The 70,491-nt window shown below is 30.0% G+C and overlaps 7 protein-coding genes, 1 long non-coding RNA gene and 1 pseudogene across 14 annotated transcripts; 3 read left to right on the top strand and 6 right to left on the bottom strand.

Annotated features, from left to right (window-relative positions):
• Nucleotides 1–5,236: 5,236 nt before the first annotated feature.
• LOC101506103 (splicing factor SF3a60 homolog) lies at nt 5,237–13,179 on the bottom strand. The gene is made up of 12 exons (XM_004502578.4): nt 12,903–13,179; nt 12,718–12,831; nt 12,412–12,516; nt 11,840–11,982; nt 11,620–11,716; nt 10,449–10,613; nt 9,580–9,651; nt 8,733–8,888; nt 8,537–8,614; nt 7,110–7,238; nt 6,641–6,787; nt 5,237–5,691 (listed from the first exon to the last, which is right to left on the bottom strand). The coding sequence occupies exons 1-12, from the start codon at nt 13,074–13,076 to the stop codon at nt 5,545–5,547; spliced, it is 1,527 nt and encodes a 508-aa protein (XP_004502635.1). The 5' UTR covers nt 13,077–13,179; the 3' UTR covers nt 5,237–5,544.
• A 7,235-nt stretch (nt 13,180–20,414) lies between these two features.
• On the top strand, nt 20,415–25,997 carry LOC101505793 (phosphomevalonate kinase, peroxisomal). 2 transcript variants are annotated; one of them, XM_004502577.4, is made up of 11 exons: nt 20,415–20,626; nt 20,708–20,811; nt 20,930–21,080; nt 21,331–21,428; nt 22,039–22,148; nt 22,237–22,289; nt 22,434–22,814; nt 23,317–23,421; nt 23,854–24,081; nt 25,217–25,339; nt 25,476–25,997. In XM_004502577.4, exons 2-11 carry the CDS (start codon nt 20,804–20,806, stop codon nt 25,740–25,742), a joined length of 1,524 nt encoding a protein of 507 aa, XP_004502634.1. In that variant the 5' UTR covers nt 20,415–20,626; nt 20,708–20,803; the 3' UTR covers nt 25,743–25,997. The 2 variants fall into 2 exon arrangements, with proteins under 2 accessions (XP_004502634.1, XP_073224640.1); XM_073368539.1 differs by lacking the exon at nt 20,415–20,626 and having other exon boundaries at nt 20,635–20,811.
• A 328-nt stretch (nt 25,998–26,325) lies between these two features.
• LOC101505237 (uncharacterized) lies at nt 26,326–30,507 on the bottom strand. 2 transcript variants are annotated; one of them, XM_004502576.4, is made up of 2 exons: nt 30,349–30,507; nt 26,326–28,782 (listed from the first exon to the last, which is right to left on the bottom strand). In XM_004502576.4, exon 2 carries the CDS (start codon nt 28,639–28,641, stop codon nt 26,821–26,823), a length of 1,821 nt encoding a protein of 606 aa, XP_004502633.1. In that variant the 5' UTR covers nt 28,642–28,782; nt 30,349–30,507; the 3' UTR covers nt 26,326–26,820. The 2 variants fall into 2 exon arrangements, with proteins under 2 accessions (XP_004502633.1, XP_004502632.1); XM_004502575.4 differs by having other exon boundaries at nt 26,326–28,699.
• Nucleotides 30,508–32,310: 1,803 nt separating this feature from the next.
• LOC113786576 (uncharacterized) lies at nt 32,311–33,939 on the bottom strand. Its single transcript, XR_003472826.2, has 2 exons — nt 32,881–33,939; nt 32,311–32,627 (listed from the first exon to the last, which is right to left on the bottom strand). It is a non-coding gene; the product is annotated as an uncharacterized lncRNA (long non-coding RNA).
• A 1,167-nt stretch (nt 33,940–35,106) lies between these two features.
• On the bottom strand, nt 35,107–37,861 carry LOC101504613 (uncharacterized). The gene is made up of 2 exons (XM_012716517.3): nt 37,670–37,861; nt 35,107–36,204 (listed from the first exon to the last, which is right to left on the bottom strand). Exon 2 carries the CDS (start codon nt 36,140–36,142, stop codon nt 35,405–35,407), a length of 738 nt encoding a protein of 245 aa, XP_012571971.1. The 5' UTR covers nt 36,143–36,204; nt 37,670–37,861; the 3' UTR covers nt 35,107–35,404.
• Nucleotides 37,862–39,508: 1,647 nt separating this feature from the next.
• On the bottom strand, nt 39,509–45,566 carry LOC101504931 (mRNA cap guanine-N(7) methyltransferase 2). Of its 3 annotated transcripts, XM_004502574.4 has the most exons (11): nt 45,350–45,561; nt 45,171–45,249; nt 44,992–45,086; nt 44,601–44,672; nt 43,552–43,661; nt 41,311–41,433; nt 41,122–41,214; nt 40,752–40,820; nt 40,523–40,611; nt 40,292–40,410; nt 39,509–40,099 (listed from the first exon to the last, which is right to left on the bottom strand). In XM_004502574.4, the coding sequence occupies exons 1-11, from the start codon at nt 45,449–45,451 to the stop codon at nt 39,968–39,970; spliced, it is 1,083 nt and encodes a 360-aa protein (XP_004502631.1). In that variant the 5' UTR covers nt 45,452–45,561; the 3' UTR covers nt 39,509–39,967. The 3 variants fall into 3 exon arrangements, with proteins under 3 accessions (XP_004502631.1, XP_073224641.1, XP_012571970.1); XM_073368540.1 differs by lacking the exon at nt 39,509–40,099 and having other exon boundaries at nt 40,523–40,672; nt 45,350–45,566; XM_012716516.3 differs by lacking the exon at nt 39,509–40,099 and having other exon boundaries at nt 40,523–40,600; nt 45,350–45,565.
• Nucleotides 45,567–47,543: 1,977 nt separating this feature from the next.
• On the top strand, nt 47,544–52,615 carry LOC101504077 (uncharacterized). The gene is made up of 4 exons (XM_004502572.4): nt 47,544–47,980; nt 48,073–48,192; nt 50,257–50,487; nt 52,182–52,615. Exons 1-4 carry the CDS (start codon nt 47,774–47,776, stop codon nt 52,545–52,547), a joined length of 924 nt encoding a protein of 307 aa, XP_004502629.1. The 5' UTR covers nt 47,544–47,773; the 3' UTR covers nt 52,548–52,615.
• Nucleotides 52,616–61,715: 9,100 nt separating this feature from the next.
• Nucleotides 61,716–67,081, top strand: LOC101503750 (spermine synthase-like). Of its 3 annotated transcripts, none has more exons than XM_012716519.3 (11): nt 61,716–61,887; nt 62,874–63,094; nt 63,266–63,310; nt 63,806–63,882; nt 63,963–64,085; nt 64,484–64,588; nt 64,666–64,738; nt 64,870–64,941; nt 65,543–65,738; nt 66,341–66,470; nt 66,620–67,081. In XM_012716519.3, exons 2-11 carry the CDS (start codon nt 62,905–62,907, stop codon nt 66,692–66,694), a joined length of 1,086 nt encoding a protein of 361 aa, XP_012571973.1. In that variant the 5' UTR covers nt 61,716–61,887; nt 62,874–62,904; the 3' UTR covers nt 66,695–67,081. The 3 variants fall into 3 exon arrangements, with proteins under 3 accessions (XP_012571973.1, XP_012571974.1, XP_012571975.1); XM_012716520.3 differs by lacking the exon at nt 61,716–61,887 and adding an exon at nt 62,542–62,785; XM_012716521.3 differs by lacking the exon at nt 61,716–61,887 and having other exon boundaries at nt 62,883–63,065.
• A 43-nt stretch (nt 67,082–67,124) lies between these two features.
• Nucleotides 67,125–70,491, bottom strand: part of LOC101503413 (cyclic nucleotide-gated ion channel 1-like) — a 10,283-nt pseudogene continuing 6,916 nt past the window's right edge.

The following is a 70,491-nucleotide window of genomic DNA, read 5'->3' as shown; positions in this document are numbered from 1 at the left end:
CCTTAATTAAGGGTTATGTTAGTCGACCCGGCCATATATATATATATATATATATATAAACTGTAATATTAAAAAATAATTTATAACAAAAATATAATCCTAATATAATTTAAAAACTATTTTCTGTCAATATTACGGATCAAAAACATGACTCCAGCACGTGTCTTATTTTTGAATTCTCTACAAAATCTTTTTTTCTTTTCAACAAAACTTATTATAAAACAATACTTTTAATTTTAAACAAATAAAAATAATAATTATTAAAAAATTAAATAATTAGATCAGATGAAATAATTTTTTTAAAAAATAATAGACATGACATATATAACTTAAGTAAATTAGTAAATGTAAAGATGAGTAAGTAACTTAATAATGAATTTTTATTTTTATTATTCAACATAGTATGTTATTTATATGAAATACATGATATTTAAAAATTCATGTAAATTTTGTTGTATCAAGTGGCAAAATATCTTTCATTTCGGTACTACTCACAAAATACTACAGGAAAATAATCTTCTATTACAAAAAAAATTACAATACACATAAAAACTATGGTTATCTTTTATCTTTGAATTTGCATATTATTTAATAATAAATCATTTGAATTCTTTTGAATTTGCATGATATTTAATAATAAATTTAGAATGTAAAATGTATAATAGATTAGTAAAATTAAAATATAAACGTGTAAAATAGTAGTTTTTAAAAAATCATTACACACCTTCACAATACTGTAAACTCGTCAAATCGTGTAACAATTTAAAGCAATGTTTGAAGTTTGAAAAACCATCACTTCTACATAAAAACTGTTGAATCGATGTAATGAATTATATTTTTTTTTAATTCATAAATAAATTTTATATTTATTTAAATATATTATTATTTTTCTCTTCGATAATATGAAAATTAAGTTGAATTCATGTCTAACAAGCCTACGTAATTTAGTTAAGTAAATTAAGTAAATTATTATTTTTCTCTTCAATATAACTCTGTGTCAACACTATTAATTAGATAACTATTTATGCGAGAATTTAGAATCGAATTTAGTAAAACAAATCTTAGAAATATATATATATATACAAATTACAATTTTTTAAACAAAATTTAGAAACATAAATAATAAAAATATATATATAACAAAATAGTAATCTTTTTTTATAAATAGAATAAAATAATAATGACATATTGAAATAAATTTAACAGTAACTTGTGAACATATTATCTTGATGTAACAAATTGACGTCTAATATCAAAAGGTGTTTTATTGTTCTATATACCCACAAAGTTGTACATAGCTCTCTCAGAATATTAATCTCAACTCGAAAAATCTCTGCTTTAATTTTATCCCTTAAAAATATGAAACACATTTTGACTAATAATAACTAAGATCGTGTATAATTTAAAATTTGAATTTATAAAAAAAAGAATTAAATGGTGTTTTGACATTGACATCAGACAGAAACAAATGGTGTTTTCCATATACACACAAAAAAAGTTGTTGAATGCAACAAAATCTAGTTTTTTTTTCGGAGAAAGATAAACAGATGAATAAAGAATTTTGGTAAAAAAAAAAAAAAACTAATGAATTGTGTATATAGTAGATAATATGAATGATATTTATAAGAGATGCACAAAATGAGAGATTATAAAAGAGAGTAGGGCGAATTAAAAAGTGAAGTCTGACGGCACTAAAAAAATTCCTAAAATAAAATAAATTTTTTAATTAAATTAATTTGAAGTGGGGTTGCTAGTGTTTAAAAACCAATTACCTTTCAAAAACTGTCTAGTCGATTGTATTTTATTGTTATTCTTTTTATTTTTTAATTCATTTTTCTTATTTTATAATTAGATAAAGGTCGTGATGTAACAGAAGTTTTATGTTTTTTTTTTAAAAAAAAACGCATCATTTACAAAGTAATTGAAGTTTAATTTAATTCTTATAAAAAAAAAATCAGCACGTATTATTTCTATTAATTAAAATTTGATATCTTCTTAACACTCAAGTTAATTGACACGTGTCAAACTTACCAATTTATCATGTTTGCTTTATTATAATGTATATATTTCAATGTTTGTTTTAACTAAGAGTAAGACATATAGATTTATTATTAATTATGGATATTTCAAAGTTTAAGTCAAACTGTTAATAATGTATTAAATATAGATTTATATAGTATTATTCACATAATTTGTCTAAAATGTTAGTCCGTTTATCACATAATACGTTATCCGTAATCTAGAATTAACTACCTAAAAAAATAGGAGAAAAACATCTATACATTATAATAAAGCAAACATGATAATTTAGCAAGTTTGACAAGTGTCGGCTAAATAGAGTGTTAGGAATATATCAACTTTCTATTAATAGAAATAATACTTCATTGTGCAGGAAAGAATTAAAAATAAAATATTTTTTTATTAAGAAAAAAAATACAACTTCTATTATATCACAACCTTTATACATGATGCATCTGTTTAAAAAATTTAAAATAAAATACAATGCACTACTTGACAATTTTTTGAAGGTAACTGTGTTTTAAACACTACTTTGTCAACTACCGCTTCAAATTAATTTAATTAAAAAGTTTATTTTATTTTATGAATTTTTTTTATTGTCTCCAGACTTTCTTTCTTAATTCATACGGTTCTCCCCTCAATAATCTCTCATTTTTTGTGTCTCCTTTATAAATATCATTCATATTATCTCATCTATACACAATTTCCTCTTAATTTTTTCTACTTCAAAGATTCATTATTTATTTTTGTGTTTATCATTCTCCGATGTCTGAAAAAAAAAATCAGATTTTGTTGCTTCAATTTCTCCAAAAAAAGGAGTCATGAAATTTGGTTGTTAGAGTTGTGCTGGTTTCTGTCTGATCTCAATGTCAAATATAAATTTTATGCGATGGAAATGATATTGATGGATGACAAGGTTTAATTCTTTCTTTTATAAATTCAAAGTTTTAAATTATACACAAACTAACTTATTCGTTATGTTATTAATTTAACAAATTTGTGTTTCATATTGTGTCTTTCTTTTATAAAGTCAAAGTTTTAAATTATACACAAACTTATTTGTTATGTTATTAATTTAACAAATTTGTGTTTCATATTGTTAGGGTGATAAAATTCAAGCAATAGTGCGAAAAACTCTTATTCCTCGACTTGAGACTACTATTCGTGAGAGACTTGTGTACAACTTTCGTTTTCTCGGTGTTGCGTCTAACTCTGGAGCATATAGAACAACCAGACATCAATTCAAATTGAATTTGCAAAATAGTACAATGGTACGAGAATTAGAAACCAGTTTGGTCATAGCCTCTCCATACTCATTGATTTCATTCCTAGAAATTCGAAATGTTGACATGGATTACTTGATTGGTAAGTTTATTTCAATCTGTCATTGTTATTTTATTTTAGTTATTCACAGTTTAATCATTATTATTATTTTTAAATAGATGCCATGATAATTTTAGTTGGAGTGGGAAAAAACAGAGTTTAAGAAAGGAATTGTGTCAATACAAAATTTAAAGTTATTGAGTTAGAGTCAGATGAGTGAGACTTTTTATACTATATAAATTTTTTCAATATTTAATAACTTTCTCTATTAATTATTAACTAATTTTATTTTCTTTATGTAATATAAGGATTGAATGTGCACTGTTTGAACCCTATGTTGATGAACTGGATGCATATTTGCAATCTGGTTATAATCAAAATGTTGTTGTACTTGCTCAGTTTCTAAAAGTGAAGATGTTTAATGGTAAAAGCCAACTACAAAATGCAATGAACTGTACTAAGCTTTTATTCAATCCTGAAATTCCTGAATCCGTTTCTTTCAAACTCAAGCAAGGTTAAAAGTAAACTAGAAGTACTACTAACTAATTTATTCAAATTTTTTATTTTATTCTTTTTATTAAAATACTAACTTTATGCTACATTATCAAACACTCGCATAACTTTGACTCGCCAACTCAACCATTGACTCATAAGAAGGATACTTCTCATTTGAGTTTAGAAGAAGAATTTTTAAGTCTTTTCCAACGCATGACTATAGAGAAACTTAAGGATTGTCAAAATGTAATTTTCACACTTTCAATGTCATATCTATTACAATTTATTTAGTTTTGTTAATCATGTATTTTATTTATAATTTTTACTTCTTTTGTAGGACATGGTTTGTGTTGTCTTTGGTACAGTTAAACATATTCTTGGTGAAGGTGATTGGTGGTATGGAGCATGTGTATGCAACAAAGGAGTTGTTATTGAATCTAAAAGGTTTTTTTGCTCAAAATGTAAAAAATATGTATGGACAATTGTGCCCAGGTGTGTTTAACAAATAAAATTCGTTTATGTTAATTTATCAATTCCTTAAACTATTATTGATGTTAATAAATTTCATTATCTAATTTTGGTAAAAGGTACCGTATCAAGGTTAGAGTCGTTGATGACGAATGATTTGAATAATAAGTTTGAAGAAGAAACTACTGATGACAAATATCAAGTCTCAAACTTCGTCCATGTACCTGTACCAGTTGAATATGATTCTGATGATTGTACCCCTCTTAAAAGGGGATTCATAGAAGTGGCTGATAATGATGGAGTCAATTCAAAGAATGTGAAAAATGTCAAAATTGAGAAGGAGTGATAATCAAGTTTCTTATAAACATAATACTTTTGTTATTTTGTTTTGAATTAACTTATGGTAGCATTTGTTTTGGCTAAAATTTGTTAATTTTGCAATGTTATATTCACACATTAAGTTTCTATCAATTTTCATTTATTGTTATACATTTTTTGCAATGATTTTCATTTATTGTTATACATTTTTTGCAATGTTATATTTACGTATCTGTATTTACGTATCTATACTCCAATTCTAAATTCTCTATTAAATCAGTAAAAAAGATTCTTTAGAGAATTCAAAAATAAGACATCATCATTACAGAGTGGTGCTGAAGTAACATTAACCGTGTAAGAAAGTAGTTTTTAAATTAAATTAGAATTATTTTTTTAAGTCAATGTATTTAATATCAATAAAATTTATGAGAATTGATATAAATTTATTAAAATGTACATTTTTGCCGTGCGACGCACAAGTTACATACTAGTAAAATTTAAGGTGAGCAATAAATCAGTGGAAACAACTTTGAAAGACATGATGATTTCCACTAAGGCACGGTTTATTGTTCATGCAAAATATATTCCAAATCTATATTGACATGCAACAAAATAGCAAAAAGTAAATTCCATTAAACTCCAATTAAAGAAAGACATCAGTTGGGTAGTATCACTCAGAAACCTATAATAATCGGTACAATGCGACAGCGATGAGAATCTGTGTTTCACAAAATATGGCTCCTTGTCTATCCCCACTCTCCTCCTTGGTAGTGCTAAATATTTTGTTAAGATGCAACCGTTCCCCTATTAACCCTACCGAAAACAAATTGCTTCTACTTCATAAATGAGGTAAAAACATGTTTTTTTCTCTCCTTTTACTAAGAAGAATTGGAAAGAAGATTCTTCGAAGTTGCTTTGTTTTCATATCAGTCCCTGGCGTTGTAAATCAGTGTATGTCTTCTTATTATAGATGTTGCCTTCTTTGTCTTCATACTCTTCCTCGAGATCTGGGCGCCACTTGTTCACTCCTTGTCTCTGCTGTATCTTCTTCCAGAGCTCCTTTGCTTCCTGCAACAGAGCATGGTAGCATGTAAGATACCATAAATGTCACATTAAATAACAAAACCAAAATAAAATTTTGTCAGCAGCTAATAGAGAAGGCCTGCAGAGTCTCAAAGAGAAACAGCAGTAGTATTTCAACTTTCAAAATAGGAATAACAGCAGCAAAACACATTTGACACTGACGGTTTACAATAACAGAATAGGAATATTTAGCAATAACAGTAGCACAACACATTTGACGCTGACAGTCTACAATAAAGTCCCCCAAAATAAAGATTTGGCAAAATATGTCCAACAGAGAATATATTCAGAGTATACATCTGCAAATAGATTATCAAAGTTTCCTCGAGCACTTCACACAAGCAGAATATTCTTATTGAAATATGAATTCAGGTATTTTGAAAGGGCAAATGAGACAAACTAAACAGGGCACTGGCGACCATAAACATAATAAATATATGATAAGAACAATGGCAAACTTCTAAAAATTGGTAGCATTTGTAATTACAGGTGGATTATTAGCTCTTTTCATTGCAGAGAAAGAAGAAAGCAATAGTGGACAATTACTATTACAGGTACCGAGCACACATATCACTAATATAGACCAAGGTCATGCAGTCAAATAAACTTTTATAGTTAAACTAGTGAAATGTGATACAATACAGTATATAAACGAGAAAAGATTAATACTGGGTGATAAAGTTATTTCCTGCCATTTTAATGGATGTATATTTGATTTAGACCAAAGGGAAAAATATATGTAACGGCAATGTCAAATTATTTCAGTTTGTAAACACGAAGACCTGGTGGACCTGACAAGGGATATTTTTTAGACCAATAGGTCTGTCCACAGAAACATACATGTATAAATAGAAGATGGAAATAATCTATATACTTGTGAGCTATGCTAAAGACTGAATATCAACATGGAAATAAAATTGATCAAAATGCATACCTCAATTGATGTGATTTCATTGAAGTTCTTTGTATTTGGAATACCAAGACACCGCATCCCATGTTGATGACGCCATTCTTTAAAATGTCGTTCAAAAGCACGACGCCCCCAATAACTGTAGTTCCCACAAATCTCACACTTAAATTCCTGAAATGCATATTATATTATTTAGCGATCATAATGATGACAACAAGCAAAACAAGTCCCTAAGTTTCTTTTTAAGTCAAAAAATGGAATAATCTAATGCCATACTGCCAACAAGCAAAGGCTGAAGATAACAACGATTTCTTTTAATAGTTTTCTCCTTTTGCTTTTTCTCTGCTCCTCTAGAAAAGAGATAAATCTCAACCACTTGAGTGACTGTCAAGACTCGTGTGAATAAACAACAATAACACCTACTCTTGAGTTATATCCAGCAAAATAAATGATGATTTGAGTTTCCAAATATTTAATGGCAAATAAATAATACCTGACCAAGACCATGTAGCTTATACAGCCAATAAGGTATAGGCTTCCCATCCCATCCCATTGGTAATTTTAAGGGATTATAAATCTGCTGCTCATCATCTTCGCTTTCAGAATCCTCTTGTGTCTCTTCCTGCAAATATTGTTTGATATCAAATACTATGAAATAAAGCTATATTTTGGAGAAAAAAGAGTGGAAGTAAATTGCCAAAAACAGATGAAGTGTAATGTGAATTGGGAGGACAGAACAAAGTTTGATACATTTTTCTCTCTTGTTATTTGTCAAAATGGATCATGATACTTGGTCAATGACAATAAAGAAAACTTGAACTTGTCTGCAGAACTTTTCAAACCATGAGGCGAAAAAAACAGTGAATAGTTACTTGGATTCCAATCTTGTGCATCTTAACAGTCGATGCGACAATTCTCTCCTCTCAAACCCAAATTTTCAATGGGGGTGGTTTTAGTGAATGCCATAGAAAACCTTCTCTGATTAGTAGTAATTTTCTCAAAATTTAAATTTGGTGGGGTCAAGTGATTCTGCTTTTCTTTAATAGAAAGACTATTCAGAAACATAGAAGTAAAAGATCCAAAGTTATGTTCAAGCCAAAACTGGCCAAAAGTTTATATTAAGCACGTAACCTAGTCTCTCGTTGGAAGCATACAGATCAAATTTCATTCCTGAACGAATATTCACCGTAAAGTTATGTTCAAGCCAGTACTGCCCAAAAGTTTATATTCAGCACATAATCTAGTCTCTCATTGGAAGCCCAAAAGTTTATATCAAATTTCATTCCTGAACGAATATTCACCGTCCCCCACATAAGGAAAGTTTCATGGCACACTGACAATTCAAAACATAGTGTGTGCTTAAATGATAATTTGATGCAGTGAATATCTTGCGTAATATCTGAATAGGTTAGTGAAAAAAGGTCAACCTCGAAGATAGCTTAAGCAGTAGCTTATTTTTATATGAATTTATACTCACAATTCTGTTTACAATAAGGACTTATGAACTTCACTATTTTTGGCCATATATACAAGACCGGCTCAACTTCCCTTTCAAATACCGGGACAGGAAGCTCATGAAGAAAAAAAGTTCTATCCTCATTTTGCTTAGTTAGACCAGTTACAAATATGATTGATGCAATTAAGTGGACCCAAGCATCTTGGAGATCATTTTGAACCTAGACATAATGGATAAATCATACGATAGTATCAATCATTGCCCATGGACCTTAATCCCTCATTAAATCCATTCCCCAGATGTTCAAAGTAAACATGGAAAGTGCATCTAAGAGGTTATATCAAGCCATTCAAGATATAAAAATCGGCAAGTGTATTCTTCTACAAATAAATGAAAAAATAATATCACAGAAATGCACTATGGATCCCTAAAGTTTTGAGGAGTCATAAGTTGCTTCAACTCACCTCCTCACGTTCTGCTTCAATTTCCTCATAAGTTAAGGCTTGCTTCTTTATAACATTGTCTTTTGTTCGAGCAATTGTCTGTAGAAAGAGAAAAATTTATTAAATGAAGTCATTATAACGTATATGCCAAAAATGTTGCATATAAAACCATCAAAGGAACTAAAGTAAAAGAAATAATTAAGCATCATTTGCTAACCTCGTCTAACAAATCACACAGTTTATTCATTTTGGCCTCCATTAATGCAATTTCTTTTAAATTTCCTTCTTGTGAAGCAGCAGCAACCCCATTTTTTTCTAAACCATGTGCCCCCTTGGCAAAATGCTTCTTGTCCAACTTTTCAAGAGGTGTATGCTGCATGAAAAACACCACCAAAGAAATTTTGTTAAGTCAAGTTGTAAAGCCCGATTATACAGGTACAGCTTAGAGGCAAAACAACAACTTAAATCAAAATTCAGGCAACCAGGGCATCTTCCAGGCAAATAGGAATTTGGGCTTTAAGGGTTTAACTGTAACTTTGATCTACGATGTATTGGAAATATCGCTTAATAAATATTAAAAGAATTTATGCTTTCATAGCAATAAAAACCTATGAGATAATTAACGTTTTGAACAAATTCTGAATTTTTTCGGATCAAATAGATCCGCATCAGGAAAGCATATTTTTAGATTATTCCAAGGCCAATTATCTATTCGTTAGATAGCCTTCAAGGGACTATTTATACATTATATTTTATTTTATTTTTGGAGGGAAGCAGAGCTGATGTCAGTTAAAGCATCTTAAATTAGTTTGAACTCTCAATTTGGGCCTACCTGGGATTTTGACTCTGATGAAAGAAGATCCCAGTTTCTTGAGTATGTTTATGACAATCAACTTGGTGGAAGATGGTGAGAATAAAGTAAGTCACTAGCATCTCTTACAGAACTTGTTTTAAGGTACTATGGCAAAGATAATCCCTACATTCCTACTCCAACTACAGAAAAGGCTATAGAAAACCAACAAAAGAAAGGGTAACCTTGTACTTGGTAAATGGGTAAAAATCACCTTTGTGAGGAAGAGCCTCTCTGCACGTTGCTGAACAGTGCCACCACTCTTAAGTCCCAATGCAGCCAGTGCCTATCAGAAGAAAAGTCAGGACAGAAGGGGGAAAGAATTAATCAGTGATCAATAAATAGAGCTCCACTGAAATTAATGACTGGTGAGAAAAGATTCTTAATCTCTGTACTTCCTTTGTACTTCATTAATATTGAAATTCAAGATATTAAGTTTATACAAAGAGAGGGTGCATCCTTGTACATCATCAGCTATATTTATAAAAAAAAGCCATCAGCTATATTGTTGATAGAATATGCAAGTTGAATGCATGGATAAGGGTGTGGTACTGATACAAGGTATGATTACGGAAGTTCTTAAAAGTCTAAGATACATGTACATCAATATATAACTTTAATTATACATAAATATTTAAATTGCATAAAAGGTAAAAATCACAAATAAACAACATATAAAATAAAATGAGCTTAAATTATTCAACATGACAGCAAAACGCCTCACAATGAAACTATAATATGGTAGTTATTCAACAATCAACATTATAAAACCTAAGCATGACTATGAATATCACACTTAAACTGTATAAGTTTAATAAATTTTTTTTAATATCATCTGCAGCAGCTCCTTCAAATGGATCCCATTCATCTCCACCAATATCCCACTCCCACATTTTAATCTCACCCTTATTTTACCAAATGACATTCTTTTTTATCCATCAAAACATGAATATGTACTGGTCTGGTCCTTACCCAAGCAGTACCCACATACACACAAATTTAGTTACAAGTACAAAATAAATACCGTTTGTCTTCAAGTTTGAAGTATCCTACTTAACACACACACACAATCCTCAATTTTACCTCCTTTAACCTTTCAGGACCCACTTCCATAAGCTCTTCAACTGTACTGTAATAATCAAGATCAATTGCAGTGTGCTGACTAGCTACATGTCCATTTTCCTGATTGTCATTCTCCCACCCTTGAACCATTCCACTAGCCCAATTTTCTTCAAACTCGGCTGTTACCTGCCACAACTATATTAGGCTCTTGCTCCCAGAAAAATAGAAAATGCAACTAATTCATGCACATCATTTATAAATATGATACAGAAAGCTCTGAAATAAGATAAAATTGCAGTTCTCTCCTACGAGAGAAGGCATAAATTACAGTTTCCTCCATCGTTATGTTAAAATTTACAAAGCTACATTCCCTCAAAAGATAAATATGCATTTAACATTAGTTCATTTAAATATAAATAAACTTTTTATGGACATTTTTCCCTTTTGTGATTCCCGAAATCATTAACATAACGTTCAGGACCCCTACTATCCACTATAAGACATTAGTATATGACCTAAAGATTCTGGGCGAAGTTTCAAAACAGATAAATGGATTGTGAAACTAAATTTTATCTAGTCTTAAAATCAATAATATAGTGCTCAAAATAAGTTATCTGTAACATTCAAAGTAGTAGAGAAAGGAAAGACTTTGATGGGAGGTTGGTTCATAGTTTTTCACCACCATTAGAAGCTTCATTTACATTAAAACAGACTGAAGTGTACTGCAGATTTATCTCTGAGGGGAGTGCAAGTATTAAAACGAGAGGGGAGAAACTACAGTTAGGGAAAGGGATTGTAATTTACTCTTACAATAATTATTATGTGGAACAAAAATATTTATGGAATATGGAGTTTTAACTTTAGTTCACAATTGCTTTAACTTCAATATAACAATATAAAGAGTGTTATAATTAATTATAATTTATAATACCATAGAAAAATAGTAGAATAAATTGACAAATGACACTTCGACAGCTCAAACATAGCATTGGATTTCAGTGAGACAATATTTTCAGTAAGAAAAACTAATGAAAATGATTTAAAACAAAGATTCGTTAAGTTTTTGCACCAAAATTTTTTTCAGAGCTAGAAGGAAATTTTTTAAAGATAAATCCCATTCCAAGAGAAAAGTGAGACTCAAAATTATGCTAACAGCTACAAGTTCAAAACTACGGCAAAATAAAAGACAAACCTTTGAAAAGATTCGATCGAGATCTTGCAGGGGTTCTGTCCGCTGGAAAAAATATATCAGATACTCTAACAGATTCCCCAAGTACTCCCTGTACTGCCTGTAGAAATTGAACAAGGACTTAGAAGACTAGAATGTACATATTACATAAATCCATACATTACAAGGATGCCCATAAATGCCAAATGATCAATACATTCAATCAATGTAGAACACAACTGACCTCGTCGTTTTCATTTTTCGTGGAACCTTATCTGTTTCCGAAAAAACATCAAGGTATGCCGAATACTCAATTGGCTCACCAAATTTAGAATTGACATACTGATGGTATAATTCATGCATGTCTAAGTATCGACCAAAAGCTTCCTGGAAGACAATTTTCACATAATCAGTTACCAGAAAAAGTTGCAGGAGCATAAATTGTAAGTACTGTAAACGAAATATTGTCTACTTAATAGTAGAATATTTTAGATTTCATCCTGCATATTCAATGTAATCGTTAAACAGGCCCATTACACAAGAAACTCTTCCCTGTTTTCCAAATGCACAGGTAGACTAATAAAATGTTCAATCATGTGCATGCCAGATTTGAGGTAAAACCCTAATGATCTGTCACGGCAATTCTTAAAAAATGAAGAACTCCCAAATTCACAATTTGACCATATATCCCACATGCTAGGGCCTGAGACTAAGTTGAATTTCAGCAACAACAAGCACTGGTGTTTTCATGTTCAGCAAAACAGCGGTGATCACACACACACACACACACACACAGAGAGAGAGAGAGAGAGAGACCTCTCCACTGAACTCAATTTGAGGTTCCTCTTTAAGAAGAGCTTCAAAATCATCATTAGCATCAACAACACGTGCAACTGGATGCTTCCGATGATACTCACGTATCTACACATACCACAAAACAACCAAACTCCGTTACAATAACACACAACGAAATGAAACAAAGAAATGAGATATTTCAACTTCACCACATCCAATTATTCATCCTAAAATTTCATATTAAATTTCCCTCCCACTCCGAGACAGAAACATATAATAATAAACTCTTAAAACACAACAATTTTGATCCTCCAAACTCCCTAAAACCTCTTTGAGTCTATCGTAGAAGGCACTAAAAACATTGATTCCAGTAGCGGTTTGGCCTCCGAGTGCAGCAATTTCATCCTTTCTTGCATTGTCATTGTCGTCGTAAATCTCAATCTAAAACAAACAAGTTGCGTTAGGGTAGAAATGGAAGAAGTGAAATTCAAAAACCTAAGAAGGAAACTTACGAGTCTTTCAGTGGTGGAAGTGATGGTATCGATCATATTACGAACGCGGTGGCTCTGAAACAAACGGTCCTTGTTGGAAGTAGGTTCATTCTGAAGGTCTTTCACTATCACCCTCTCCAGCCGCTCCACCTCCTCGTGTGCTGCCCGAGTCACTTCCAGCAACGTCGACGACATTCTCTCTCTCTTTCTCGTTCTTTCTCTCTAAACTGTGATAAACAATTTCAAACATAGCATAGCCCAATACGGCTTCCGGCCTTGCTTATCCTTAATTTTGGCCCAATGGGCTTTCTATTCCGAAACTCCACTTGTAATTTATAGAGCGAGATGATATAAAGCTGAGGCCGAAGCTTCCTTCCTATAATTTTATCCTATACTCCAGAATCATACATCAACTTTATATTTTATCCAATTTATTTAAATTTTTCAAATATATTGTATATCAAAAAATTTAAAATAGATTAAAAGTACACACTATTTAACAACTTTTCGTTTTAGAACTTTTCTGTATCGATAAACTTTTAGAAAAAAAAAAATTATGTAGTTTTTCTAAAAAATGGTTCTAAAAAATTCAAAATTAAGGACTTGTTTGAATGTGTTTACTTTTAGATTTTTAAAATCATTTTATAAATAAATTTTAGAACTTTTAAAATTAAATTTTTAAAATTAAATTTTTTTAAAAAGAACTGTTTGACAATTTTAATTTTTAAAATAGTTTTTTACTAGAGAGTTAAAAAATTAAAAAATGAAAAGTAAAATATCATTTATCTGTTTTGTTTTTTTTAGTTTTAAAAATTATAATATTAAAAATAATTTTACAAAACAGTTTTTAAAAACAAGTAAACCAAACACGTTTTTTAGTTTTTAAATTTTAAAATACTAAAATAAAGTTTTTGGAATGAGAATCAAACGAGCCTTAAATTTTTTTAAATGCAAATGTGCTCTAAAGTATTTAAAATTTAAAACATTTTTGTTTTTTTATAAACTCAAATTTCAAAAAAAATTATACATATTTATGTATCAAAAAATTTATATTTTTCAATATATATTTTCACAATTTATATTTATTTCAAATAATGATAATATACTAAGAAAAATTTTAAACTTTTTTCGATTTTTAAAAACTAAAATAACCGTAAAATCGAATTTCATAGTATAACTAAGGATATAAGAAAAAATGTTCCTTCATGTCTGTCAACTATATCAAAATTGAATAATTTGGTAATGTGTATTAAATAATTAATTGTGTGTTTGTTTCATATTTTTTCATAAATAACGGTGTTTATTTAGGGTTTTTTATATTTATATCCTCTTTTTTTTATATTCTAAAATGTTGCACTTTGAAAAAATAATACAAAAATATCCTACTTTTTTGCCTGAGTTGCTGATCGCAACCTGAAGATGCGTGAATGAATTTTTTTTATTGTTCATAGATGGTCGCATCATGCAACAGATACGTTCTAGCCGCACACTCAAACTGGTTAGTTTGAATGAGACGGCTATACAAATCACGCAACCATTGCAATCTATATTGGGCACATTTATTATAACTAATCTCAGCACATGCTTCCTCTCATGTTGCACCTAAGTACTCATGTGCAGCTCTTACAGCATTATTAGTATTCATATTCAAAGGTGCATCAAAAAATTTACCATGCGGTGAGATGTGAAGGAGAGTCGCAACATCATCTAAGGTGATCGTCATCTCTCCAAATGGCAGATGAAATGAGCTGGTCTCTCGGTGCCATCTTTCAACAAATGCCGATATCAGACCAGCATCCGCCATTGTGAGGTAGCCTGAAGATAGATGCATCAGCCCAGATTCCTGAATCCAATGCTCTACAGGAGCTGGAATAGGAACTTCCGCAAACTTCTTCAATTTCAATCCGTGAGTAATTACCTTTAGTGATCCACGATCCTGCGAGTAATTACAGAACAATTGAGATTAATTCAACTTAAAAATAAATAAACAAATAATTAAACATTTATATTAATATATAATTAATTAAATAAACATAAACTTAAAAATAAAACTAATTAAACATTTATATAAACATTCATTTAATTTAATAAACTTAAACACAAATAAACAAATAATTAAACATTTATATTAATATATAATTAATTAAATAAACATAAACTTAAAAATAAAACTAATTAAACATTTATATAAACATTCATTTAATTTAATAAACTTAAACACAAATAAACAAATAATTAAACATTTATATTAATATATAATTAATTAAATAAACATAAACTTAAAAATAAAACTAATTAAACATTTATATAAACATTCATTTAATTTAATAAACTTAAACACAAATAAACAAATAATTAAACATTTATATTAATATATAATTAATTAAATAAACATAAACTTAAAAATAAAACTAATTAAACATTTATATAAACATTCATTTAATTTAATAAACTTAAACACAAATAAACAAATAATTAAACATTTATATTAATATATAATTAATTAAATAAACATAAACTTAAAAATAAAACTAATTAAACATTTATATAAACATTCATTTAATTTAATAAACTTAAACACAAATAAACAAATAATTAAACATTTATATTAATATATAATTAATTAAATAATCAGAAATGCTCGAATCTTTTACATTCGAATATTTCATCTTCAAGGAAACCTTCGAAACTTCTGAACTTCGAATGTTTCAAGTTCAAGGAAAGGTTCGAATGGTTGAACATTTCTGGAAAAAAATGGCTTCGAAGGTTTGACATTCATAGAGAGTTTCGAATGTCTGGAAAAAGAAAGTCTTCGAAAGTTTAGGATTCAACGAAAGGTTCGAAGGTTTGGAAAAATCTGGAAAACGCAAGGCTTCGAATGTTTAACATTCAACGAAATGTTCGAAGGTTTTGGAAAATTCTGGAAAAACACAGCTTCGAATGTTTAACATTCAACGAAATGTTCGAAGGTTTTGGAAAATTCTGGAAAAACACAGCTTCGAATGTTTAACATTCAACGAAATGTTCGAAGGTTTTGGAAAATTCTGGAAAAACACAGCTTCGAATGTTTAACGTTCAACGAAATATTCGAAGGTTTTGGAAAAATCTGGAAAAACAAAGCTTCGAATGTTTAACATTCAAGGAAAGGTTCGAGAAATTCTTACTTTTTCACTTCGAATGTGTCAAAGGTTCGAATATTTGGTAGGGTGGGAGAATCAGATGTTTCAGAGTTTCGAACAAATGGGGAAAAAAAGGAAAGTTATTTTTTTTTAGGATTTTATAGTTAAAATTAGGGGTAATATGGTCTTTTACTTATATTTGAGGGGTAGGAGGTAAAAGTGGGGGGGTGCGCAGTGCAATTCTCCATGATATATTATCGTTTAAATAAATTTATTCAATTTTTTAATATTTTTTAAAAATTGTTTGACTTATGCGAGATATATGATAACCATATATTTTTAAGTATGCGTTAGGTTGTTGTCTATATAAATCTAAATGTCTAAATATTATAAATATTATAGTATCTTCATTCTTATACCTGAATGGAGTGTGATAATTTTATCAAAAAAATAATTAAAATGAATAATAAACTATAACCGAAATATGAAAATTTAATCTATCAATATAATATAAAAAATTTAAATAAACTAAATTCAAATAATTTTTAATGATAAATAGTGTTAATCAAACAAAATTAATAATAATTTATGCAGTTTTAATATGTATAATTTATAATTGAAATAAAATATAGTATCATTAAAACATAACTTACGATTTATTTAGTAATTGACCATTTTAAAAACACAAAATAACCTGAAGCACCAAATATACTGTTGTTTGGTCATAGAAAAAAATAAGTTAAATTACATCCGTGGTCCCTTAACTTAATTTCAAGTTACGTTTTAGTTTTTTATTTTTTTTTTCTCCCAATTTAATCCTTTATTCCTAAAAATATCAAATAAAGTATGAAAATATGAGTTTATTTGAAGATTTGCGTTACAAATTTGATGAAATTTGTATTATATTGAAGAATATAATTAATTTTATGAGTTTTGATTGAATTTTTTTTTGAATTTTTGTATAAAAAAGGATATGACATTTTAAAACATAAAATATCAAATTGTCACTTTAAATTAAAATAAAGGACCAAGTCGGGAAAAAAAAGATAAAGGACTAAAACGTTACCTGAAATTAAGTTAAGAGACCACGAATGTAATTTAGCCACAAAAATAATACAAATCTAATAAATATAATCAATCAAATATGATATTCATTGCACATCTATCTACTCGTATAAAATTGTTCAATTCAAACAGCTTTAAATAATTCGTTGCAAATTATATTCATTTTTATACCGATGATATTTAAAAATATAATAATTATAATTAATTATTTAATAACAATTATTTGATAACAAATATTTATCTTGTGTATCAATTTTATGTTCCCACAATTTCTTTAGCGATTAGTTTCTCGTTATTAATATCAATTTTATCACTGTGTTACTTTATCATATTATTATTATTATTATTATTATTATTATTATTATTATTATTATTATTATTATTATTATTATTATTATTATGTTTACAAGATAAACAAGTTGCAACGTACGTATAAAAATATAAAAAATCATAAGATAAATATTTATCACTAATACATAAAATACAAGAAACAAATTTGTGTTATTGACAATTATTAAAAAAAAATGGATTAATGTTCATATTTATTGCATAAAAAATATGAGATAAATATTTATAAATGATAAATATAACAATAATGAGATAAATATTTGTTAATAATAAATAAACGATAGGAGACAAATTTGTTATCACCGGTAAATATTAAAAAATACAGAATAAATATAAAAAATTACTAAATAAATATTTTCAACTTATACATAAAAAAATACAGAACAAATATTTATCATTAATAAATATTTAAAAAATACATGACAAATATTTATCATTGATAATCATTAAAAAATACAAAACAAATATTTTCTACTGATAAATAAAAAACTTGAGACATATATTTTCAACTGATACATAAAGAACGCGAAACAAAAATTTATCACGGATAATATACGAGATATACAAATTATAATTGTAATATTTATTATATTTTTAATCAAATATATTTTATTGAAAAAATTAAATAAAATAAAAGTACTACATCTCATTATCAATTTCAATTTTATTTAGTTATTCTTAATTATAATAAATTACATATTTTATTTACATTATTAATAAGCGATAATTTTTTTAATTGATTTTATTTAATTATTATATGAAATAAGAGTATAATATCGGTATGTATTTTATTAGTTAATTAATAAAAACTTAAGGCATTACACGCTCCTCATTGTCCGTCCAGTGTCCTCACCATGTTTGCTATTGCTACGGGTTTCCTTTTTGAAAAGTTCGGGCATGAAACATTTAAAAACCATTTTATATATCAGCTTTAAAAATGAGTTTTTAAAGATTATAAAAATAAAATCCGTTTGACTACCTAATTTTTAAAAATTATTTTGTAGAAGAAAAAAAGAGGAAAGTAGTTTGATAATCTAATTTTTTAAAATAATTTTAAAAATCAGAATAGAAAAACTAATTTGAATCTAATCTATTTTTTATATTTAACAATAAAAAGTAAAACAAATCATATATTTTTATAAATATAATAATTCAACCAATAAACAATTGATTCATTGAGAGAAAAAAAATGTTTAAACAATGCAACTGCACTACAACATAAGTTTTTTATAATTTAATTAAAATTAACTAAGCTCTTTTTTTAATTTAATTTATTTTAAATTAATTGACTAATAAATTATAAATATTGTAGATTCAATACTTTGTTGAAAATCGTATACTTGGTAATTAGAATAATAAATATTTTTTTAAAAATCAAATAAAATTATTTTAATAATTAAAAAGCAAATGAGATTTTAAAAGAAAGAAAAGGTAAATTAAACTAAATCCCATTATTATTTCAACCCTTGAGAGCAGCTGTATCTATTATAATTGAAGGGTGCACACGTAAAATGTGAATCTAACTAAGGTGTACAAATAATCCGATTGAAAAAAATATATAAGTAGATTTTGCAATAATTACAAAGAATGTCATTGAGGAAAATGATATGTTTTCCGCCTCTTTTCTAGTGTCTTTTATTTGGAGTACAAAAAGTGAATAGTAAAAATTGAAAAGCAAAACATATTGTTTGATTCATATATAAAAAATTTTATTTTAGTTTTTAAAAATTAAAAAATTAAAAAACTTGTTTAGATTACTTGTTTCTAAAAACTGTTTTGTAAAACTATTTTTAATATTATACTTTTGAAAACTAAAAAAGCAAAACAGATAAATGGTATTTTACTTTTCATTTTTCAGTTTTTTTAACTCTATAGTAAAAAACTATTTTAAAAATTAGAGTTGCAAAACATATTATTTATTTTTTAAAATTTAATTATAAAATAGTTTTCAAAAGTTAAAAAGTAAAACACAATCAAACAATTGAGACTTGTTTGATTCACATCCCAAAAACTATATTTTAGTATTTTAAAATTTAAAAACTAAAAAACTTATTTGGATTACTTGTTTTTAAAAACTATTTTTAATATTATATTTTGTAAAACTAAAAAAGCAAAAAAGCAAAACAGATAAATTTGTTTTACTTTTCATTTTTCAGTTTTTTTAACTCTCTAGTTAAAAACTGTTTTAAAAATTGGAGTTGTCAAATAAATTTATTTTTAATTTTCTTTTTAAAAACAATTTTCTAAAATTTAGTTATAAAATAGTTTTCAAAAACTAAAAAGTAAAACACAATCAAACAAACTAAAAAGTAAATTGTTTATTTTAAAAAGAGTAAAATTTTTTATTTTAAAAAGAGTAAAATAGAAAATAGTTTTTAGAAACAGTTTTGCAAAATTGTGTAGTCAAACAAGTTTTTAATTTTTTTGATTTAAAAAAATAAAAAACAGTTTTTGAGAACTAAATCAAATAAGGAAAAAAAACTTATTTAAAATCAAAAACTGTTTTTTATTTAAAATAGTTTTTATTAAAATCAAAAACTGTTTTTTATTTAAAACAGTTTTTATTAAAAAATACTTTCCATTTTAATTTTGTGTATTCAAAATTGTGTATTTTATATATTTGATTTAGAAAACTGTTTTAAACAATAGAATTAAGGAAAAAAAACTTATTTAAAATACTTGTTTCTAAAAACCGATTTTTCACTAAGAGTTAAAAAAATTGAAAAATAAATAATAAAATACCATTTATCTGTTTTGTTTTTTTAATTTTAAAAAGTATAATATTAAAAATAATCTTACAAAACAGTTTTTAGAAACAAGAAACTCAAACAAGTTTTTTAGTTTTTAAATTTTAAAAATATTAAAATAGAGTTTTTGGGATGTGAATCAAATAAACTATTTAATTAATCTTAATTTTTAATTAATAATGAATTTAATTATGATTTTGTATTTCTCGCCATTTCCACTCTTCTTTTGGCTCTCCTTTGTATTTCTGGCGAAACCAAACAATAGAATAGAAGTTGTTGTGCATCTCTCTTGGATGAGTCTCTCGTTGCTCTTTATTATTATGCTTAAACAAACAGAGACATCTTCATAAAAGTTAAAATATTAGCTCAACCAGTGTAAAGGAACAACGTTATTAAATCGAAGTGGTCTTGGCAGTACTAGCAGCAGGCAGAAACAGAAGAATTCCTCCTCCCTTCCCTCACTCAGGTGCAGTTGGCCACGTGCAAAACGAGTCCATCTATCTATTATAATTAATTTAATTCTGAATTTGAATTCTACTTAATACAGAGAAGGATTGATCCAATCCCTTCATCATTTCACAAGAATCGCATCCACCAGCAACCCTTTCTCTTATCTCAATTCTAAGGTGAAGGATAATCGAAAATGGCCGTGTAAGTTCATTCATCAATCATTACAAACTACACCACTTTATTATTCTGTTGCATTAATTTTATGTAATTAATTTATGGAAGGAACTAAACTACCGTAAATTGACATTGACATTGACAGGGTTGTTTCTGCTCCTGGAAAGGTTTTAATGACTGGGGGTTATCTTGTTTTGGAGAGACCTAATGCTGGCCTTGTTCTCAGTACAAATGCTCGCTTTTATGCTATTATTAAGCCCATTTATCCCGAAACTAAATCTGATTCCTGGGCTTGGGTCTGTTTTTTTTTTCTCATTCAATTTACTATTCTGTTTTGCCCCCTATATCTATTATGAGATTAAGGAATATATATGGTTGTACTCACATCCCATCACAACTCTTCAATTTGGCATATTTTACCGCACTCATTTAACTGTCTTTTTGTCTTGACGAGTTGTGATTGGCTGTTGTAAAACAATTTTACATCTCATACTATCCCCGTTTTGATTTGTTGATTTGTAATGTAATTGGTTGTTTTTCCTACAGGCTTGGACAGATGTTAGATTAACTTCTCCTCAGCTCTCAAGAGAAGCATTGTACAAATTAGCACTAAAAAATCTTACCATCCAAACTGTTTCCTCGAGGTAGGTTTTTCATTTATGTCAAAATCAAAGTTATATTTGGACCTTGAAATTTACACCTAATTTATTAGTAAGTCATGTAGAAAGTGTGTTAATAATTGGCATCCTCAGACTGTGATCTTTGTAGTTTCTCATTGTTTTCATATAATTTATAAGTTGTTTTCATTAGCTATTCTTTAGAGCTTATAGAGATAAGCTAAAACCAATTTATGAACATGTCATAAGCTATTTCCACAAGTTCTCTCAAAGAGTCTCACGTAGGGTAAGTAGATAAACTCAAATAAGACAATTCAAATAGGGTAAGTATCCTCTCCATTTCTCAAAAGAAATGAAGATGTCCATACTATAGTTTTTGGACAAATAAGTGATATAAATGCACACATTACCAAAATATGTGAGATTAATTGGATAATTATACATCAAAACTATAGTTATGGATATGGCCATTTCTTTTAAAAAAATGGAGAAGATCTTTACTCATCCAAACAGGCCCTAAGTCATGTAGAAATTGTGTTAATAATGGGCATCCTCAGATTTTTCTCTTTGTAGTTTCTCACTGTTCATATTTTGATATAGTTAGGTGAGGTTTACAGGAACTGATTTGTTATTTCAGTGAAACAAGGAACCCTTTTGTGGAATATGCAGTGCAATACTCTGTGGCTGCTGCTTATGCAACATCTGACCAGAATAAAAAGGACTTGTTACACAAACTACTTTTACAAGGTAATGCCGTTTTTCTCAACCTTTTTAATTAATTAGCGTGTAACAACATCTTCAAACTTCCAATTTTATAAATGGATTGGTCGCGCAGGTCTTGACATTACAATTTTGGGTTCCAATGATTTTTATTCTTATAGGAACGAGGTAAGTTGCTCTTGTTTGTGTACTTTCTGCACATCATTTTATCTCACCTTTTTTCCTTAGTAGCCTTTTTCCTTTAAATTTTGATGTAAAGATTAGACCAAAAAGCTTAGACCAAAAAGATTGTCTTAATAAATACTTCTGCAGATTGAGAGACGCGGACTCCCTTTGACACCAGAAACATTGGCCACCCTTCCTCCTTTTGCCTCCATTACCTTTAATACTGATGATGCTAATGAAGGAAATTGCAAGCCTGAAGTTGCTAAAACTGGTTTAGGCTCATCCGCAGCAATGACAACAGCTGTAGTCGCTGCTTTACTTCATTACCTTGGTGCTGTAAAGATTTCCTCTTCAAAAGATCATCAGGACAGGAAGGATATTGCAGATCTTGATCTGGTTCATAAAATAGCTCAAACTGCACACTGTATTGCACAAGGGAAAGTGGGTAGTGGGTTTGATGTAAGTTCAGCCGTGTATGGTAGTCAGCGCTATGTGCGGTTTTCACCTGAAGTGATTTCTTCCACTCAGGTATTTGCTCTCCACCTTCCTCTTCTCGTATGTATCATGTATTGACCAACAATGCAATAGTTCTCATTATTCAAGATTTCAAGTTCATCATTTAAACACAGAAAAAATAGTCTGTAAATTCAATATAGAACTGGCACAACACAATGCACCCTTCGTGGCTTATTTGACCCATAGTTGGCTTCTATCTCGAGATTATTGACAACTACTGTGAATTCTTGAAATTCCTAGGACAAATATGTTCAATAATAAATATTATGTAGTCACCATTGTACATTGCATTCAATTTCCACAAACTTGTAACTTTGGTGCTATGTTCCTTCAATATGGTTTTTTACATGAAGTGAAAAAATCCCAAGGTAACTAATTGTTGCTTTAACGGCATTATTTTAGTTTACCTGCTATTGTTAACAACCATGTTACGATTATTCTGTTCTTTATTTCTGATGGGAATCTTTGTTTTGGAGTTATTATAAATGTTCCTGAAACATCAATGACTTTGTAGGTTGCAGCTACAGCAGTGCCCTTGCCAGAAGTAATCATTGACATTCTGAAAGGAAAGTGGGACCACGACAGGACCGAGTTCTCTTTACCACCTTTGATGACTCTTGTAAGCAACTTAAACTTTGCATATGTTAATGTTAGTATGATTATATGTCCACATGTCTTGTAATTATTGATAGACCACTTACTCCCTGCTCTGCCTCCCTTCTCCCTCATTTATTTTTATTTTTATTTTGATTGAAGGGGTGGGGGTGTACCTAACTATATTTCAATAGTTGTACTTCTGATTTCTATTCAATTACCTTATTTTAATGGTTACCAAAAATAGTCTTACTTATTAGCCTTCCCCTATTCAAAAACTCTGGTTCTGCGACTGACTTATGATGCCAAGATTGGACAGCAAACTATCTAATGACAATTACACTTCTATCTCTCTCCCCCTCCCCCCACAATTTCTTTTCTAAACATTATTTTAACTTTATATTCTTGAAGCACGTGAACTCTTTTGATCCCCACTCTAAGATGTTTCTCCTTTTAGATACTAGGGGAACCTGGAACTGGTGGATCATCCACACCATCAATGGTTGGTGCTGTAAAAAAATGGCAAAAGTCTAACCCTCAGAAGTCTCTAGAAACATGGAGAAGATTGTCAGAGGCAAATTCAGCATTGGAAGTGCAACTGAACTTGTTAAGAAAATTAGCAAAAGAACATTGGGATGCATATAAATCTGTGGTTGACAGCTGCAGCATCCTCAAATCAGACAAGGTATTTTGTTGAGATCATTTGCGGTTGTTTATTCAATAGAAGTGATTTGAAAATAAGCGAATTTATTTTATGCAACTTAGGTATATTGATTGACAGTTCTCACCATTAGACTCATTCAACTTAAACTGTGCCCCAATAATATATATTTTTGCATTGAGCATTAGACTTCAACACTTATTTCTATTGGATTTTCATGGAATATGATATCTTCATTGACTAGACTCATACGTCTCTCCTATTACTTTTGATGGGTTCGAGATTGGTACCATAAAAGTAGTATATAAGCTTATTTGCAGGTTATGGTCACTCATAATAGGTTACTAGAATTAGAAAATTTACACCAGATCTAATTCTGGTTAGATGTAGAGTTGGAACTATAAAGTTTGAACTATATTGTAGTTGGACTTCTTGACCTCCTTCATACTTGATTTGAACCTCGTGGCACAGAAAGAAGGAAGAAGAACTAAGATAAGTGACTCATGTGGCATCTCATTTCCAGAAATTAAATTCAATTAGGAAGCACCCAAGTGAGATAATCTATGACTTGTGTTACATTGTGTTAGGATCCTTTCTTTATGCAAGAAAGAATTCCTAGAATAATGGTTTAAAACAAATTCAAATGAATAAAGATGATAAACAAAAGGATGATTTATTATTCATGCAGTGAGGTTGAAAGAGAACATATAAGAGATTAACAATGAAGATGATAACCTTGCACTCAAGGCTATTCCAAAGGAGAACTCTCCTTTCTTAATAGAGCACTCTCTAGTTTACAAGTTAATTATTCAAAGCTATCTTTCCCCTCTACCAATTGAAGGCTATTTAAAGACTTTATAAGAATAACCAAAATAACAACTCTTAACAACCATCTAACTAACTCATCAACTTCCTAACTAACTCCAAACTACTCGAGTTATCCTTATTCTATATCGTAACACATTGTCTCTATACAAAGTTTAGTAGCCATGGGAACCTTGGTTTCACTTTCAATTTATGAACTTTACAAGTAGATGCGTGATGTGACTTGAGACTGCTCTTTCATGCTGTGTAGTTTTAGTAATCTTTCATATATTTTGTCATTTCTTCTTGCCTTTCTTCTTTCATATTGATTTTGAAATGCAAATTACATAATCAGTGGATAGAACAAGCTTCTGAACCTAACAAAGAAGCAGTTGTTAAAGCACTGCTAGGATCCAAAGAGGCCATGGTGGGCATCAGATATCATATGCGCCTAATGGGTGAGGCTGCAGGTGTACCGGTAAGTTTTTTTTATACGGTTCTCTGTTTGAATGATATTGATTTTGCTTATAAAAATTTGTATGTCTAGGTGGAATATGTTTACCCTTTCAACAGTTCATGAGTTCCGCAGTCTCATAAGTTGCAATGTATTACAGATTGAACCAGAATCACAAACACAACTTCTAGATGCTACAATGAACTTGGAAGGAGTACTGGTCGCTGGAGTTCCAGGAGCAGGAGGATTCGATGCAGTCTTTGCTGTTACTTTGGGAGATTCAAACAGCAACGTGACAAAAACATGGAGTTCAGTTAATGTTCTTTCCATGTTGGTTAAAGAAGATCCATGTGGAGTTTCATTAGAAAGTGCTGACCCACGAACCAATGAAATCACATCAGCTGTGTCTTCAATTCATATTGAATAAGTTCATTCATTTCCATCAATAAAATAAGTCACCACAAAAATATTCCGTGGAATGTGACTTTCAGACTAGGCATTAGTTTCTTTCTGATTTTAGTTAGGGAAGGAAAAAAATGAGTGGATGATTGAAAATAATCCTGTGTTAGTTTTATGTACACCCCCTCCCATAGTTTGGTTTCTAAGCGAGCAGGAAATTTTTTGAATAACAAAGTGTATGTGAATATTTCAAATATGTTGTCCAAGATATTCCTTGCCTTAACTGCTTGCAACTTTTACTTTTAGAGTACAAAGGTAGGCACTATAATACACTGTCATTCAAATAACCATTCAATCAGTCACATCTTATAATATATCGTATTATATAGTTTTTTAATCAATGACATTTACTGTCAGTATATTATCTTTATTCTCTTACTTTTATTACTCTCTCTTTCCCCCTTTTGGCCATTTCTGTTTAACTTGCACTTTGCGCATAATGTAGATTTGGAACAAGTATGTGCAATAGAGGTGTAAGAGAAACAATCTTTCAAAGGATAGGTTTGTAAGAGCGTCTACCATTTTCATAGAGCTATTGTTATACTACACAATGAGACAAACATTTCAATTTGTGCAATTGTTGCATAAAAGAGAGAACATCACGGCACTTAATATTTTTTGCCTGACAAATCAGAAGATACAGAGAAAAAAATAAATAACCAATCATCAACGTGTGATAGCACTATACAATTTAATATATAATGATGCTTATAGATATGCACACCCTAAACACCATGTAGGAACTCTTCAAAGAGGAAGAAGGCCAACATTGCAAAGTCGAGGCCTGCCATCGAAGTTCTAGTTCTAGTGGCTTGAAAACTCATCAAAGAGAATCAACAATAAATGCTCAACAAAAAAAAAACCTCACCAGAAACACATTGATCCTAAATTTCCATGAATTACTTATCTCTCCCATATTTCAACTACCATTTCATTTTCATTTGTTGCTTCAAGAAGACAATTGGGATTTCTCCAAGTCCTCATTCCAGTCCCTGGCAAGGAACTATACTCATGTGGTCAACGGCCATTACCTTACTACAAAGTGTTCATCCATTCAGATTCAGATTCAGATACTCATTACCAACCCTAAAACTGCCACACTCTGCCAGAGCTTTTGCATTGACCTCCCTGCCATATTTGCAGACATAATTCAGACCCACAAGAAGCTCGGTGATTATTTCTTCCGTCTTTTCTTGATTCGCAAAGTAAAGAGTTTGTACCAGCAGCACATTCGTTCGTGAAACAAAGCTCTGCTGCTCAAAACTCCTCTCAGTTTGCCACCTTATCATGTTATGAGCAAGCGGTGCCAACCATTCCAATATGCTTGACATTGCTTCATTCCATTCTCCTGCTAGACTTGTGTCGTAGACCGATGATGATGCCATTGTCTTGGTATACGGCTTTAACTTGGCCTTGAGGGCAACTCTCACACGTCTTGGTAACATGTTGTACAGGTCATCTCTTGCATCGAGACCGATCAAGTGTGGAGACGCTGCTAGCTTCTCAATCACAATGATAACATTTGCATAGTGCAGGGATAAAGCAACTGCACCAAGTGTTTCAGGTGGAGGATTTAATAGCTTGCACAGAGATTTGAAGATTGATTGAGTATGGCGAACGACTTTGCCAAGACCAAGAGGGTTCAAATTTTCTTTGTGATTCTGAATTCCATAATGAACACCACTTACACTTGAATGACAGTCGGCGACAGAGGAACTGTCCCAAGCCATACATCCTTTGAAAGGTCCAACTTGAGTCATTCGACTATGTCTTGCGTGAGTTTCCTTCCCACTTATGGCGGCGGAGTGTTTATAAAACTTCCAAATCTTGTTCTTTTTATTTGTTCTAGTAACCGAGACTGATTGATTCGCAGTCCTTGCAAGGGGACCCGAGTAAAAATTGACATTGGTATGTTTTCCTAAAATTGGGCCTGACTTTGTTGATGAGTCACCAAGGGGACCTGAATGAGAAATGGTTTTATTTGTTCTAACAATTGGACCTGATCTAGCACTAGCACTAGCAGTAATAGTATGAAGGGGTCCTGAAGAAAATCTGGCAATATTATTCTGTGATGGGTGGAATGAAGATTGCAATAATGAAGAAACTGAATGACTTCTATTAATGAAATCAGAATTTAAGACACTTGAATTATTAGCTCCACCATCATCTACCATCTCTTGAATTCCAAATACATGGTTGATCTTACAGAATATTGTGAATAAGGATCCTGCCAAAAGATGTATTGTGTAATCGTATGTCCTGTTCCACAGAGAAATATCCCGCAAGTTCTTCACCTCGTGCCTCTTCCATGTAACTTTCTTCTGATACTCGCTTAGACTGACACCATCCAACTCACCATTAGACTTAACTCTTGTAAGAGCTTGCTCCAGATCAGCAAGCACCTCCATCTCTTGATACAAGCTTGCATTAGTTGATATGAACTTTTCCATCTTTTTAATATTTTTTTCCATCTTCTTGCAAGGGAATTCCCACCCATATGGATCAGCACCCTTAGTGATAAACCCATAAAAGATGTTCTCGAAACCTTTCAAAATCGGATCACTGCATTTCTTTGCAAGCCTAGCCACAGACTCGGCTACATGTGCCATATTCTCAACTATCTCCATACAGATCAATCGTTCAATGAAATGATCATCGTCTGAAACAAGCTTTCTTATGCCAATTGAATTTGTGATCTCCTCTCTCAACCTAGCAATCTGTTTATCACTCAACGATTGCCATAAATTAACTAACTTGGACATCAGGCTTGCTATCTCAAATGCTAACACTCCAATCACCTTCTCGGAATTAGCATCATGCTTCCGAGGAGTCCTCCACAGACTACGAAACCATGAATCTGCAACCATTGCTTAGCTAGGAACAGCCAAAAACTATGCTCCTGAAGGCGAATTCTTTGTCATAGCTCTGAAATACTCAGCAAATAAAACACACTAAGATTGTCAAGAAGGATGTTAGACATCTACAATAGATTTCAGATACCATTCAACCTGTATAGAATATTTTAAGATGTTCAGTGCAATATCTAAAGAAGCCACTACTTGCATAAAAGGAGACAAAATGTGTTTATAATGTCAATACATGTCAATCAAAAAACAATCTGACAGTTTATGTACTCTATCTTTGAGCTTGCATTGATTCACTTTGGTATAGTGCATACTGGTTAAGTCTTATGTCAGCCTGCGAATAGCATCCTGACATCTTGCAGTCATGCAAGTTATGCGAATAGTTTTACTTCAAAAGTAGATTATGTTATCTTCTTCGTTTCACATATTTCAAGTACAAGGATAGATTTGGGAAATTAAAAGTATCTGTTTCCTTTTCTATGGTTCAAATTTATTCCATGTAATAAGCATTTTGAAAAGAATGTTTAGATGAGTCTTGGGTGCACTAGTATCACATCTTACAGATTTCTGTTTTAATCTTTATTTGCCCAAATTTAGGATTATTCGGAAAATTATAGCAAAAATCAAAATACTAAAATTTGAAATAAAATTATTATGGGGATTAATGAATAGGTGATAACAAGTGCTTCTAATATGGACCTCTAAAAAAGGGTTCAAAGGTGGACCCTTACTATTTGTAGTAAAATAATAGCTTTTTAATAATAAAAATTGTTAGGATCCACCTTTAGACCCTTCTTTAGAGGTTCATATAAGATGCACCCAGTGATCGCATATCAATTGGAAATATTGAGGATTAAATTAATTGGAGGAACAATGCTCTAAATGTTGTCAATTTTGACTTTCTAAATTTTAGTTAAGAAGAGTTCTTAGACCAAAACATTACATTTAAGAAGGCTTGATTTTGTGAAAGAAAAAAGAAAATATTCTTTATGTGTTTTTTACCTTGCATCAAATCATCAACAATAAGCCAAAAAAACTGGTTATGGTGGCTCCCAAAAGAAATATCTTCTGGTAAGAGTTTGACTTTGAGAAGTTTAATTGTAAAATGATCATTAATATCGCTTTAATTAATAATAATTTCTCGTTTCCCAACTTTTTTCAAAAAAAAGTACAAACAAAAAGTAATGCTCACATTTCTCCTTGTTGCTCTCTTTGGTTTGTCCTTGGCCTTCCCTCTACTACTTTCTAATGGATAAAATTGCTTAATTGAGAAGCAACAAGGGAATACAAATTTTCTTATCTGGAAAATATTGGTGAAGAATATATACTTAAAAAAGAAAGCTACACAACAAAAACCTAAATATTGAACCTATTCTTTGTCTAGTCAAATTCAAAGTTGAAGAGAACTACATTTTTCTGTGTAAAACTAAAATTACAATTAAAATGAAAAAAAAAAATACATGAATCTTAAACCACAAGAATTAAACCCAAATCTTACAAGCAAACCCAGATACCAAAACCATTATAAAAAACATTAATTTACACACTTTCTGGAATTGAACATACTTTACACCACTTTAACATGCATTTTGGCTATGTGGGTCAAAAAGTTTACAAGTAAAAACTCAAATCTCAACAATATAAAGTTATTATAATAAGCAAAAGGCAAAAAAAAAAGTGTGATAAAGAAGAGAGTGGAAGAAAACTGACCGATCAGAGAAAAGAAGAAGTGGCCCGATGGAAGATGAAGGAGATGGGAAGCTGCAAGCAGTGTTGGTGCGCACATGGAATGGAAATGCAAACAAATTTGAGAAATTGAGAAGCAGAGACAGAAAGAGAGAGAAAACGAGTGAAAACCAACAACATATCTAAATAAATTATTTTATTTTCAAATTAATAATTAATAATACTCCATCAATATTCCACAGCTCATTTTTTATTTTCTTTTCAAGATTAGAACATTTTAAGTTTAATTATACTTTTGCTATTTCTATTTTAATTTACACATGAAATTGGTGGGTTTAAATATATATATATATATATATATATATATATATATATATATTATAAATAAAAAAACTCACAAATATATCTCACCTTTAAAAATATATATCAAAATGTGTTAACTTTTAAAAAGTAGTATCCCCGCTCTGCAACCGCTTGTTTTTTGTGGTAGAAGGTCGCATTCTTGCAACCACTACAAAAAAAGATGGTCGCAGGACGGCGATGCGACCTACTAAAGGTAAACGAAATATGACATTTTGGTATATATTTTTCAAAGTGAGTTATATTGGTTAATTTTTTTTTATATATAAAAAGGATAATATATATTAAAAACCGAAATTGGTCTCTTCATTTTAAAATTTGAATGTTGGTTTTAATATGATTCATAGGTCAAACTTGATGAACACTATAAAGTGAGATGACTAATAAATTTAATGTCATTATGTATATTTGTTTCGACCACCTGAAAGAGGAATTGATGGATTTTAACTCAGTGGATAAAAAAGGAAATAGAGACACGTTTGATTTGGAAAAATATTTTTAGTTTGATTTGGAAAAAATATTTTTAATGATTTTGTATTTGATTAAAAGATAATAAATCATAAATATTGTTTAAGCTATATTTATCCCTCGTCTCCTAAATAGAGGTAGAATAAAAACAATTATATAAATAATTTTGTTTGTCTTTTCTACTAGTTCCTCTTAAAATTTTAATCAACAAATGTTTTCTTTTAAATATCCCCTATTTTGTCCTCCAAACTCTTTCAACCAAACATATATTTAAAGTTTTGAATGAAAATATTATGTCCAATTCACTCATGTATCTGATAGTAGTCTAATGTGATGATTTTTTTTATTCTTTTATGATATAATAGTTATTAAATATAAGTTAGTCTTAATTAGTTGATTTCTACTAATAACTGAATTTAGTTTAGGTTGTTTTGTAAGGTCGGTTAGTTTTCATAATGTAGTCGAGGGATAATAGTTGCAAGAGTATCATTTGTAACAACAGAGAAAGGATAAACCTGTTAAAAAAATATAGCATTTCTAGAAACAAAAAATTCATTAGTATGCAAATCATATAAGAAATATCCTTTAGTATCATCCTTATAATTAAAAAAAAAAATTCTAACATGTGACTCAAATTTTGTTCTATGAGCATTTAAAGTGGAAACATAAGCTAAACAACTAAAACATTTGAGGTGCAATAAAATAGGAGTTGTATTGTGAAGTAAAGTAAATAAAGTTTTATTATTGATGAGAGAAGAAAGTAACATGTTTATTAAATGAATAGCATGTTATATAGAAAAATGCCAGAAATTTTTAGGTAAGTGAGCTTGAAAAGAAAGAGATCTTGTCACATTGAAGATGTGTTGATGTTTTCTTTCAACAATTCCATTTTGTTGAGGACACTCAACACAAGACTTTTGGTGTAGGATCCCTTTAGATTTGAAAAACTAATTCATTGAAAATTTAGGTCCATTATCAGTGCGTAAACACTTTAATTTAGTGAAAAATTGTGTTTCAATGTAATAAATAAAGTTGATGAGGTGATGTCTAGTTTCACTTTTAAATTTCATCAAAATTATCCAAGTAAATCTACTATAGTCATTTGCAAGAAAGTATTTATGACCAGAAAAAGAGGAAATAGAATAAGGACCCCAAATGTCAGCGTGCAAAATATCAAATCATAGAGGATTGACTAGTTCTAATAGGATAAGGTAACTTTCTTTGTTTAGCAAATTGACATGTATGACAAATTTTTATTAAACTTGTAAGAAATGAAAGGAAAATGCGAAGCAATACATTTATGTGTAAAATCATAAATGTGACCTAATCTATGGTGCCATAAAATGGAAAAATTTGAAACATAGAGTATTATTACAAGAATTACTAGATATAAGGAGAAATATGTTGACTCGAGCTTGGAAGACATAGAGATCTCCATGTCTATCAGCTCTACCAATCACTTTTTTTGGGTAATTCTGCAAAATGAAGCATTTATTACTAGTAAAGGTGGGGTGATATTTAGATGATTCAATTAATTTTGTTACAGAGATCAAATTAACACAAATTTGGAAGATAGTACACATTATGCAGAGTAATATGTTCAAAGATTTGTATAGAACTAGAGATATTAGTAGTAGTAGTTTGTCAATTAGGTAATTTCATAGTAATGTGTTGAATACTAACATGAGTAAAAAAAATTAACAAAATTATGAGTTATGTGATGAGTACCTATATCCATTATCCAATAGACGACTTGCTTACTTAGTAATGAAGAGGAAACTGAATTGATATGATCATTTTGAATAACAACCATATTAGTTGAAGGATGAATCAATGTTGAAGATGAAGAAACAACAAGATTATTTTGGAGAAATTGAAGAATTTGATTATACCGATGAATAATAGTAAGAGATGCATCGGTACTCTCTTGGTCATTGTTGCTCTGATACCATATTGAATTAAGAGAAGAAGAATAATATGAATTGAAAAACTCTCCTAAAAAAGATGACCCAAGTCTTATATATATATAAACGAAATTAAAATTAACAGACCTTACAAAACAAACTAAACTAAACTGAATTCAGTTATTAGTAGAAATGAACTAAGACTAACTTATATTTAACAACCAAACTAAATTTTTTCACACATGTATCGTGTCCATGGCGAAGGATGGATCTAGAAATGATCAATCTAATCACGCATACAGAGGTCGTTTGTAAAGCTAAAAGGAAGTCGAGGTTGGCGGCAACCATCATTAACCCCCTTCCTCCAAATACAATTTCAAAAGGCCAAACACTTGAGAGACTTTTCAACAATCAGATGGGGCATAAACTTGAAACAGCCTAATAATACCCAAAAAAAACACCAACAAAAGATTCACTTGAGACGCAAAAAGTTAACATCAAGGCAATTAGATCTCAAACCAATCAACAATAAATAGATCATGTCGCACATATTTCACGGTGGCTTTGAAGGGGGACCCTTTGGTCCCGTGTCAGCATGTGAAGATCAACCATAGAGGCTGAAGTTTGAGGCAGGGGATCAGGTGGGGAACGTTCTGTCGAAGATAGGGTCGTGACAATATTGATCGGTGACTAAGGAGAGATATGTGACTTGGTGGCTCCAAATGTAGGAGAGAAGATAAAGGACGAGATAATAGAAGAAGAAATGGGAGAAGAGAAGCCCTTTTTTGGGAAAATTCCAAATTCCACATGGATAATAAATAAAGTTTTATAATAGTTTATAAAGAATGACACCCTTCATCATATTTAGTAAGGATGAATTAAGTCTAATATAAAACCTAAGATAGTATTAGAGCCTACTCGATCGAACCGACCTACCATTTATATACACCCACCAAATCCAATAGTGCTAAGCGTGATGAGGTGTATTGAGAAAAACTAAGTCTCACTTGGATAAGAGATAGAGTTCACCTAATATGGTATCAGAGTCTACTCGATCGAAAAAAAAACAAGTCCGATATGGATAAGAGATAGAGCTCTATAATAGTTTATAACGAATAACACATCTCACCTTACAAGTCGGTTTTATAAAAATGAATTATGTTCGATTTTGTAAGGATCCCCATATAAAACCTAAGACCCCCAAAAACGAGGGAAGATGAAGACCTCTACAAGGGTGGAGGCATACTCGGATGACGGCACTGGAGCAAAATCCTAATGAGAGGGGAAGCAAGGTTAGAGAGAAGGAGAAACTTCTCTCTCTAAAAAGCTCGCTTGTTTTTTTGTCGCTTTTTCTCTAAGACATAACTCAAGTGGTTGAGTTAAGACTTTCAAAGAGTTTAACAAAGAGGTTCAACATTCAATTCATCTACTGACATAACATGTTACATACTATTTCCTTCGTTCCAAAATAAATATCGTTTAAGTTTTCTTTGACATATATTATAGGTTTGTCGCCACACTTTTTTTCAAAAAGAAAACCCTAAGTTTCTCTCTTTATTATCATCTATTAGAGAAGTTGTTTATGACTATTTTTTTTTGTCTTAAATCACCTCTCCAAATCATTTTCCCTTTATTTTATCTAAATAAGTAACTTCCACGCAATTTTAATATTTCTTTTCTAACATTTTGTTGTGATTTCGTCATCTGAGTGCGACGCTTTTTGGTTCTTCTGTCTTGGTGCGACGCTTTTTTCTATCATGGTGTCGTTTTCGTTTTAGTTTATATTGACAAAGTAGCTTTGATCGATTACATATTTCAATCAATGATTTTGACATCATCGACATTGCAGATTCGAAAACATAAGTATTTCAGACACTTGAATTTTGTCATAATTGTAGACATGTTGGCGTATTATTAAGTTTGTTCGCACATTCACCCCTTTTTCTTAACAAAATTAAATTTATATTGCATCGATGTTTTATAATTTAAATCAATGATTACGTTTCTTTCGGTAAAAAAATGTTTTTCTTACATAGATTAACAAACACAATAAATAAATCAATAATCGTATTAATTTTACAAAACTGTCTATCATTAGCTATTGATTATTACCAACTGTCATAAATGTTAAGATTTTTGTTGTTAGCAAAACTGTACAAACAGCACAAGAGGCCATCAATCCCCCTTTTTTTTCATAACAATACCAAAGAGATGCAAGGAGATTATAAACAATCAACATAAAGAGGGTTACACACAGTAAACAATCTGAAAGTTTCCATTGCCTGAGGAAATTCATGGCAGCAGAAAGGGCGGATAGTTCATGCCGATGACTTCAACTTGTCCGAACACTAGTCATGATCCGCCGGTGCTTTGAAATTCTTCACTGATTTTCCCAACACATTTAAAACGGCAACACGTTGTAATTCTTTCGCTTCCTCTAGCGAAAGCTGAATCGATCTTTTCTCTAACTCAACGGCATGTCTGCTAAGTTCAACCGAAGACAGCGATTGAAGCATCTGGACATATTCTGCTTGGTCTGATTGGTCCACTTTCCTTAAAAGCATCTGCAATTGTTGATACCGCTCCTCCCAGTTCACATTTTTAGGTCCAGAAGAAGCTGCCGCCATATAATTAGACTCAACTGGTGCTAACATCACGGCAGATTTCCCAAGCGAAATAGGAATCGAAGGCTTTCCTGATGAGGTTAGCGAAGATGCCATAGGAAAAGGTGCAAATGCTGGGAAACAAGAAACCTTTGGCTCCTTTAACTGAGGTTTGGGTGTAGGAATCTCCTCGTCGCAATAAAGTTGCCTTGAATGTGGGCAACAACTATTAATACTTGTATTTTCAAAACCAGTACTTTTGCTCATTTCTCCTTCCGATTTTCTACGGACGTACACAAGATGTCCATTTGCAGCATTATTTCCTGGAGATTGTTGGAGATGGTGGTTTACCGGGGAGTCTGATGAGGGTCGCTTGGTGCCAGAAGCTTTGTTAGAATCAGTGCCGGTGCCAGGATCCTTATCCTTTAAGAAGGAAGAGCTTCCAACAGAGGTTGGCACCATCTTTTTGTTATCATTCTGCATATCTCTCAATGTTGTCTTCTCTCAAAAACTATGCTCCTAAAGGCAAACTCTTCGTCGTAGCTCTGTAATACTCAGAAAATAAAACACAAAATAAGACTGTCAAGAAGGGTATTAGATATCGAATTTAGATTTCAGACTTCAAAGAGCATTCAACCTGTATCAAATGTTTTCAGATGTTCAATATCTCAAAATAATACTCCATTTGGAATGAAATTTACATATATAAAAAAAAAAAGTATATGAAAAGTTGATGTATCTAGTCTAAATTTTAGATCGGATACATCAACTTTTCAAATATCATTTTGCTTATATTTCATTCCAGATTGAATATTAAAAGAAGCTTTTACAAACTACCTGCATGAAAGGAAACAAAATGTGTTTATAATGTCAATACTAGTCGGTTAAAAGATAATCTGATAATTAATGCTCTTTATCTTTTTTCATTGAACTTGCATTGATTCACTTTGGTATAGTGCATACTGGTTAAAGTCATATTTCGGCCAGCCGACATAGCAACTTGACATCTTTGCCAAACCCGCCACAAAACCAAACACGCACTTAGTTCAAAAGTAGATTACGTTATCTTCTTTGTTTCCCATATTCCAAGTACAGAGATAGATTTGGGAAATTAAAAGCATCTGTTTCCTTTCTATGATTCAAATTTATTCCATATAATAACCATTTTGAAAGAATGGATATATGAACCTTAGGTGCACTAGTATCACATCTAACAGATTACTGTTTTAGATATTAATTTGTCAAAATTTAGGATTATTCAGCAAATTATTGCAAAATACTAAAATTTGAGATGAAAATACTATGGGATTGATGAACAGGTGATGCGATATTAACTATTGAAATATTGAGGATTAAACTAAATGGAGATACAATGCTCTGAATGTTGTGGATTTTGACTTCAAAATTTTAGATTAAACGAGTTCTTAGACCACAACATTGCATTTGAAAAGGCTTAATTTTATAAAAGAAAATATTATTTTTGTTTTAACTTGCATCAAATCAACCACTAGAAACAGATCCTTGTTACTCTTATTGGTTTGTCCTGTGCCGTCTACTATGTGATGGATAAAATTGCTTAATTGAGAAGCAACAATGGAATACAAATTTTCTTATCTGGAAAATGCTGCTGAAGAATATATACTTAAAAAAGTAAGGTACACAACAAAAACCTAAATAATGAACCTATTCTCTATCTACTCAAATTCAAAGTTGAAGGGGACTACATTTTTGTGTAAATTGTCCAATACCAATTAAAACTAAAATCACAATTAGAAATGAAAAAATTGACATAAATCATAAACCCCGAGATCTAAACCCAGATTCCAAAACCATTATAAAAAAACACAAATTTTTACACTTTTTGCAATGGAACACACTTTACCGTGCATTTTGGTTATATGGGTCAAAAAGTTTAGCAGTAAAAACTCAAATCTGAAAACCATAGAGTGATAACAGCAAGCAAATAGCAAAAAGAAAAGTGTGACAAAGAGAGAGTGGAAGAAAACTGACCGATCAGAGAAAAAAAGAAGTGACCCGACGGAAGATGAAAGAGATGGGAAGCTGCAAGCAGGGTTGGTGCGCATGGAATGGAATGCAATTGCAAACAAGTTTGAGAAACTGAGAAGCAGGGAGAAAAGGAGAGATAAAACGAGTAAAAACAACTACACACCCAAAAATATTACTTTATTCCACAGCTCATTTTTTATATTTTTTTTTCAAGATTATAATATCTTAAGATACAATGAGGATTGAGTAAAAAAAATACACTGGGTTCGATTTTGTGCACTATTTTTTTTTTTTTTTACTAAAGTACACTTTTTTTTTGGTTCAATCGATTTTGTGCACTTTTAGTTTGCTCTAACATTGATTGGTCATATATAAATGTGTAATAAAAGAACAATGACATCAAATTAAAAGCAGAAGAAAAAAAAATAGGTTTTTTTTAATCTACATATCCTTTTTTTTTAAAGTTAATTAAAATGTCTCATTTAAGAAAAATATATATTAAATTCTCCTATTTTTTTACACTTTGAATAATTGTTTTTGTCCAATAGGAGTTGTCGGATATGTGACCATGTACCATGTTTAATTTTTTGTCTTCATTTTAACATTTAAATAATTATTTATTTAATTAATAAAAAATAATTAAAAAGCAAAATTATATTTATAAAATTAAATAAAATACATTAAATTGAAGAAAATATTTCATCAATATTATTGCGGTTGATTAAATGTGTCAAAAGAAGAACGTGTTCATAATATTTTGCAGATAAAATAACAAAATATTTTATTTTATTAACAATTCTCTTTTAATTTTACTCTGATCTAATACATAAAAAATAATAAAATAATTAAAATCAAATCAAATAAAATATATTTAAAAGATAAAACATACATCAACACTTTTATTTTGCAGATAGAGCAACTTAATTCTATTTTAAAAACTATTTTTTTCTATTATTATTATTATTATTATTATTATTATTATTATTATTATTATTATTATTATTATTATTATTATTATTATTATTATTATTTGAAAAAAAAAATAGAAGAGAATTGTTAACAAAATATTATTAAGTGTTAATTTATCGAGAAAATATAAGTGAATTGTTAAAATAATATAACACGTTTATTTGACATATCTACTAAACCGTGTTATTTTTATAATTATAATTTTGATTTTTTATTTAAAATTTATTATTATTTTTTATTATATTAACACTATTTTATTTTTATTAGATTGGAGTAAAAATAATAGGAAATCGTTAACAACATACAATTATTTGATTTTTCTATTTATTTAATTTTATTAATATAATTTTATTTTTTTAATATTTTAAATATTTTGTATTAATTAAATTAATAGTTATTAAAAAATAAAAATAAACATAATATATGGTCAAGGATACAACCTCTTACTGAGTCAAAAATAAATTATTTCTTAAAAAAAATAAGACAATTTAATATAAAAATTTCAAATGAGGCTTTTTGAAATTTTTTCAAAAAAGTTTCAATAAAAAAACCAAAAAAATACTCCAAAGTATAGACCAAATTTTAAAATTAAATAAATTTAGCTTTTAAAATTGAGGTTCATAATCAGAAGCATACGGACGCAATAATTTTTTAGCCTAACAGCCAAACCAAACAAATATTCATTTTTTATTACATTACATTTTGGAGAAAGGTTAAGACACAATATAATACTCTATATTGACCAACCAATCCAAATTTAGTGGTATTCGGTCAAATTTGTTGATAATTACCTTATAATTGAATAAATACTTAATTTCGTCAATAAAATTATAAAACTGTATCAACCAAATCCCTTCCATTAAAAACATTCCATAATAAACCCTAAAATTATAATATTTATCCAATTCATCCCTGTTTATAATTGGGAACTATAATGACATTAAAGTGATAATATCAAAGATCCGGTGTCACTGATACATTACATAATATAAACTAACCAAATTAACATTTTGCGATTTTAACCTGTCAATACTGACTACATGTCAAACAAAACACTTAACCTTTACCCTTGGAAAAACAAAGGGAAAAAGTATAGCCCAACTTCCTCTTTTTTGGGGTGCTACTAAAATATTAACAGCATTAAATCAACGAAAATATCTAAACTTATAGCTTCGTTAGGCACACATGTTTGGATGCACGGGCATTTACTCTTTTCGGCATCCCTAGGCTTCACCACCGTGGATTTCCAGAAGCAACAAATCATAGAGTTAGCAAAACACGCAGTCTCAACTTGGTTTGTGAATTTTCCAAACATACACTAGAATAGTCAGATCAAAGTGCTTCTGGAAAACGTAATTCTGCTGGGCCAGGGCCCAATATCCCCTTCTGTTCGCTTATCTTGCCCAGCCCAATAGAAGATTCTACTACATGTCCATTTATTTCATCATCCCACCAACTTGTTCCCTGGCAAAAATGTACCATGCAATGCAAAGTGAAAAAATTAAAATAGTTTAGAGAATGTTAAAAGCATGCCATATGACTCATTTTTAAAAGAATAAAACAGAAACAGGCACCTGACACATTCTAGGAAAATAAAACCAAAATTGATCAAAATATAAATTCCTTTTGAAAGTGGTACACATCAAGGTAAAATACCTCATGATAATCATTCGTCATGTCATCATGATTATAAGTAGCATCTTGCAATAATGGAGTTGCAATTGGGGGTACAATTTCTGGGTCAGGCTTTTGAAATATAAATGTTGTATAGAGACCTGCATTGGAGTGGAAATCCCAGTATATGAGTATTTTCATAAACAATAGTTGAAAGTGAACCAAAGAAACTTACAAGCAATAACATATAAAAGGAAATGATCAATGCATTACCAAGCGCGTCATAAGATCGAGGAAGAAGTCTACCCCTAGTATCCAAAAGGTTTGGAGCATAGTTTGTAAGCAAGCCTGCTAATTGTGCTCTTACAGCAACAACCACAGAAAGTAAATTGAATTAAGACTTGCAATTTGCGAACTCCAAAACTGTTAATAACACAAATTATATATAATTGAAGGATTTAGCTTAGAATGATCAGTCTCCTCCAGAGAATGCGAAACTAACCTGTTGTCATCATAAAATTCCGTCAAATTTTGGATCTCTACGTACTCAAGACCAGCTTCCCTGGCCAGCCTGTGTTTTATGAAGCAATAAACACATGAGATCTATTTTCAAAATTATGATTGAAGATATGAGCCTGAAAGGTACAAGCAGAAACCAATTCCTTCAGAAGTTTAAATTTTACTATCCATATCAAACAAAGTTAATTTCAGCCTGTTTGGAATTTCTTAATGAGTGAAATCAAGCAAAATTGAGCCTTTTCTTTTTAAATCATATTTGCTTGGTAATTACACCAAAGTGGAATTTATACAGTGCATTGGCATAAACCAGCAGAACTCTCAGTTGTCAATCTTGAGCTTTTAAATAAGGATACCTGATTAAACTTGGAAAATGAACCAGGCAATGGGTTTCCGCCGAGACATCATTAACGAATTTCAGCTGATATTTCTTTCCAAATAATGGAAACCTGAAAACGTTAAGCAGATTCAAATGAATAACAACAAACTGTAACTGAAAATAAAGTATAAGCAACATGCAGTTAATACATTATGGAGATGTGTACTTTTCTTCTTCAACTTCAAAAGTAATCATGTAATTCTCTGTCCGGATGCAGTTGGGAACAATGTTTGGCTTCATGCTGCTGCTTTTGTTATGATAGGATTCAACATTCTTCTGATACTTGGCCCTACATGCAGACAATGTTAAGATTGTCCGGTTTATTTGTGTATAAAGATCTCATGCAAATTTTATATGAATCCTCATAGAGTAAATACCTAATATGGTCCATGAAATTGTAGAAACGTATCAACCCAATCCCCAACATTATTAGTATTCCAAAATAATTTCTAGCATTACAAAATGTTAATCAGATAAGTCCCTCTATGATGACATCCTAATATGATCTCTCTTTACAAATTACAAGTAGAATTGATTCAATAATGAAATAAAAAGAACCAGCTTAATCTTGGTCGAAAATGTCATTTTCGTAGGTGATGACTTGTCTGTCTTGTTTTTGACTACATGTGGAGCTCTAGATGTTCGATTGAAGTGATATTTGATTCGTTGGAAAGCTTAGAGAATTATCTACAATCTATCTATTAGACTCAAGACCAAATTCCGCTTCTATCATGGTCAAAAATGGGCTCGAAGTTGACCACGAATTTGTGGAGTTTTTATTGTTTCATGAGGCTCATTAGAATAATAGCTAAATAAAATAAATAGGCACAAAGAAAAAGGAGTTGCTGAAAAAAATGTCTTTTGTCTTTCTTTTGATTGTTTTGTAACTATTTCTAATTAAGACTAGACAAGACAATTATTAAGAAAGTTCATATAGCCATTAGGATTAATGTTAGTTTATTGTGGTTTTTCTTTTCTTCTACCAAACAATGACTCCTATTTATATGCGCCTCACATATGTAGAAAAAAAAGATTAGATTAAATAAAAAACATTTCTCTTGGAGAATTGTGAATGAGATTTTCTCCTCTGAGTTCTTAGATTGGAATTTATTTGAATCTTATCAATTGCTTCCTTACCATTATGGCAATTCCTCTTGGCTTATAATCGTGGTGCCTTCTTTGTCATTTCTTTCCCCAAACTCAGCTTTTGTTAATTTTTTAATTTTCCCATATTTTTATCCATTCATATTTTTGTCTCTAATTACTCTGTTTGGATCTGTTATCAAATGCATCCCCAGTATTACCAACTTAATGTCATTATTCATTATATTCCCTGCAAATACCAACAATAGATGAATCTGATTAGCATTTTACAATTTTAGGGATCATTTTGGAATATTGCTAATGTTGGGGATTAGGCTGACACAGTTCGATGATTTCAGGGACCCAATCGATTGTTTGCTTGATTCTCATAAAAACAATAATGATGACAAAAGTAATAGAGCTCAACTGCAAAAGTGATGTGATGGATGTGTTCCGTAAATAGAAGGCAGAAAATATAAAAAATTACAAGAATAAGTGCAAGGAAAATTGTTTAATCATAACAAGATCATTCATTTTCTGATTTTCGACTTCATTTTATGTGGATTTCATCTGACCACTGGACAGAAATAGATCTCATTATAATGACAAAAGCACAACAGAGCAGAAAAAAACAAATCATCCAGACAAAAGAGAAAACGGGTGTACCTTAAACTAGCAGAAAAATCGAAATCTAAACTGAGGATCAATTCAGAGATCAGGTTTGGCACTACTTGAACATAACAGAGTAAAAGAAGACTGAGAAATTTAGGAGACGGTTGTAAGAAGGCAAGGACGTAGCTCAAAGATGACAGCCCAAAAAGAACTACTAGAAATTTCACTAGGAAAATTAGGTATTCTAATACAGCATCTACCCCAACCCCAATGAAAAATTAAATCAAAGAAAGTAAACACAAGGATTTGATCCAATCACACATCAAGTTTACGAGATGAAACTGAAGAAGAGGGACAATGTTCTTGCAAGTCTTTTAGCTTCCCCAGGAACGGTTTTTCAGAATAAAGGAAAATATTTTTGCTTGGAGTAACAATCTAAAAGCAGAAGAATCCAAGAAAATTCAAACTTTATATCTCGAAGGAAAACTGCGCGATGCAATTGAAGTAGATCGTTCAAAATTGAGTGTATAAGTATAACGACACTTATTTCATGCAAGTGGTGTCAAATGGGTAAACCCTTCATCAAATCTACAGAAACTTATTTGGACACCAAATGTCATTAATTTTCTTCCACCAATGGAGAACATAAAAAAATCAGAGAGCAAACAACTAAACAGGGAAATAATAGGCCTTTGACAATTAAGTCCCATACCATATAGTAGATGAGTCAGGAGTAATACCGAGAAAATAACCCCCTGGTTTCAGTAGAGATGACACATTCTGAAGAAGTCTCCGCGCTTTCTCTTCAGTTTCAAAACACAACTGCATTAAAGATGTTAATCAGAAGAGGACCAACGAGAAAATCAGAGAGGACTGATTAAGAGATGGAAAAAATGTCAAGAAGTGATAATGGCTAAAATAAAAAACTATAATATAATGTCTCAAAAGGGATTGAGACTCCACCTATCTACATTTACTCTATCCTCTTTTTTTAAGAAGACTTATCATTATCAAACAGAGTAAAAACAAAGGGTTAGAAAGTTATAGGGGCCCTGGACCCTGCAGCATCTTGTGCAAATTGTATATCCACGGTGGGTGGTTTAGACTGATGTAGAATGAGAGAGACAAAAGGTGGTTTTCATTGAATTATGAAAGATATATTTATTCTACTAAAAGGCTTACAAGTAAATGAATTTAGAAACAAGCATAAAAGATATACTAATAGTGGACTTGACTGTGGTATAGTATGCTGGGATTAAAAACTATTGTTATTATTTAATAAAATAATAATAATAATTTAAATTAGAGGGATGTTAAATATGTGCAAATTATTATCGAAAATGCTTTCTTATTATTTATTCAAAACTATTTTTATTAATTACTTAAAAAATCAAATAGATGTTTAATTTTTTCATATGGCCCCTTCCACCAATGAGCCCTGGTTCCGCTCCCGACAATAACCATAACTCTATGTAAATAGCCAAAAGTTGTGGAGTTGGATTTCCTGCAGTCGGGGAAACTCACATTCACGCATTTGGTACATTAATGTCAGTTCGATCAAGATTGGACAAGTTTGAAAAATGCATATTTGAATTTTTATTTTATAAATTAAAATATGAAGCCTAAATTTGAATTGTCTGATCTTTATCAAACGGCCTCCAATATTCCAAATGCATGAATGCGCCTTTCCCCGACTAGGGGGAATCCAAATCCAAATTAAATGGATTTTCAAAATATTATCACAACAAGGTAAATTGAGACCTGCAAATGCTGCAAACAGCAGACAAAATCAGCTGTATTGGTCTTCTCCTCCAAATGAGTTTCTATGTTATCCTGTAAAAAACCAACAACAAAACATAAACTAATACTCCCAATAGATATTATTCTGTTCAATTCCAGGTGGACAAAGGCAAAAGCACCCTTAAAGGCACATGGGTTTAAGCCTTAAGGTAAGAAGCACCAAAAAGAATGCATGTCTCGCAGCAGAAAGGTGGTATCATATATGAAAATAAAATATTTGATTCATTTACATCAAATTAAACGATAAGCAACATGTTAAATTCACAAAACCCTAAGTCGGTTGTTGCTAAGAGTTCCAAATACCAGAAACACAATTAGTTTGTAGAAACCCTAAGAGGCAGTAGTGACTGACCGCGGAAGGGTCAAGATGAAAGAAATCGGCAGTGTAAGATTTCCTATTGCTCTCCCATGCTTGTCGAATTTGGTCAATTCCAGAGGAAGAAACATCTGATACAAATGCAATGCAACAACAATAGTAATATATCTATTAAACAAATTGAAGCTAGAGATAGTGAAGATGAAGATACATACCAATACCAATGTAGTGAGCAATTTGGGCGTCGAGGTATTTATCTGCATCAGCACCTCCTCCACAATACAACTCGCACACCTTTTTTGTTTTAATTGAAAATGCAAAAATGAGAATGTGAAGAAGAAGAAGAAGTAAGGGGAATTTAAAAAGGGAAGTGACGATGAATTATAGTACGGACCGTGGCGTAGGGGTGAGCGAATATTTTAATGAGAGCCATTTTCGCAAAATCGTATAGACGCTGATGACTTGACTCGCTCTTCGCCACCATTTGGCTACTCATTCTCTTCAAAACCTTCAATATTAGATGTTGGTTGCCAGAACTAGAGCTATATTATACAGCGCGAGACGCTTCGGAAAGAGCAACCACTGCCTCTACGCAGCAGGGAGCCCTCTTCTACTTTATTTATTTATTCAAAATATACTATTTTTTAGGCAAAAATATATTTTTCCTCTTACTTAATTTTGTTAATTTTGAATAACTTATTTTTTTTTTAAATTATTACTTAAAATTAAATAAATGATCAAATTAAAAAAATAAAATAAAAAACTAAATAATTATCTAAAATTTAGTTAAAGAAACCATTAGAGCAATTATGTTTTTATATTATTAGATATTTTCATTTAGGTAGTTTGTCTTCTTTGCCTTAACTAAAGTGGTACTTGTTAATTGGTAAATATTGATATCGTTATAGTTTTAGATTCGAACTCATAATCTAATAGCTGTGTGACTTAATTCTAGTAAAATTGATCATCTTTTCAAATATAAAAGAAAAATATGTACTTAAAATTTACAAAGAAAAATATGCAATTAGATGTGTAAATTAATTATTTACTATTTTTTAAAAACAAATAAAAAAATAGATTTAAATACATTTTTAGTTCTTGTAATTATAATAATTTTTATTTTCAGTTCTTCTAACTTTTTTTTTTAATTTACTCTTTGTAATATCTGAAAAATTTATTTAGGTTATTAACGTTAAATTAACGTTACAAAAATATTAATTGACAAAACAAAAATGTGGATCAAACGTTTAATATATTTTAGGTCTTGTAAAAATATATCACTTTTCAGTTTTAGTCTCTTAAAAACATTTGTTTGACTTTCATCCCTATAATATCAAAAAAATTTATTTTTTGTTCTTAACGTCAAAGGAAAATTACAAAAATGTAAGCCGACAAATAAATAAAAACGTGGACAAATCGTAGCACTCCAATGAAAATATTAATTTAAATATTAAAAAAATTTATATACTTATTTTTATTTATTATTTAAATATTTTTTTCGGTTAAATAAATAAGAATAATTATTTAAATTTTTTTAGAATACTTATTATATTAGAATTAAGTATACAAAATTAAATAATTATTCTAAACAAATTTTACCAAAACAGTATTTAAATAACAAATAAAAATAATTTGTATACTTATTTCTAATAAAATAAATATACAAACTCTAATGAGAATATAAATTTAAATAATTATTCTATACAAATTTAACCGAAACAATATTTAAATAACAAATAAAAATAATTTGTATACTTATTTCTAATAAAATAAATATACAAACTCTAATGAGAATATAAATTTAAATAATTATTCTATACAAATTTAACCGAAACAATATTTAAATAACAAATAAAAATAATTTGTATACTTATTTATAATAAAATAAGTATTCAAAATCCAATAAAAATACAAATTTAAATAGTTATTTTAAACAAATTTAACTGAAACAATATTTAAATAACAAATAAAATAATTTGTATACTTATTTCTAATAAAATAAGTATACAAACTCTAATGGAATACAAATTTAAATAATTATTTTAAACAAATATAACCAAAACAATATTTAAATAACAAATAAAAATAAGTATACAAATTATTCTAATATTTAAATTAATATTCTCATTAAAGTGTTATGATTGATCCATGTTTTTCTCTATTTATCGACTCACGTTTTTGTTATATTTACAGAGACAAAAAATATATTTAAACATATTTTCCTTTGTCAATTAACGTTTGTAACGTCCATTTGACATTAAAGATTAAAAATAATTTTTTTTGATAAATTTAAATAAATTTTGTTACAGAAACTAAAATTAAATATGTTATATCTACATAGATGAAAAATATATTTAAATAAAAAATTATTATTTATACATTTATATTTTGGCCTCAAATATGTTATACCATGATATTATTTTGGCCTCAAATTTGTAATACTCGAAAAAATTGCTCTCGAAAAACATTCTTTGACATTTAATTTTTTTATATAAACAATTATTAAAAATCAGTATTTATGTTAGTTTCTTGCTACCTAAGACACCTTTCACATTATAAATATATACTTGTTATCGCGGTTGACATTAGTTGATTTTGTAAATTCCGTCTTGAAACCATACTCTTAACTCGGTTGGCAAGTGGCAACCGCATGGGATAAAGTGACAATTTTTATTAATGGTCTTTATATTCAAATTCAGAGACAAATATACCATTTTATAAAATTTATGCACCAGTATTAATTTGTTTCCATAAAAAAAAATTGTTCTGATTTGTGCGTGTGTCTAATTACCGTTTTAAAGCTGCAAAGGCAAAGTCGATGTCCAGCAACCAACATCTAGAGATGGGGGCCCACGAAGAAACCTTAGTGGAAGCAGCACTCCGAGTCCTAAACACCGCCGACCCGTTCGACAAGGCTCGACTCGGCGACTCGGTGGCTTCACGGTGGCTCGACGGTGCCATCACCGAACCCTACAACCCTTCTCTCGACCTTCACATCCCTGATCGTCCAGCAAGGCTATCCACTGTCTCTGCATTTTTTCCAGTCTATCATCTTGCTGCGTTGTTTGTGTTCGACGAAATTCCTCACTGACATGAATGGCTTGTTTTGTTTGGCAGGTGAAGCTGGTGGCTCCGAGTCTCATGCCGAAGCTAGGTAAAGCAGGAAGCTTGCAGAGTAGGATAGCCATTGTGCATAGTCTTGCTCACACTGAAAGCTGGGCCATTGACCTATCTTGGGTACTCTTTTATTTCTTTCGCTCTTTCAAATTCACCTTTTTTTACATGATACTTTTTTGCCTCTGAAATCTGAATAATGTATAATTTTGAATTAGTTCATCCGTTCTGTTTATATTCTAACAACCTCGTATTAGTATAGAGATTAGAGAGAGAATTGGTGGATTTTACAATTTTTTTTTTTATAGAATTGTCCTTATTTTTGTTTCTATGTCTCCACATTGATGAAAAAGCTTGATTTTTGGGGAAGTCAATGAATGGAAACTGCACACATTTCAATGTGGAATTTTGGTTTAAAATAAGTTTTGATAAGGGTATGTGCTTCAGAATAGCACTGGAGCTGGACAATTTTCAGCAATGGCCTTTTACGAGATAAGTAATTTAGAATTAGTAGCCTCACTGCATGAGCTTTTGCATGTCGAAGGGGTGTTTTTTTTATCTCTAACAATCACGTGGGATGAATGTGATCAATACAATGCTCCATGAAATATCATTGTAGTATAAATCGTTATTGCTCCGCGATACGCTATTTAGTACCAATTATTGTCAAATAGCCACTATTGCGGCGCCCTAACACTATAGCATTGTGAAATTGGAAAACACCGCTATTTTCTGCAACCTGCAATGGACAACATTGATACGCAGTACAAGAGAAAACTTAAGAGAGTAATAAGAATGTTTGGAGACTGCTAATTATAGTCATGCCTTACAACAGTTTCGGTGTTTTATGCTATGAACTATCCAAATTGAAATATAAGCAAAAATGATATTTGACCAAATACATCAACTTTTCAAATACCTTTTTGCTTATCTTTTATTCTAAGGGGGGTTATGAAGCACCGATGCTCCAAACTGCTAATGTATCAATGTTGTACATGTATCCAATACCAATATGCGTACGAATATGATACTCCAAATACATATCCAACAAGGAGTGTCCTCCATTTTCTTAAAAGACTATTAATTGATACATTTGGGATACAGTTCTAAAATCTTGTCTTATAGCTTTCCATACACAGCTTTGTTCTTTATCAAGTTGTGAGCAGAATTAGAGTACACACTCCTTTATTAATTCTTTGATGGTATTAAAAAAAGAGATATGCTTGTGAGATATGAGTGCAGATGTTCATGTTCTATTTTGATCATGGTGGCGATCGACTTCTTGAGTTGACAGAGTTTTCTCTTCCTGAATTAGACTTGGGAGTTATGCTTTCTTGGATCATGAGAATGGGGAAATGAAAATGATACGTTATGTCACATTGGTTAGGGAAACGTACACTTGTGACATATTTAAAAGGACACAAATATAGTTTTGACAAGGATAAGAGAAAGATGTGTCTGTTTTTTTTTTGTTATGCTTCACGATTATCTTTTCATAAGTTTTGATCATCATGTACATTTATATTTATATATAGTTATATACTAATAAAAGATATCAATGTCTTCGCAAATATTATGTGTCGTATCGTACTAGGCCATATCATAACTTTATTTTTTAAGAATTTCTTGTACCTCGTATGTGTGTGGCATCGTACTTGTATTGTATTATTAGGTATATGGGTGTCACAGGTTTTATTTGAGGTCTTAATGCTTCTTCTTTGCACAAAATAATTAAACAGGAATTTGATCATTTCATATTCCCTTTGGCTTTTAGCTTATCTCTGTGACTAAGCTGTGGGCTCCATATAGTTCTTCTTTGGCGGCTAAAACATGTGATTTGCTCTTGATTGTGCATAGTTTTCTACAGCATCTAACTTTTCTAGCCTAACCCAAGTGTTCAGAAAAGATCTAACTTTTGTAACCCAAGCCCCCTAAAACTCGAGTAAGTTGCACTTTTAGACGCATAGTCTTGAACTTAAAATTTAGTTGACCCTTTTAGCTGTGCATGTGTTATTGTTTGTTTCAAAATCATTTAGGGTATCTTTGATTATCTTTTAAAAAACACTCTTATGTTTTAAAAGAATTAAGAAAACTGTTTTTAAAAAGTACAATCTAACAAGCCCTTATTAGCCAGCTACAAACATTTATCAGTAAAACTATTCAGATGTATAATATAAACTATTGCAGGATATAATAGCTCGTTTTGGTAAGCAAGAGGCAATGTCTAGAGAATTCTTTACAGATTTCGTGAAGGTGGCACAGGATGAAGGGAGACACTTCACTCTTCTTGCTGCACGACTTGAGGAGCTAGGTTCTTATTATGGAGCATTACCGGCTCATGATGGCCTCTGGGATTCTGCCACTGCCACTTCCAAGGATTTGTTATCACGATTAGCAATTGAACATTGTGTCCACGAGGTGTGTCTTACATTGCGAATTTCTTCCATTATCATATTTGGTTGTTTATGGTTTTGCTTTATGTTTATGATGATTGAGGCAATTAATCGAATTACTGATTTATTGATCAGATACCTAGATCACTTTTTATTTTTTGTGAAAATGAACACTGAATAAGAAGGTTGCTTGTCAATGCTGGATTTATCGATTTTTTGGTGGGTGTGGGAGAGAGGAGTGCTTAATCAATTTTTGGGAAAAAGAATTAGCCTCTCAAAAGCTCTGATTTTTTTAAAATGAAATCACAGTGTTCCATATAATATAGTTTTCTTTCTTGATACTTAAGTGAGATGAGAGTTTGTCCTAGCTCCTAGGGTCTCTTAGTTACTAGTATTGGTCAAGTCTTTTTTCTTTGGAGAACCGAAGAGTGAAGTTTTCCAACCCAAGTTGCAATTATATGTTTTATTGGCCAAGTTTTAAAGCAAAGGAAGATTTATTTCCTCAATTGAAGCTTTGAAACTATAAAAGTTATTTATTCATTCATTTAATTTTGACATTTGTCAATCCCGGATTGCAGAGGGGAGCGATCAACTTCAAAAGCGTGATAGGAAAAAACGTGTGAGCAGAACGTCCATTATTTGATATATTAAGAATTATTATACATTTAATACTAATAAATACATAATTGCTGAAAAATAAAATAATCACTCAAAATTCATGAAATCATCTATGGACATTAGGTTAATCACATCATCACTCTCAAAGCGTTCTTTCAAAGGTTGGTTATACTTATGTAAACTAAGTCTTGCAACATTTGATGCTCAAGCCTATTTCTTTTCTTGGAGTGAATCTACATTATAATTTAAATGTTAGTTTAAATTATAAATCTACATTATGAAACTCTAAATTTAAATAATTTAAAATCAACTAATTACACACTAAACCGTATTCTAGTTGCGCTCACAACCGGAAGAACTACAGGTCAAATTCAGTATGTTGATTGCAAGCAGCTGCAGATTTGGTGTATGTGCTCCATACCTCCTCCACCACTCAGCTGCAATGCAACTCTTATATGCATTAGCATATACATTAATCATTATGTAATTAAATTATTAAGAAATAGACTTAACCAAGAGCCAATGTTGATCTTTGCCTTTATGAATTAGGATTATTTCATGAATTTTGAGTGATTTATCTCATTTTTTAGCAGTTATGTATTTGTTAATATATCAAATAGTGTCTGTTCTGCTCCCACCGTATTTCTTATCCCACTTTTGGAGTTGGCTTCTCCGCAGTTCGGGATTGACAACCATAATATCCACAATATATCAAAATTAAACTAGATGTTCATTGTTCGTTGAGCCAACTACTTTAATAAATATTAATGGTTTCTCTATTCCAGCAAATATATTTCCATTTGATTCAGTATTATTGCCTTTAGGCTTTGAATTTCTAGGTTTGCTCTAGATAGAAATCGACGCCTCAGATTGAAGGTGTGTTCGACACTACACCAACGCATGTGGTTATATACAATCACTTCAACTTTTTAAAATTATTATCGTTGTTTATGTGTCATTGCCGTCATACTCGTGCTTCAGAAGGTTTGCTCCTATGCTAATTTCAGACTAAACTTTGTTAGAATGGCCTTTCTATTCCTTTTCTCTCACACACATATGGTTCTACATCACATAAAATTGGTTTTGTCTAAACTGTACCAGGCCAGGGGACTTGATGTGCTGCCTACAACAATCTCACGTTTCCGCAATGGTGGCGATAACACTACAGCAGATTTACTAGAAAGTGTAGTTTACCCAGAAGAAATTACACATTGTGCGGCTGGAGTGAAATGGTTCAAGTATCTATGCCAGAGGTCTAGAAATCCAGCCTCGGAGCAAGAAATTTGTGCAGTAGAAAATGGAACAACAATAGAGGGGGATGAAGTGATTCCAAAGTTTCATGCAATAGTGAGGACATATTTCAGAGGACCTTTAAAACCACCTTTTAATGAGGCAGCCAGAAAAGCTGCTGGATTTGGTCCTGAGTGGTATGAACCGCTTGCTGTTAAAGTGGACAATGCACAATAAAATGTTATTAATGTCTACTATGTATGAATAATATTTATCAATTTTATAAATATATTTTAATTTTAGTATTCATAATTTGATAATATTAGTAAAGTCAATAAAAAATATTTCCCCGCGTGAGCAAAAGATTTGAAGTGCTTTGAAGCTGAATGGTAGTTTTATATATCTGGCTACACTTTTGTTTACAAAACAACATTTATACTTGGAACATAAAATTAATAAGTTAAAAAATGAGAACAGGGTTATACACCGACAATCAATCCGATTCATGTAATCCGCCAAAATAAATTATTCCATTGATTGTGATTTGAGTTTTACATTATATCTATTATTGCATTCTTAAAAATTATATAAATGCTACTTTTTTTTATACTTGTTTATCATTATCATCTAAAGTTTGAATTTTGGGCCATCCACCTAAGAGCATATTTATCAAGAACATAACCAAACAGTATCGGGTGCAGTTTATAACTTTTCAGTAATCCAATCATTTGACCCCAAAAAAGTAATCCAATCATTTTAGATCAAAAAGTAAATTAAATGATTTTTGAATTAAATAATTTAGAATATTAGAATGGTGGAATGCCCTCTTTTAATTTTGGAATTAAGGATATTTTTTTCTTTCTCATACTAGATCCAATCCTCGGCGGTATAAGAATTATTTTAACACATAATAATTTATCGTGCATATGTATATATTATTATTAATATTACTTACCTTATACATTACTAATTGTTTTTATTTTACTATTAAGGCTAGTTAGTTATGCACACGTTATACAAAATTATAGAAAACATCATCTTTGGGCAATATTGCCATTTGAGATAATAGTCAATTAGTCATGAATAGTTCAATACGATGAACATTATAAACAAAGGTGGTTTTTAATTTTTTATGAAAGAGATAAATGAAATAGCAAGTCAAATTTGAAATGAGAGATGGGAAAAATGACAGAAAGCCATGTGAAGAGTTGACTTTTTTATGTTTTTTGTTTATCGAAAAACGTGGCTATTTTGAATATGAAAAATTGACAGTTGGCAGAGAAGAAGAAACGTAGAAACTAGAAAATTTGGGATTATGTGGGCTAACTGTCCCCTCCGAACTCTTTGGTTACATGATAAAGTGATTTTTTTAGAAAGTGACAGGAAAATGTTCATAATTAACATATTAATATATTACTATTAATTTTTGGAGCATTATAACAACATAAAACAAATTGAAGAAATTATTTAAATTTTTTAAAATTCATCTTTAATATATTTTTTTGAATTCTCCAAATTAAAGAAATTTTATATTATCCAAAACTCTTTACTCTTACACTTTAATTGGTAGAGAGAAGGAAAAAGAAGAGAAATTGGTGAAAAAAATTATGAGAAGGAAATGTGTCAGAAATAAAAAAAATTAGTATTGTTTGGTACAAAATAAATAAAAGTGAAATAGAAGAAAGAGAAGAATAAAGTTCTTTCTTCCTTTGATTGGTTGAGTAGAAAGTGAAAAGAGAGAAATGGTAATTTTTCTACCCCTTGACAAAAATACCCCTGTTTTACAATACAATAATTCAAATCTCAGAAGTCCAAATCTGCACAGCATTGCGAGAATGCAGACGCATTGACAGTGTGGCGGACCAAAATGCAACAGAGTTGTCGTAGTTAATGGCACCGATGATGGCTGCACAAGCTTCTAACCTCTACCTTCTTTGTTTTTTCATGTTTCTTCAAATTATACACTTTCATCACACTGAAATTCTTGCATTATTTTCACCAGCAAGCTCTAATTTCAATTTGCAATTTTTGTTAGAAATAATTGTTAGTGTATTAGAAATTTAACCTCAATGTTCAATGATTTGTTTTAACACCTATATATCCTATTATTTGAACATGCGATAATGTATTACAGATGAGATGCAGGTCTTTCATCAAAGGAAGAAAAAGGGAGGAAGGACAGGAAGTGGTAATGCTTTCGTGCCAAGATAAAAAGGGAGAATACAAGGAAGCATAAATTTTGTGACCGCATTTCTCTACTCTTTCTTGATTGTTGCGCGAAGAACTAAAAAGAATGTGGGTCCCACTTTTTGAACTTCTCTCAAACACAGTGTTAAAGTCTTCCTTTATCCACTTCCTCCTTTACTTTTTCAAAGCTCTACTTTCTCCTCTCCACTTAAACTCCTAAAAAGCCCCTTAATTAACCCAAGATTCAAACGCCTTCATCAATATTTGAAAGAGCTCTTTCAACAACATCACCATATCTATATTTTGGCGAAGCTAGTTAATACACGCGCGTGTTATTATTATGACTGTAGAATTTTCTTATTTCTATTTGATACATAGTATATATCCTTAATTTGTAGCCCAACAGGAAACAATGTGACACGTGTTTTCATCGACATATACCTCGAAAAAATTCCTGTTTTGCAGAATCACATTATTACATACTCATCTTTAGTTGCTTTACACATCTCTTATTTTATTGACCCCGCTACAGATTATGGCATCTGCTGTTAGTGGTTGTAATGGTTTGGGGATGGATGATTCTTTCTTGCACTTAATTACTATTTCCACGTGTTGCATGTGTGGAGATAATTTAAAAATATTTTATAATTTATTCATAGATTAAGCGGTGTAATATTGATTTGTTTGTTAACGTTATAGATATTATTTGTTTTTCCATTTTGATGTACTATTATTATTATTATTATTATAGGTAAATGAGTTGTTACTTTAATATCATATTTTGAGTAGTGTCGAGGTTATTGTGAAATTCAATCAACTTTTATTTTTATATATAATTTGTCTAACCAATGATTCAATTGGTCAAATCATATATAACATGTTATGTTCAGAATTCATACTCACAATTGTAAGGATCGGTGAAAAGAATTATCTCAGGCGATAGTGATTGGTAGGAATTTGAAGTGTGTGGCTGGAATCAACGTCGGAGACTCGATGGTGAATATTAATGTGTTTGAGGTGGAGGCTATGGTTAGGTTTGAGGTATACTTTGCTAAAAGTTAATGATAAACTTAAATAGCCAACAAAGAGATATTAGGCTTGGGCCTAATTTTGAGTGGACAAAAGCTGAGTCCATTCCATAATACCACTTTGAATTAAAATCTTTAAGTTTTAATATGAAATTTTTAAATGGTGAATTTACAATTCAAACCCCTTTATTGTAAATTGACATTGCTACTTCAATTGACATCAAAGTTCGGTCTCTAAAAGATTAACACCCAAACAATATTAGAGAAAAAGATCTAGAAGAAAAATGTCAAAAGCTAAATACATTGTAGAAGGAGGATCTTCAAACAAACCACATTACTTTGATGGCACAAATTATTACTTCTGAGATAATAAGATGCATCTATTTCTGAAATCACAAGATACGTGAATATGACGTATCATAATAGAAGAAAACTTCATTCCAAGAGTAAACCAAGACGATCCAACATCAGATGAAAAAAGAGAAGCATATTGGACAACTGAAGATAAAACCATGGTACTCCTAAATTCTAAAGGTCAATTATTTTTATCTTGTGTTTTAAGCAGGGAAAAAAGCGAAAGAGTTGATGAATGCAACACTGCTAAAGAAGTATGAGACACATTACAAACCCATCACGAAGAAACAAGTCATGTGAAAGAAACAAGGATCGACATAGGATTAAGAAAATTTGAATTATTTGAAATGAATGAAGGATAGACCATTTATGAGATGTACTCAAGGTTTACAACCATTGTAACTGAAATGCACTCCTTAGGGAAAACATACTCAGTACAAGATAGAGTTAGAAATATCATGAGATGTCTCCCAATAATATGGAGACCAATGGTGACAACCGTAAGCCAGACCAAAAAACTTGAAGTTCTTGCATTAGAAGAACTAATTGGAACTTTAAGAGCACATAAAATGTTGTTACAAGAAGACAAACCAGTCCAGAAAGGCAAAGCAATAGCCATGAAAGCATCCAAGAAAGTGTACCATTACAAACAGATGAAGACACATAAGAAACTGGACATAAAGATGCTGATGAAGAAATAACCATTCTTACTAGAAGATTTCAAAGGATAATGAGAATAAGGGATCAGATCAAGAAAAGATTCCAAAACAAAAAAGAAAATCCAAAAACAGAAGTAGACAAGAGTCAAATCACATGTTTTGAATGTAATAAATTAGGACATTACAAAGTTGAACGCCCATTAAGTAAAAGAACACCAATAAAGTTTCTTTTCAAGAAGAAATCAATGATGGCTACATGGAATGATTAAGATGAATCTGATACAAAAGAAAGTGAAGAAGCCAACATATGCTTAATGACAAATACATAAGAAGATGAGGCAACAAAATATGACATTTGTCTTTTGTGTGAACAAATAGAAAAATAATTTGATTATTTGCTAAATGATTCAAATTTTCTTGTCCAAAAGTGTAACTCTTTAAAAGAAAAATCTCACAAAGAAAAAGAAGAGAAAGAGAAAACTCAGGCTATGAATGATGAACTTAAAAAAAAATCATTAAAAATATGAAAGAATCTAAGTTAAAAAATCTTTAAGTTGAAAGACAAGAAAATCAAGAATGTTATGCAATGCAAAAGGAGAACGTTTTCCTTAAAATCGAAGTTGATTTTCTTACAAAAGACTTGTCAAATTTTATTAAAGCTACTTAAACATTTCAAAAAATCATGGGATCTCAAGTAGAAATACTTGATAAAGTTGATTTTGATTTTGATTTTGATAAAACTCAAAAAACTTATTGTTGTTTCTTTTCTCAATTGGGAGATATTGGTAAAAAACTAAAGAGAATTGGATTTTGTACCCCACAATTGAAATTTTATGCCTCAATTTATAATTTTTATCCTTTAACTTACTAAAATACTTTTAAGTAAATAGTAAAAACTAGAATAAATTCGGATATCTTGATCGTACCTCAACATTCTAAAATTTTTGAAAATATAATTTTTTTTTCTCTAAATTTCTCTAACCGGAAATTTTAGCATCGAAATTTTTCGTAGTTATATTTCAATATCCGAAATTTCATTTTTGAAATTTCTGAGAGTTGGTTTCAACCAAAAATTTAAAATATATGGTATTTCAAAAATAAAATAAGATTGCTCGTGACTCAAAAATATATACGTAATGGTGTTTTTTCCATTCCTACAAAAAAAGCATTTAAAAAAATCCATAATAAAAAAATTACTTATTGAAAATTTCAAATTTTAGAGTTTTTGGTAGAATAAAATTAACTATCGAAAATTTCAAGACACAAAATTTGTTGTAGTATAAATATTGTATCGGCAATTTTATGTCTTGAAACTTTAGGAACACAAATTACACTACTTCAAATTTTAAAAATACTAACTTTTTTTTTTAAAAAAGACAATTTAATTACAGTAAATTTTGGTAGTAGTATAATTTTAAAGCAATTTTTTTTTTTTTTACTTTTAACTGAATAAAAATTAAAAAAAAAATGATTTTTTACATTGAAGTGAAAGGAAATACAACAAATCTAGCCACAAAACACGACCTACTTACATAAAACTTTTCTTTTCAAAGAAAACATTGAACTTTTCAATTAATAATGCAGACTACCGTCTACCGTAAAAAAGAAAGAGATGAAGACAACCATCCGCAACCTAACATGTGGCGATGTCAACGAGGAAGTCATTGTCGTTTTGTTTTAAAGTTTCATTTGCATCTATTGATCTATTGACATTGTAGAAGTCTCAATAGGCAACAACAACTCATATTTATTATTTTAAAATTGATTATTATATATATTAAATATTTTTTAATATCAAATTTTTGTGATTTATACTCTGTCAATGTAAAAATTATTAACACTAATTATATATATAAATTAATTAATTTTTTTAAAATAATAAAAAAATAAAGTTTTATTTGTCTCATGATGAACGATTGTTTGTAAAATAATTTAAAATGAGTAGATCTTTTAATTTTATGTGTAATATTAATTATTCTTTTCAATTTAATCATATAATTAATATTAGTTGCATCACTTTTAAATCAATATTTTCACTTTATGGAATAAGTAAATAATTCAACTAGTTTGAACTAATGTTTAAGACTTAAAAGATCCGAGTTCAAACTCGAATGGAAAAAAATATTAATATAATTAATTATGTTTTAAAAAAATATTTTTACTTTATATTTATAATAATTATGAATGTACTAATATTTAATAAATATATTACTCTCTATTTTATTCGTTTATTCTAATATGTGTGAAATAGTGAAAATATTTAAGTGACTTTTTTTTGACAAATTATAAAATTTGCAATAAATATTTTAATAAAGTTATAATTAATTTTGGAATAATGTTAATAGTCTAGGAGATATTTACATGTTTTTTATTTATATAAATTAATTTACAAAAAGTGGTTTAGGGGAATTAAGCTCGGCTCCTCAATATGGATTGATCATGCCTTGTCACTATGATCATGAGCCACTTGTGATAATACTGAATACTGTGATAGACACATATACAGCTTAATCAAATTCATAATTTTGACATATATTTTGATTAAAAAATATGTTTTTTTAGTAATTTTTTTATATTTATAATTATCATGAATTCAAGTCGCATTATCGAATCATCCGATCTAATTCTGTTCAGTCATCAGAGATTCAAATGTAGGTTGATCAATGATTTCGATTTTTAAATTGTGTGTTGTTTTTTCATGCAAATATGTGGGAGTTGTATTTGAGTTTTTTTATTCAACTTGGAGGAGGAAAAGGACCTCTAATCATACCGTGGAATGCAATTTAAGATTTTAACTGACGTGGTTACAAATAAATATAAGATTAGTGAAAATATACCTATTTTGCTTCATTGCATTTAAATGCTTATAACTTTGAACTATGAGGTTCAATTTAAACATACATGATAAGAAGGAAATAATTGTGCGAATTAATCCGCAAATTTCAGTTTATTTTTTGTCTGCTATTGTACCGTATAAAAAACATTAAAATTATAAATTTTAATATATCTAATTAAATATTTTATATATTTCAGAATTTTGTTTTACAACATTGTAGTTTAATAATTATAAAATTTCATGTATTTTTTTTTTCTATTCACAAATTAATTTGTGCACTCATGATTAAGGATGGAAAAAGGGTCAACCCATCTCACCCTAATGACTTCAATAAAAATATAGAAATTATCATTTAAACATTAACGAATCATCACCCAATAAATATAGAATAAAAAAAAACTAAATTAAAAAGTTAATGTATAAACCAATCTATAAATTATTAGTAACATATTCTAAAAATAGGAGAATCAGTGTAAAGTAGGGTGAGTTATAATAAAAAAATAAAAAATATTTTTTATTTAAGAATCTGACAAGTCAATTCGACGCGTCTGTTAGCGTCTCATATTTTTAGTAGATTGTATACAAATCTCAACTATTCACTCAAATAACAATAAACCCAACTCATTTTACATTCTTACTCATCATGGCTAAAATGTTCAACTAGTTATCCTAATTCAACTTACCTCACTTTTGTAAGACTAATTGACACTATGGAACAAGATGAGATTAATCAAGTTGTCTAAATTTTCTATCCCTACTCTCAAATTTGTACCAAGAACCCCAATTTGGTATCAATAATGCCTTAATAATACATAAATTTATCAAAATTGGACCACAAACAGGATTTATGAAATCCTTTCAAAGCTTTTGCCTAAACAAGAAAAGAACGGTGATGGGAGTGTCTTTAAGTTAAATATAGTTAAATTAAACAAATAAATAAAAGAGTTTTTTTTAAAATAAAGATAATTGATGTGTCATTCAAACAAATATTTGACAATAAAAAAACAAAAAAGGTCAAAGCAGCTTTCTGAAAAGAAAAAAATTTGAAAGGAAAAATGAATCTATAGTCGAAGTATTTTTTTTAATATGAAAACATAGTATGAAATAAATATAGTACTAATATTTATCACTGCATCTTATTCCCGTCTAATTAAATAAAGGGAATTGCTGGTTATCATAATTCATTACGAATTTTTACGAAAATATGTTAGCCGTCGCATTTTATTAGATAACTTTTAGGAAAATATATTAGCCATCGATTTTACTAGATAACTTTTATTATATTATATTATTTTGTATTGCCTCTCTCCTTTTGTGATTGATTGCTTTTTTGATTATTTATCGGAAATTTATTTCACACTAAGAGTACAGAGATATTTTAATCTCCCTAAAAAATTATCCCGTAGTCCTTAGAAAAAACTTATTTCTTTTTAGTCCTAATAAAAATAAACTGGACACATTAATTCTTCTATGGATTTTTTTAATTAACTTTTTATTTGTTTTTAAAATACTGTTGAAGCGTGTAAAAATTCACATATCATATAATAGTAAAAAAAAATAAATGAAATCAACGTAAAAAAAAGAGAAAAAAACTCTAATTTTGAAGAAAAAAATACAAAAATAGAAAAAGATGACTGAAAATAATTAATGTTTTGAGCTTCAACCATTAGTTGTCATGATTAGAAATAGTTAAAAAAAAATTTCTTATATTTTTGTTAAATATTATGTAAAAAATTCATTTACGTTGTTAGTGACTTATAAGACTGGTCCAACATATATCATTAAATATTTTTTAATTGATTTAATATTGTTGACATAATATTAAATTTAAAAATATTAAAATTTAAGGTTGTTTTATTAAATAAACTTATTTATTAATTTTTTTTAATAAAGTAGTTTTTTTTTTCAATCGAAGATAATTAATGACTTTATCTTCAGACCAACGTTGATGACTTAATGATAGACATCATCAAAATTTTTAGAATTCAATATGATAAATTATAGTTTGAAGATTAAATTGTATTAATTTATTTTAGTCAAAATAAAAAAAATTTGATATATGCTACATGTGTTTTGTGAGCAACAAAATTTTTCATATAAAATAATAAAGAGAAATCCCAACCAAGAAAAATGTGTTTGTCTTTAACGTACTTGTTAAAAATTATATAGAACAAAAATATTGAAAGTTACTTCATTCATATTTTAAAAATTATAAAAAGTAATTTTTCTACTTATTTTTTATTTCCTTTGTTGTTGCTTAATAAATCCGTTCAAGGCATTTGTTGAGATGATCAAATAATAAAATAAAATAAAATAAATGGAATCCCTACCCTACCTTTGATGTGGAGAGAGAGATAGAAAACCTTATAAATTGATACATAGAGACTCCATTTTTGTTCAAAATAAGGACTGAGAGAGAAACAGTATTGTTTGAGTATTCTTTCATTCATTCATCTTCCCACAAGCGCGTCCATCTGTGTATTCACTCTCTCACCGACATTCACACCACACAGGTAATAATACTTCTATCTCAACACTCTTCTCTTCTCACAATCCTCTTTTTTCTACTCTTTTTTTTTTCTCTTTCTCTTTTCCCTTTTTTTTCTTTCCATATTCTAAACCCTAGCGGTTTATGTGGTTCTGCTCAAAACAACGCAACGTAATTAAATATAACAAAATTGTGGTTTTCGATGCTTCACCATATTTTACTACTAACACGTTATAGTTTTTCTCATTTCGTTGTTTTATATTATGCCAAACTTATTCTATTGTTTTCCTCTATTTTCTGCTGCTGTCACTGGTTATTCGCTCATTATTATTATTAGAAATTAAAAAAGTAAAATCATCAACGTTCCTGTTTTGTTTCCTTAATCAACTTTTTTTAGCAGATTATATGATTGATACGTATACTCTATTTTGCTATCTAAACTGAATGAATGATCGATACTGCAATTGATATGATTTTTTATTGTTTATGGAAACTGATATCTTGCATGCTGCAGTGCAGACTGATTTCTGCTTTTTTATTATTAACTATTAATTAATAATTATTAATGATTTGATATTAACTTTTATGAATACTGTGTAGAATTGTAGTGTTTTCCCCTTTTTATGGGTGGCTTGTTTTCTTCAACACTTTTTATCTTATATTTTAGGAGCCATGTGTTCCGTACTTTTACTTTCTCAGTGACCAAAAGGAAAAACTTTAATTTATAAAATTAAATAAATGCAACTTTTACTTTGCAATCCTTTTAAGCTTTGCTATACTTGGTTTATGATTTTGTAAATGGAGATACTTTTGTTTGGAGTTTAAATGTGATATTTTTTTTGGGTTCTTTTGTGTTCTTCCCTTTACTCTCTGCTCTGCTATTTGGTTTTGCGAGTATTGATTTTTGTTTTCAGAGATTAAGTGTAAGGGATCATTTTTTTTTTAGTTCTTTGAGGTCTTATTTATCATTGTTTCATTTTTTGTGTGACAACTGGTATACTTATTATACAGAGACTGGAGCCAGTGAAGAAAAGGGTAATTTATGGGAGACGCCGCAGAAAGAGGTTTGGAATGCCAGAAGACTATGGATGGGAAGGCGAGTAACGGGAATGGTTTAGAGAAGGAAGTTCCTTCATGTTGTTTGAAAGCCTTGGCTTCAGCCCCTGAGTTGGATGCAAAGTGTCACTCCACTGTTGTTTCTGGGTGGTTCTCAGCATCTCAAACTTGCTCCGGTCATTATCAGCTATTTAATTTTGTATTCCTCCTTATATGATATATCCCCCACTCCCATTCCACTCACAGCAATCTATTGATTCATTGTGTAGCACTACATAGACCTGATTGCTGGACTAAAATATCACTGTTGCTCATTATTTTCTTCCACGTTATCTTTCTATTTGCAGGGAAATCTGGGGAAGTTGTTTATTTCAACAATCCGATGTGGCCAGGTGAGCGTTATTCATACATATGCAGTTATTTACGCATCATATATTGTTTCCTTGTGACATCAGAGTGGGCGCTTTTCCTAATTTATGATGTTTGAATACTGAAATTGCAAAGCTTACTATTAAAAGATGATCCTGTTCTTATTTTTTTGATGGTTTTCTTGTTTATTATAAAGTTTAGACAAGCATTGGTCTTTCATAGAGAAGGCTGAATGGGGCGGTAAATACAAAAATTCTTTTGTCATTGAAAATAACTTTTGGCCAAGGAGGTTAAACTACATGTTTGATACTGTATTGAACCTTTGTTCAGCCTTTTGGAGAAACATCCATTTTTCTTTCTACTCACAAAATTCAAGATCTTATTTCCTCCTTTTTGAACTACATATAATGCTAACATGAATTTATAAAAACTTTCACTTTCACTGTCACGCATGCATTTTTTTTTTTTATGTTGGTGTTTGATGACTGCTGATGGCTTTGGTGTATGTCTCTCATTAGGAGAAGCCCATTCAATCAAAGTAGAGAAGATATTGTACAAGGAAAAGTCAGAGTATCAAGAGGTCTTGGTTTTTGAGGTTTGGTTTATTCTTCCTATATTGTTCTATTAAGTTCTACCTATAGTGAAAAGTGATTAACGCTAACCTTCTTTTTACAGTCATTAACATATGGGAAAGTTCTTGTACTTGATGGGATTGTTCAGTTGACTGAGAAGGATGAATGTGCTTACCAGGAGATGATAGCTCATCTTCCTCTCTGTTCCATTCCGTCCCCCAAAACTGTAAAGTCTTTTTATCTGATCATCACTGTATTAGGTCTCAACTTATTTTGGGTCTCCTTCTTGAACATAATATTGAAGTACTGTTGGTTTTACTTTAAAAAAGTACAATTCTTTATATTACTTGGGGAAAATGGTTTTGCACTTCCTTTGATATTCGTCAGTTTCGCACTTGCTTCTTCATGTTCTATCTTTAATATATGTGTTGATGTTAATATTTGCGTCCATGTTGTCATGTTGACTACAGTTGTGGTTCCCGTTTCCAATGCTCTTATCTGCATGGAGGAGAGCATTTGAGATATGCTAAAATTTGAAATTATTGGATTCATCTCACTTTTCTTATGCCTTTTTCCCTTTCTGTTTTCATCATCTGCTAATTGATTTTCAAGTTGTTAATTCAGGTTTTAGTTGTTGGCGGCGGAGATGGTGGGGTTTTAAGGGAAATATCCCGCCACAGCTCTGTGGAGCATATTGATATTTGTGAGATAGATAAGATGGTTATTGATGTAAGTTATGGCTTTTTATTTTAATATGGCTTTTTTTTTATTAATGAAATGAACTTATTGCAATGGTTATTTTGTAGGTTTCTAAGAAGTTTTTTCCAGATTTAGCTGTTGGGTTTGAAGATCCCCGTGTACATTTGCATGTTGGTGATGGTAAATATGTCTATCATGCCAGACTCATTTTAAGTTTGTTAAGTTGCCAATGTGGCTTTATATTACTGATTTCGAACTATTAAGGTTATGTAAGCTTCTCCACTTGATTTTCTTCCCACCCATTTTGGCAGCTATTGAATTTCTTAGATGTGCTCCTGAAGGGAAGTATGATGCTGTAATTGTTGATTCCTCAGATCCTGTGGGTGAGTCATTTGAATTCAAAATGATTTGTTCAATATATTCAGTAAATAATGCATATTATTGGAATTAGCACTGAACAGAGCGTATGTTATTTTGAAAATGAAAAAAATAGTGTTTTGAGGGGGAACTATAGTTTCTCACCCGTTTGGAAATTGCTTAACTTGACCTGAACTCTTGTTTCTCCATCTAACACACTGTTACATATCAGGACTGTTCTGTACTTGGTGTTTAGCCCTCATTTATGAGAAAATGTCAGTGATGATTTTAGGTTGTTGCATTGGCTGGTATGATTGACTATCTGGGTTACATACAATTTTAATTTGAGTTTTATTGAAAAGCTTCTTTTCTTTTATATTGTTTTGTTCGCTAGTATAATGATTGACTATCTATGTGTGCATAGAAATCTGATTTGGATTTTATCCAAAAGCGCTTCATTTTCCTAAGATCTCTGCAAACTTATGGACCTAGAATATTTACATTGAATTATTCACTAAACTAAAATTGATTAGCCACTTACTAATTTTATGTAAAGTTTCACAGATTAAGATTCTTCCTTTGTTGATTATTTTTATCGACTTTTACAAGATCACTTTTTGGATTTAGGTCCTGCCCAGGAACTTGTAGAGAAACCGTTTTTTGAGACAATAGCTAAAGCATTAAGGCCTGGTGGAGTTCTTTGTAATATGGCAGAAAGTATGTGGCTTCATACACACCTTATTCAAGACATGATCTCCATTTGTCGAGAAACATTTAAAGGTTCCGTACGTTATGCATGGGCAAGTGTTCCAACATATCCAAGGTAGTTTGCTCTAATCAATTTGCTGGTTAATTAATATTTCATTCAAGTTCCTTTGATTTTATTTTCAAATTTTCTGTTTTCTGAGTCTTCCGATTCCACATGCTGTAAGAGTAAGTGTAATTTTTCTTAGAGTGGGACAATTATACCTCATGAAAAAGTGAATCCCACTTATGGACCTACTATAATTGTTGGACTCATAAATATATGATTATGATTGGTATGGTGCTGGAAAAGTTCTTAGGAAGGGAGAACCTTTCTTTTTCCACTCGTTTAGATGTTACAAAATTTGTATATAAAAAAGTTGAAATTTAGGCAAGTCAATCCTAGCTTTATTGGACTGTTTGTCAGGTTGCATTAGTGTGCTTCAAGGTTGTGGTAGATTTTCACATTACCTTCTTCAGAGAAAATTCACTTTGTTATAATTGAATTTTCGATTTAAGAAAGCTGAGATTTTTTACTTGCCTAGTTTAGCCTTTTGGAACAGTGTAGTTGTAAGAAGTAGTCAGTGCCTTGAGAATTGCAAAACAGTATTGTCATTTTGGTTCATCTTGATAATATTGGTAATTAAATGCTGCTTATCCTATCCTTTTCTCGTCCTGCAGTGGTGTGATAGGGTTTCTTCTATGCTCAACAGAGGGGCCGCATGTTGATTTTGTGAACCCCATCAATCCAATTGAAAAGTTAGAAGGTGCTGATAAGCACCGAAGGAAACTCAGGTTCTATAACTCAGAGGTAAGTATATGGTTCATATATCACATTTGCTTATTTAACTTTATTTATTGGTTCAAATTTTGCAACAAAATATTATGCCTTAAAGGGCGAAGCATGTACTTCTTTATCTACATGCAAGAAAGACCTTATGACCCTTTTTTATACTGCAGATGCATTCAGCTGCTTTTGCATTGCCTGCATTTCTGAAGAGGGAGGTGAGCTTGCTCCGTGATTACTCTCATTAGTAACAACAACACACGTTTGCATACTGTAGCTCCTTAAATAATCATTTTTGACGTCATAGTCATTCAGGAAGTCTGTGACTAGTCCATTTGGGGAAATATATCAATGTTGGAGAAATAGGAACCTGCTGTGTGATTATTTAAGAGAGAAATAGGAACCTGGCGTGATTATTTATGTCATCCAATTCTGTTAGTGGAACCCTTTTAGCTTTGTTGAACTCTGGGGATTTTGGATGGCCTTGTGTCTAATTATCATAGTATTATTAGTATCTTTCTGTGGTTGTGTTTAAGCACGCATTACCAATTATTAATGTAGCAAAATAATTTGCGGTGCAGAGTGGATTTTCACAAATACACTATAATTTTGAATAGAAAGTGTGTTTATATGTTTCTTGTGAATTTGTAAATGTGGGATAGTGGTTGAGTTGAGTAGTCATGAATGAGAATTTGATCGAGTTTGCTGTGTCCAAAAGCTAGGGTTGGAATGTTTGGTTGGTTCAAACTCCGGCTTGTTGGGGCTGTGAGCCTGTGACCATGGAACTTTGTCACTTTTGAAGATGAAAGGAATGCAAATCGGAGGAATAAAAAGTAAATTTCATCTAAGTATTATGTTGAATTATACAATATTGTTATGAAGGTGAGTGTAAAAGCTATGGTTTTACTTGGAAAAAGTAGCATGGGTAAGCAAGGGCTAATAAATGTAAAGTTATAGATGATGGTGGATTAATTTGTTGAAAATGAAGTGTCCGATAAAATTGACTGTTATGTTAATATAACATGATGTAAAACATGTTTATAACTATTTTTCACGATATTTTTATTTTAGAAAATATTTATGAAAAAGAAAAAAATAAATATTCTTGCAAATTTCCATTGCCAAAATTGTTGCGATTCTTAGTTTTGGTTCTGGATATGGAGGAAATATTTTATTACGGTATGTTGCACAAAGAGATAATTTGTGATAGAATTCCCTTTGAAAAGAATCAAGATGTTCAATTACTTATTTGTGTTATACACGGTTCTAGATCTAGTGGGAATCTTCATGCCACTTCCTATTAATATATTATATTTAAAATAAAATATATTTAAGAAATATTAGTTAAAATTAAGATCAAATATTTTAATTTTGTAGTATATGTTTTTTTTTGTTTTTATTTCATTTGATAGCCGCCGCATAATGTCTATATGATGCCTCCTCATTTCAATAAATTTTTTATAAGATATATAGTGTATAAATATGTTAGGTAGAGACCGTTAATATTTTATATATGTTAAAAGGAGAGGAGAAAATGTTAATATTAAGAAATCTTAACATATTTTTTTTAAAGATATCTTAATTAGTTAAGATTTACATCATTTTCGACAAATTTAAATAGGATTTATATAAATTGATGAAATTCATAAATTTCAATCAATAGAAAAGTATGTGTTTACATATATACTAATCAGCAAAAATTTACATTTGTCCTTATTTTTTATTAGGAATAAATTTAGGTTTCCATTCTCACCTGCAATAATTTAGATTTTCCTACTTACCATCATCCATTCATATATATAAAATAATAAATTTAAAAGTCATTAATTATAATTAATATAATAAAATAATTATTATTAAAATTAAAAAATATTAAAATCATATTTTTTATAATAAAGAAATTATAATTTTTAATATCTAAAAAATATGAAATATATAGAATATTTTTATGTATATAAAATTTAAAGATGACAATAATATTATTAATCGAATAAATTCGAACGCAGATTAAATATCATGACTTCAAACCCATCTTCACTTTTGAGTTTTAATTCCAAAAAACATTCACACTTGCATTCAATCAAATCGATACTGACTTTGAGTGAATCTCCAGATGTGTAGAGATTTTGTTACCAACTCTAATATTAGAGAATGCTATTATAGTAACATGGATTGAACTCTTAACCGTACATGATGACTTCTTATTCAATTCTTTTTCTGGTTTGAGAATCTCCACAATGTCCCAAAAATAACAAGAACCAATTCAACCAGGTTGTCATGTTCCAATTGGACACTTTCTTTATTTCACTATATTCTTAGAGGAGAATATTATTCTTTTGTCCAAACATGTGGTTCAATCACGATCTTATAATAAGAACAATAAATCTTTTGAGTAATCCTTTTACGTGAATTATCCGGCAAATCATTTTTATAAGTGGTCATCGTAGATTAATATAATTATTTTAAATAAATTTTAAGAACGGTTGACGGTAATATTTAAAAATTAGTATTTCATGATTTTTAATTGATGTTGATTTAATATGAGATATATATTTTTTAATCAAAACAGTGTCGTTTAAGTTACAATCCTAAACTCCGTTTCATAAAAGTTGGCTGATAACTAAAAAGCTAACGGTTAACTGATGATTTATAGTTTAAAAATTAATTAATTTAAATTAAAATAATGGATAAATTTAATTTTTAATAATATAAAATGACATAATTATATTTATCTCATTTATGAATTTTGTGGTAGAAACACAAAAATACAACAAAGCACTTAAATACAAAAATAAAAATCATGCAATTCAATTTTTTTCCGGTACATCGTATTTTTTTTTTTTATTACAATACAAACAAAATTGAAGATTCTCTAAAAGTTTAACAAACTTCATCTGTATAAATAATAATCGTAAAAAAATACAATTCATTTACTGTTTACAATTTGACATAAAAATGAATTTAACTTTATCGCAATGATAAACTAAAAGATGAAGAAATAGTAATAAATATGACAATGTATACCTTGACCAACTTGTGTTGGATAAATTTCTTAAAAGATGAATAATATAAAAGTTTATTTTGATAAAAAAATTTAAAGAAAATGAGTCAAATTATGTTTATCGAAAGCAAGATATATTAAATAATAAGTTATAACCTGATGAGAAAAATTTGTTTACAAAACACATCTCATTTAATCTAATAAATTTATAAGTTAGTTTAATAAGGTATGAGCTCTTATTGAGGTTACCAAACAATACCTTAGTTCTAAAATAAAAATGACTAATGATGTCTACTACTGAGAGATAAAATATATGATCCTTCGAATTTTAAACATATTACAGGATCTCCATTAATCATAATGCATAACAAAATTTAGGCTTAATTGCTGTTTTGGTCCCCTTATTTTAGCTGAATCGCAAAAGTAGTCATTTCATTTTGTTTCTCTCCAGTTTTGGCCCCCAAACAGAATTTTGGTCTAAAATTTGATAAAGTTTCATTTTTTAAGTCGCACCACACCATTTATGATTATAGATTTCAGGTACAATTGTTGCACCGCGAGGTCTTGAGACATGATGTGACTTAAATACGCAAAAAAGATGAAACTTCATCAAATTTTAGACCAAAATTCTGTTTGGAGACCAAAACTGAAGAGAAACAAAATGGAGGACTACTTTTGCGATTCACCTAAAATAGGGGGACCAAAACTGTAATGAAGCCTAAAATTTATCATCTTTTTGTACCTCATTCTTTGAGAAAAAAAATAGACCCATTCAATATTTCGCACCAATTTCATTCACGAATGAAAAACATTTAGCAACAATCATATACGTATATATACAACTTCATAATCAATAATATTTGTATACACATTCTATATTTTACACTAACTTAAAAAATAAAATAAATAAATGAAATGACATCTTTGCCTTCCTATCATAGTTCATTTCATTTGAATATTTCAGTTATGTGATATCTTTTCCTTTCTTTCAGCACAAGGCATCCATCTCCATTGATTACTATTGCTCTTCAGCAGTGAAATCAG

The sequence above is a fragment of the Cicer arietinum genome, chromosome 5, assembly GCF_000331145.2.
Source record: "Cicer arietinum cultivar CDC Frontier isolate Library 1 chromosome 5, Cicar.CDCFrontier_v2.0, whole genome shotgun sequence".
In the NCBI taxonomy this organism is placed as follows: domain Eukaryota; kingdom Viridiplantae; phylum Streptophyta; class Magnoliopsida; order Fabales; family Fabaceae; genus Cicer; species Cicer arietinum.
The sequence above is the reverse complement of the archived record's forward strand: the minus strand, read 5'-3'. Positions and strand labels throughout refer to the sequence as shown.

What these genes read in the sequence shown, in the direction of transcription:
- LOC101506103 (XM_004502578.4), bottom strand. Translation starts at nt 13,076, where the DNA reads ATGTCGTCGACGTTGCTGGAAGTGACTCGGGCAGCACACGAGGAGGTG. An exon ending in GTCCTGAAAGGTTAAAGGAG is followed by an intron (nt 9,652 to 10,448) that starts GTAAAATTGAGG and finishes TTCTTCTGATAG; the next exon opens with GCACTGGCTGCATTGGGACT. An exon ending in TTGAAGCAGAACGTGAGGAG is followed by an intron (nt 7,239 to 8,536) that starts GTGAGTTGAAGC and finishes CAATATTTGCAG; the next exon opens with GAAGAGACACAAGAGGATTC.
- LOC101505793 (XM_004502577.4), top strand. An exon ending in GCATCCTCAAATCAGACAAG is followed by an intron (nt 24,082 to 25,216) that starts GTATTTTGTTGA and finishes TTACATAATCAG; the next exon opens with TGGATAGAACAAGCTTCTGA. An exon ending in GTGAGGCTGCAGGTGTACCG is followed by an intron (nt 25,340 to 25,475) that starts GTAAGTTTTTTT and finishes AATGTATTACAG; the next exon opens with ATTGAACCAGAATCACAAAC.
- LOC101505237 (XM_004502576.4), bottom strand. Translation starts at nt 28,641, where the DNA reads ATGGTTGCAGATTCATGGTTTCGTAGTCTGTGGAGGACTCCTCGGAAG.
- LOC101504613 (XM_012716517.3), bottom strand. Translation starts at nt 36,142, where the DNA reads ATGCAGAATGATAACAAAAAGATGGTGCCAACCTCTGTTGGAAGCTCT.
- LOC101504931 (XM_004502574.4), bottom strand. Translation starts at nt 45,451, where the DNA reads ATGAGTAGCCAAATGGTGGCGAAGAGCGAGTCAAGTCATCAGCGTCTA. An exon ending in CCTGACTCATCTACTATATG is followed by an intron (nt 41,434 to 43,551) that starts GTATGGGACTTA and finishes GTCTGCATGTAG; the next exon opens with GGCCAAGTATCAGAAGAATG. An exon ending in TGACGAATGATTATCATGAG is followed by an intron (nt 40,100 to 40,291) that starts GTATTTTACCTT and finishes CATTTTTGCCAG; the next exon opens with GGAACAAGTTGGTGGGATGA.
- LOC101504077 (XM_004502572.4), top strand. Translation starts at nt 47,774, where the DNA reads ATGTCCAGCAACCAACATCTAGAGATGGGGGCCCACGAAGAAACCTTA. An exon ending in GGGCCATTGACCTATCTTGG is followed by an intron (nt 48,193 to 50,256) that starts GTACTCTTTTAT and finishes AAACTATTGCAG; the next exon opens with GATATAATAGCTCGTTTTGG. An exon ending in TTGAACATTGTGTCCACGAG is followed by an intron (nt 50,488 to 52,181) that starts GTGTGTCTTACA and finishes AAACTGTACCAG; the next exon opens with GCCAGGGGACTTGATGTGCT.
- LOC101503750 (XM_012716519.3), top strand. Translation starts at nt 62,905, where the DNA reads ATGGGAGACGCCGCAGAAAGAGGTTTGGAATGCCAGAAGACTATGGAT. An exon ending in TAGATAAGATGGTTATTGAT is followed by an intron (nt 64,589 to 64,665) that starts GTAAGTTATGGC and finishes GTTATTTTGTAG; the next exon opens with GTTTCTAAGAAGTTTTTTCC. An exon ending in TGATTCCTCAGATCCTGTGG is followed by an intron (nt 64,942 to 65,542) that starts GTGAGTCATTTG and finishes TTTTGGATTTAG; the next exon opens with GTCCTGCCCAGGAACTTGTA.